Source organism: Dermochelys coriacea, chromosome 3 (assembly GCF_009764565.3).
Source record: "Dermochelys coriacea isolate rDerCor1 chromosome 3, rDerCor1.pri.v4, whole genome shotgun sequence".
Lineage (NCBI taxonomy): Eukaryota > Metazoa > Chordata > Testudines > Dermochelyidae > Dermochelys > Dermochelys coriacea.
The window spans coordinates 7,944,589-8,016,677 of record NC_050070.1 but is presented as its reverse complement, the minus strand read 5'-3'; the positions used below and the strand labels follow the sequence as shown (position 1 = coordinate 8,016,677).

The 72,089-nt window shown below is 45.3% G+C and overlaps 1 long non-coding RNA gene across 1 annotated transcript; it reads left to right on the top strand.

The window, feature by feature from the left end:
- The first annotated feature begins 27,880 nt into the window (after window positions 1-27,880).
- LOC122459612 lies at window positions 27,881-55,442 on the top strand. Its single transcript, XR_006280417.1, has 3 exons — window positions 27,881-28,213; window positions 42,070-42,081; window positions 55,431-55,442. It is a non-coding gene; the product is annotated as an uncharacterized LOC122459612 (long non-coding RNA).
- The last annotated feature ends 16,647 nt before the right edge of the window (window positions 55,443-72,089 follow it).

Genomic DNA, 72,089 nt, shown 5'->3' with positions numbered 1-72,089 from the left:
TCCCAGATTAACAGGACTTGGGTGGGAAGGCGATGACAGATACGGAGGCAGCTGTGGGAGTGACTCCTGTAGTGGAAGACACATTGAGGATGGCTGGATGTGGAAGCTGTGGTATGTACGTGATCCTGGAGGGGGGACCTGGTAAGAGTTTTTTCTGCATGAAATGCCATCTGAAAGAGCTGATGGAGGAAAAGATCCGAGGTTTGGAGATGCAGGTGGAAAGTCTGGTTGAGTTTAGGAAGGGGGTTGAGCAGATGATGGAGCAAAGATATGAGGTATCTGAAGTGAAAAGCTCAGACTTGCAGATGGAAGCAGGGCTGGGGAATTTTGAGGGGAGACTGGGTGAGGAAAGTGGCCAGTGGAAGCATGTGACTCAAAGAACCAGGCAGAGGAAAAGACAGGCTAGTGAAGGAGAAATAGAGCTTAGGAACAGGTTTGCAGAGTTGGAAAATGAAGAAGGGGCTCAGCAGGTAGTCGCTGAAGATGGAAGAGCAAGGAAGAAGAGAAGAGAGGCTAGTCCTATAGGAAAAGCGGAAGAGTCAAGGGAGACTACACCAAATATGAGCCCCAGGAGGATACAGGATGGGTTGAAGAGGATTATAAGGGAAAATAGGAATGGAAAGAACTTGTAGCCAGAGGGAACAGGGGAGAGACTGGAGAATAGCACTGTCAGAAAAAGGCAGGTCTATATGATAGGGGACTTCTTTATTGAGAAGAATAGACAGGCCTGTAACTAGAGCTGATCCTGAGAATAGAAGGGTGTGCTGTCTTCCGGGTGCTAAGATACGGGATGTAGACCTGAGGTTGAAAAGGATCCTAAAGGGAGCGGGAAAGAATCCCCTAATTATCCTTCTTGTGGGAACAAATGATACGGCTAGATTCTCACTGGAAAGTATTAAGGGAGACTATGCTAGGCTGGGGAAGACGCTTAAGGAAATTGAGGCTCAGGTGATCTTTAGCAGGATCCTTCCTGTTCCTAGAGAAGGGCAACAGAGATGTGACAAGATTATGACTGTCAACAGATGGCTTAGGCAGTGGTGCTATAAGGAGGGCTTTGGGATGTATGGCCACTGGGAGGCATTCACAGACAGAGGACAGTTCTCTCGGGATGGACTTCATCTGAGTAGGGAAGGAAATAGACTTCTAGGATCAAGGCTGGCACAACTGATAAAGAGAGCTTTAAACTAGGAATTTGGGGGAGATGTCCAGGTAATCTCCACGCCAGATTTTAGCATTGAGAGGGAAGAAGACGAAGTAAGAAAGGATACAGCCGTGGGTAGGAGAATGTATATAAGGAGCGAGGGCGGTGTGGATACTAGTCTAATAGGTTATACTGGCTGTAGAATGACTGTGCCTAATAGGGTACAAAATGTGAGAGAGGCCAAACAGCAACAATTAAGATGTTTGTACACCAATGTGAGGAGCCGAGGTAACAAAATGGAGGAACTAGAGCTACTGGTGCAGGAAGTGAAACCAGATATTATAGGGATAACAGAAACATGGTGGAATAGTAGTCATGACTGGACTACAGGTATTGAAGGGTATGTGCTCTTTAGGAAAGACAGAAACAAAGGTAAAGGTGGTGGAGTAGCACTGTATATCAATGATGAGGTAGAATGTAAAGAAATAAGAAGTGATGCAATGGATAAGACGGAGTCCGTCTGGGCAAAAATTATATTGGGGAAGATAACTAGTAAAGCCTCTCCTACAATAGTGCTTGGGGTGTGCTCTAGATCTCCGGGATCTAATTTGGATATGGATAGAGCCCTTTTTAATGTTTTTAATAAAGTAAATACTAATGGAAACTGCATGATCATGGGAGACTTTAACTTCCCAGATATAGACTGGAGGACCAGTGCTAGTGATAATAATAGGGCTCAGATTTTCCTAGATGCGATAGCTGATGGACTCCTTCATCAAGTAGTTGCTGAACCGACTAGAGGGGATGCCATTTTAGATTTAATTTTGGTGAGGAGCGAGGACCTCATAGAAGAAATGGTTGTAGGGGATAATCTTGGCTCAAGTGATCATGAGCTAATTCAGTTCAAACTGAATGGAAGGATTAACAAAAATAAATCTGCAACTAGAGTTTTTGTTTTCAAAAGGGCTGACTTTCAAAAATTAAGGAAATTAGTTCGGGAAGTGGATTGGACTGAAGAACTTATGGATCTAAAGGTAGAGGAGGCCTGGGATTACTTTAAATCAAAACTGCAGAAGCTATCTGAAGCCTGTATCCCAAGAAAGGGGAAAAAATTCATAGGAAGGAGTTGTAGACCAAGCTGGATGAGCAAGCATCTTAGAGAGGTGATTAAGAAGAAGCAGAAAGCATACAGGGAGTGGAAGATGGGAGGGATCAGCAAGGAAAGCTACCTAATTGAGGTCAGAACATGTAGGGATCAAGTGAGACAGGCTAAAAGTCGAGTAGAGTTGGACCTTGCAAAGGGAATTAAAACCAATAGTAAAAGCTATAGCCATATAAATAAGAAGAAAACGAAGAAGAAGTGGGGCCACTAAACACTGAGGATGGAGTGGAGGTTAAAAATAATCTAGGCATGGCCCAACATCTAAACAAATACTTTGCCTCAGTCTTTAATAAGGCTAAAGAGGATCTTAGGGATAATGGTAGCATGACAAATGGGAATGAGGATATGGAGGTAGATATTACCATATCTGAGGTAGAAGCGAAACTGAAACAGCTTAATGGTACTAAATCGGGGGGCCCAGATAATCTTCATCCAAGAATATTAAAGGAATTGGCACCTGAAATTGCAAGCCCATTAGCAAGAATTTTTAATGAATCTGTAAACTCAGGAATTGTACCGAATGATTGGAGAATTGCTAATATAGTTCCTATTTTTAAGATAGGAAAAAAAAGTGATCCGGGTAACTACAGGCCAGTTAGTTTGGCATCTGTAGTATGCAAGGTCCTGGAAAATATTTTGAAGGAGAAATTAGTTAAGGACATTGAAGTCAATGGTATATGGGACAAAATACAACATGGTTTTACAAAAGGTACATCGTACCAAACCAACCTAATCTCCTTTTTTGAAAAAGTAACAGATTTTTTAGATAAAGGAAACGCAGTGGATCTAATTTACCTAGATTTCAGTAAGGCGTTTGATACTGTGCCACATGGGGAATTATTAGTTAAATTGGAGAAGATGGGGATCAATATGAACATCAAAAGGTGGATAAGGAATTGGTTAAAGGGGAGACTGAAACGGGTTCTACTGAAAGGCGAACTGTCAGGTTGGAGGGAGGTTACCAATGGAGTTCCTCAGGGATCGGTTTTGGGACCAATCTTATTTAATCTTTTTATTACTGACCTTGGCACAAGTGGGAGTGTGCTAATAAAGTTTGCAGATAATACAAAGCTGGGAGGTATTGCCAATTCGGAGAAGGATCGGGATATTATACAGGAGGATCTGGATGACCTTGTAAACTGGAGTAATAGTAATAGGATGAAATTTAACAGTGAGAAGTGTAAGGTTATGCATTTAGGGATTAATAACAAGAATTTTAGTTATAAGTTGGGGACGCATCCACTAGAAGTAACGGAAGAGGAGAAGGACCTTGGAGTATTGGTTGATCATAGGATGACTATGAGCTGCCAATGTGATATGGCTGTGAAAAAAGCTAATGCAGTTTTGGGATGCATCAGGAGAGGCATTTCCAGTAGGGATAAGGAGGTTTTAGTACCGTTATACAAGGCACTGGTGAGACCTCACCTAGAATACTGTGTGCAGTTCTGGTCTCCCATGTTTAAAAAAGATGAATTCAAACTGGAGCAGGTACAGAGAAGGGCTACTAGGATGATCCGAGGAATGGAAAACTTGTCTTATGAAAGGAGACTTAAGGAGCTTGGCTTGTTTAGCCTAACTAGAAGAAGGTTGAGGGGAGATATGATTGCTCTCTATAAATATATCAGAGGGATAAATACAGGAGAGGGAGAGGAATTATTTCGCTCAGCACCAATGAGGACACAAGAACAAATGGGTATAAACTGGTCACCAGGAAGTTTAGACTTGAAATTAGACGAAGGTTTCTAACCATCAGAGGAGTGAAGTTTTGGAATAGCCTTCCAAGGGAAGCAGTGGGGGCAAAAGATCTATCTGGTTTTAAGATTCTACTCGATAAGTTTATGGAGGAGATGGTATGATGGGATAATGTGATTTTGGTAAGTAATTGATCTTTAAATATTCAGGGTAAATAGGACTAATCCCCTGAGATGGGATATTAGATGGATGGGATCTGAGTTACCCAGGAAAGAATTTTTTGTAGTAACTGGCTGGTGAATCTTGCCCATATGCTCAGGGTTAAGCTGATCGCCATATTTGGGGTCGGGAAGGAATTTTCCTCCAGGGCAGATTGGAGAGGCCCTGGAGGTTTTTTGCCTTCCTCTGTAGCATGGGGCACGGGTCACTTGAGGGAGGCTTCTCTGCTCCTTGAAGTCTTTAAACCACGATTTGAGGACTTCAATAGCTCAGACATAGGTGAGGTTTTTCGTAGGAGTGGGTGGGTGAGATTCTGTGGCCTGCGCTGTGCAGGAGGTCGGACAAGATGATCAGAATGGTGCCTTCTGACCTTAGTATCTATGAATCTAGACATGGAGCTCAACTACCCGTTGAGCCTGACGATTTAGCCAGCTTTCTATCCACCTTATAGTCCATTTATCCAGCTCATACTTCTTTAACTTGTTGGCAAGAATGCTGTGGGAGACCATATCAAAAGCTTTGCTAAAGTCAAGGTATATCATGTCCACCGCTTTCCCTATGTCCATAGAACCAGTTATAGAAGGCAATTAGGTTAGTCAGGCATGACTTGCCTTGGTGAATCCATGCTGACTGTTCCTCATCACTTTCCTCTCCTCCAAGTGCCTCAGACTGATTCTTTGAGGACCTGCTCCATGATTTTTCCAGGGACTGAGGTGAGGCTGACTGGCCTGTAGTTCCCAAGATCCTCCTTCTTCCCTTTTTTAAAGATGGGCACTACATTAGCCTTTTTCCAGTCATCCAGGACCTCCCCCGATCGCCATGAGTTTTCAAAGATAATGGCCAATGGCTCTGCAATCACATCCACCAACTGCTTTAGCACTCTCGGATGCAGTGCATCATGCCCCATGGACTTGTGCTCATCCAGCTTTTCTAAATAGTCCTGAACCACTTCTTTCTCCACAGAGGGCTGGTCACCTCCTTCCCATGCTGTGCTGCCCAGTGCAGCAGTCTGTGAGTTGACCTTTTTCATGAAGACAGAGGCAAAAAAAGGATTGAGTACATTAGCTTTTTTCCACATCCTCTGTCTCTAGGTTGCCTCCCTCATTCAGTAAGGGGCCCACACTTTCCTTGTGGCACCTTAGAGACTAACAAATTTATTTGAGCATAAGCTTTCGTGAGCTACAGCTCACTTCATCGGATGCATTTGGTGGATGCATCCGATGAAGTGAGCTGTAGCTCACGAAAGCTTATGCTCAAATAAATTTGTTAGTCTCTAAGGTGCCACAAGTCCTCCTTTTCTTTTTGCAAATACAGACTAACACAGCTGCTACTCTGAAATACTTTCCTTGACTTTCCTCAGCAAGGGGGTAGAACTTGCTGCCTTTACCTATCCATGAGCTGCCCCTCTGCAGCCCCCAATACCTTTCTTGGGCCTGTAACAAGGCCTGGAGCCTGGATAGTTCTGGAGCTCCCCAGCCCCTCTTGCCACTCCCCAGCCCTGCTCCACTTCAGGTATCCTTTTCTTCCAGGCAGCTAAGTCCTTCTCCCTCCAAAGCTGGAGAGAGAGTGAGATTGACCCAGATCCTCCCTAGGCCCTTATAACATGGCCAGGTGTGGCCTGACTGGGGTGTTGCCCAGCTGTGGCTGCTTCAACAATCAGCCTACCCTATTGGCTCCGGAGGGCAGCCCTTTCCCAGGGCTGTTTTAACTCCGTCAGGGCTGGCAATTCACCTCACTTTTAGACTGTCTCCTGGTTACAGCACCCCTGTTTGCCAACTGCAGCTGGTTAATACAACCATGATGGATAAAGCATATCATCTGGAAGCTTCTGATAAAATTATCAGCAGTGAAATAATTGTGTTGACATTTATATTGTAATCATTATACATCAGAATCAGCACCCCACTGGGATTAACTGGATAGCTCACTTCTCTCTCAAATCTTTTGATTCAGCCTGTCAGGAGGATACCTTATAATTGGGTCACATTTTGGAAGATTTTCTTCAAAACCAAGAAGGTTAGATAAATAGATATTTAATGAAAGCTTAAATTCTGCAGAAAACACTGGAGATGCTCAAACTCTGCAAATAGATCCTTATTCTAAATAACAGTTCAGGAATTTCACAGTGAGTGTTTCCCATTGCCTTATCCATAAGATAATGGTCCTCTCCTTGGACCGTTACTTTGTTGTGGTCATGTGTGTCCCAATGACCCTCAGAACTATGTTGTCCGGAGTCTTATACTCCTGGTAGGGTCACTGTTGGTGAACAGTTCTGAGGTGAGGTTCCAGACAAAGTGCAATCCAAACTTCCCAATGGCAGGACAGGTGTATTTGAGGATTTGTCCGTTCTCTATGGATGAGGGCTGCAGCAGGATGGAGACTTACAGTTGTCTTGGATTCCCCTGCCACCAGGTCCAGGGCTCCTTCCTGTCAAGTTTTGTGAGGTTGCTGCCTGCACACTAGCTCCCCCATCTTAAAAAATTTCATGCATAGGTCTCTGTCAAGGGTGTAACATCTCCTCTCCCGGCAGACATTGTCCTCGTATCGAGGGATAGCTGATGACCCATAAGATATTGGATGTTGGTAAATATGCTGTGTGTTGCTTAATGTGTATAATTGTATTGTTTTTCTCCATGCTCCCCTAAGATGCGTAGACATAAACCTGATAAAGGAGCATGGAATTCTTTGAGATGCTGTTCTCATTTAGAAGCGAAGCCACAAAATAAAAACAAGCTAGTGGAATCATTAAGAAATTCTTATGGGAAATTCTGTCAGTGGAAGATTGCAACTGCTGCATTGATCACTTCCATGAGATACTCCCAGTGGTTATTCAGAACAAAACAGGGGCCTTTGGAATATGGATGTGGGCTGCCAGCATTTTGTGAATGCATTTTGCAGTCTCAAGGAAATTCTTTGGCTTTGTCAGTCAATGCTAGCTTTTATGAAATGATGGTAAAGGATTTTATCAATACAAATGACAGTGCTGTATACACTTGCCTACTAAGGGAAATCATCATTTTAAATAGCACTGGTTTTCAATATAGGGCTGAAAAACAACTCTACAATACCCTGTAATAAGTTTTCTATAAATATCCACATGTGGTGCTCAGTAGAGCCTGCTGTGCTGGTGCTGTAAAACTGAAACTGGAGTTTCATAAGGTTTAACAGCTATGGTACATTACTGAATGGCAACCGTTACTCTTATTAGTAAAGTTTATAAGAAACACAAGCAAAGGATTGAACGTACATGTACATAGTAATAAAGGCTCGTGTTGCTCGGATTACTTGTTTGTTTACTCTATACTAGGTATTTTAATGATTACATTGAATAGACAATTTGCTCTGTTGGGCTTGCTTCCCTACTCCCTCCTCTTCCCTCCCTCCCCACAACATCTTCCCAGGATACAGGAGCTACCTGGTCGCCTTAGTAATGAAATTCATTTCCTTAAGCCATCTGGTGGATTTCATCTGTAATTGCAGCATGAAAGTCCATTGCTGCTACAAACAAGTGGCTTAAAATGCCTTGATGAGATGATATTTAAGAAATGAATCTGCTTTCTCAGTCTAGCTAGAAGAAGCGCTTGTGAAAGTGGGACAAAAACAATTTCTCATTAAAAGCAATGGGAACTTTTCATGTTTTGACACCAGATTTCTTACTTTGCTATAGAGTCATGCAGCAATTATTGAATGGCAACAAAGTAAAACTCTTCTGAAACTAGAACTGTAACACAAACTAACACTTCTTGGCAAAAAGCATTCAGATGGCAATATATATGTATGTTATAAAGTTTGCATATTTGGGATAGATGTGATACAAATGTCATCATAAAATGGATGAAGAGCATCTTACATTTAAAAAAAACATTGTGGAAGTCTGGAACAATTTCCAAAGGCATTTGCATCTACAAAGGAGATTAAAAATCAAACAATAATAATAATTAATAATAAATAATCTCTATCTGAATAGCAGTAAATGAACAGCACATATAAAATATATCTACCTGGCTACTAAGTACTCCTCATCCTGGCTGACGTTAGATTTGAATTATTTTACAATATATAGAAGACTCAGTTCCTGCCCCATGGATCTAACATTGCAAATTAGACAATGTAGTTCGTTATTATTATAATTTTGTATTCCTTGTTGCATTTAGGAGCCCCAGTCATGTGTGGACCAGGACCCAACCGTGTTAGACACTGTACAAACACAGAACAAAAGGATAATCCTTGCCCCAAGGAGCTTACATTCTAAGTATAAGACAAGAGGCAATAGATAGATGTAGAAAGATGCGGGGTACAAGGGAACAGTGAGACATTATTGGTCAGCATGATTGGCAGCAGTCTCTGCACACCAAAGCCTAACTGTTGTCATGTTATTGTAAGCATCATGACAAAGAAGAGTTTTGAGAAGGGCTATGAAAATAGATAATGAGGTGACTTTGCAGATGTTTGTGGGAGGTACCTCCCAAGCGTGAGGGCAGCATGGGAGAAAGCATGAAGGATCCTGTTTGGAAATCTAACAAGTGGGCTGTGGAGGCTGGTGTCATGGGCTGATCAGAGGTGAGCACTGGCAGCTCAATAGCAAATGAGAAATGGTAGCTAGAGTGGGGATTGACCATGAAGCTGCTGGAAAGTGAGTACAAGCAGCTTATGTTTGATGGGCTAGAGAAGGGGGATGGTCAATGGAGTGATGCAAAGACAGGGGTGATATGGTCAAAGTGACCAGCTAGGGAAATTATCTTTGCAGCAGCATTATTCTGAATGGGTATGAGTCGTGCAAACCTGTATTTGTCAAGGCCAGAGAAAAGAATGTTGCAGAACCACAATGGAGCAAATGTAAAGAGAAAAATGGTGTAGATATTTTTTCTAAATGCATTTCTTCCCTGGTGGAGTAAAGATGTTACATTATGTGGCAGCTGTGTGGTTTAAGAAAGGATTCAAGTAAAGAGGTGATGGCACAGGTGCCGACTCCATGGCTGCTCCGGGGCTGGAGCAGCCACGGGAAAAAAAATAGTGGGTGCTCAGCACCCACCAATGGCCCTGACAATCAGCTCCTCCCACTTCCCCCAAGCGCCTCCCAATCTCCAGTGGGCCGCACCAATCAGCTCTTCCCTCTCCCCCCTAGCGCCACCTGCCCACCAGTGATCAGCTGTTCAGCAGCATACAGGAGGCTCGGGGGGGGGAATGGGAGGAACGGTGGCAGGAAGAGGCGGAGCAAGGGCAGGGCATCCTCTGGGATGGGCGGAACAGGGCATGAATGGGTCAGAGGGTGAGCACCCCCAAGGAAACCAGAAAGGCAGCACCTCTGGATGATGGCATATAGCAAAGCAATTTGGGAGGAGTACAGACAATGGAAGGGGAGTTAGGAAGATTAAGGAGCTGCTCTGGATGCAGGAGACCATGCCCCCATGCCTCTGCTGGGCATGCTCCCAGTAGCAGGAGCATTCCAAAGAGAGAACAATTGGGTGCAGCAGCTCTTGCCAGGAAGTCACTGAGAGTCCAAGCTGCTGGGACAGAGCCTCATAGGCAAGCTGCTGGAAGCCCTTCTACTACGGGAGCTGAAGGTGAGTTCTCACTGTCACCAGGAGAAGGAGCTCCAGAGACAAACCTAGGACGAAACCAGGAGGGATCCCAAGACAGAGCTGTAACACTGATGGAAGTACAGAAACAAGGGTAGGAAGTCATCCACACAACATGGGTAAGAGTTCTGGACCCTGGACCCTTACTGTTTTGAAGGATTCTGAGTTGGAACCTGATGGAGTAGGATGGGCCCAGGTTCCCCTACCTCACTCCTTTGATGGTAGCCGCTAAGCAGAGTGGCCTTTGGGCTCTTGTCACTGGGTGACGCTACCACTGACTGCTGTAGAGTGGGCCTTGGACTTGCCATTAGGCAACAGAGTCGAGAGCATCATCATTAGGCGGTAGTGCCAGCCTACAGCACAAGGTTAATCCTCAACACTCAGTAACTGCAGTACCATGGGAGATTCTATTCTGCGCATAGGGAGATATTACAATTTCTGCTGAAGATTCAACATTTGCTATCAGACTTCTTGGTCTCCACTAGCCATCTTTGTGCTACTTAATCATGTTCTTATTTTTATTGGACTGATCATCCTTTCCACATGAAGTCAGTGGGAATTTTGTCACTGATTTCAACAGAAATCAAATGAAATAGAAGTTTGGAACCTTATTTTGTTTGGAGGATAAAGAGAAATGTCTTCCCCCATACTAATTAAAAAACAGAAAAAAGCAACACTAGCACAATGTGATATAAATTATTACCTGCCTTTGGGAAGTGCACCTTGTATTAGACGTCTTGTGAGTAGTACAGATCTGAGAACTACAGACTGAGGTTGAGCAGTTCTGGCACTTACACTAAGAGACAACACAACTATTCCTGAGATAAACCCCCCCAACCTAAGTAATAACTTAATAATATACATCATGCCATCTGCTCTCAGCTATGTGCAAGCTGCTTCCAAAGAAGTCAATGGGAAATGCATATATTTATTTATTTATATTTAGTTTTATAAAAGCATCCCAAACTCTGGGGGCCTAATATAATTTAATTTCACAAAAATTATACAAAAATCAGCTGTCCCCAGAGTAAAATAAATCCCTATGAGTAGATAAAAAACAACCACTACAGGCACCCAAATCTGTCCTCCCTCACCCCCTACAAACTCCTGGGTGATAGGCTTTGCAGAATGCTCTGAGAGTTAATAGATCCACGCTCTGGCAGACCAGGAAGGAGAGTGAATTCCAAAGCTAAGGAACCCTCATGGGGAATACTCTGCTATAGCTCCCTCCTGTTTTAACAAAGCTGTTCTAGCTTGAACACATTCATTAATCTTGGTAGCATGGCATGGGGGACAGAGATGATCTCCAAGGTAACCAGGTACCAAAATATTTAGGGCTTTAGGCTCAGCTTCTCAAAGGATTTTGATGAAGTAGACTCCTAAATGCCCTTGAGGATCTGGGTTTTAGAGATTAAAACCAATACCTTGAATTCCACTTGGAAATGTATTGGCAGCCACTGCAAAAAGAAAAGGAGGACTTGTGGCACCTTAGAGACTAACAAATTTATTTGAGCATAAGCTTTCGTGAGCTACAGCTCACTTCATCGGAAGCTTATGCTCAAATAAATTTGTTAGTCTCTATGGTGCCACAAGTATTCCTTTTCTTTTTGCGAATACAGACTAACACGGCTGCTACTCTGAAACCTGTCATTATGCAAGGCAGCCACTGCAGATCCTTGAGTACAGGAGTGGGATTTTCAAAAGAGCCTAAGTGATCTGAAGTATAAATCCCATTGAAAGTTAATTTAGTAATCTCGCTGCCACATTTTTCACTGGCTTCGGTTAGTCTTAGTGTGTAGCCACATACAAAGCTCATGACAGTGGGAGCTGTTGACACTTAAATAATGTCTGAAAAGTTTAAAATGTTAGGAGCTGATGTTGATAGTTCTAAAGTTCTTTCAGGTGTTCTAATGAAAGACAATGCTCTGCTCCATCACATGATGGAGACCTTAGAGAACATTAGTAAAATAGCCAATTTGCATGTTTTGGGTTTAATTGAGGAACTCTCCAGAGGAAAATCTTGCTTCTGCAGAAAATTGTGAAAGCTTTTCACATTCATGTATCAAGCCACGAGAAAATGTGGGATTCTTTATCAAAATAGGAGGGATGCATATTTTCTCAGATATTACCTTGGCCACACAAGGAGGAAGGAAAACAGAAATTTCTGTTTGCAAACTGATTTCTTCTCAAGTTAGTAATGGACAGCTACCTTATTTCATATCAAATTCCATGTTATTTCTAATTGGTGAAAAGACTTGGGGTATGTGAATGGGTGTGTGATTTAACTATGATGATACTAGACAATTTCAAATGAGAGAATTGGGAGAGCATAAAAGAGAGGAATTAGTTAACTCATTGTATTCTGATGATGAACTAATGAGGATTTTTATTATCCCAGAATTTTAATGTGTTGTTTCATAATCTATTCGTTAGAGGGGACTTCTTTGCTGTTATAACTGCTTTATTATGTTCAGAGACAGATTGTCACTTATGTTACAAACAATGGCTAGAAATGTCATTACTTTTGGATTAAATTGTAAATGCTGTATGATTCTCTGATTGATTATTCGGTCAACTGTTTGGCGATTTTGAAATATGTAAATTGCTTGCTCCATTTTACATCTACATATTTAATTGTTTTTACTGAATCACCTAATTTTCCAAGGGCTTTATGGAAATTAGAGGGGAGGATTATAGGTTTGATACTCATTTTATATCAACAATCATTTTCTTTTCAGGCTTTAGCTTCTTCCTCTTTGAACTGTAGCTGTACTGGCACTCGCTTTTTGTGTTCATTGCTGAAACTGCTGTTGTGTAATGGAATAAGATGACAAAAACTATGTAAAAAGACAAAAAAGAAAATACACACCTGAGGGCCAAATTTTGCTCTGTCAGATTCTGTAGAACCACAAGGAATTCCTTATTTGTTCATCAAAAGAAAATGATTTAACCAATTACTCTCCCTTACATTTTTCCAGTTGTCTCATTCACATACTTAGGCATGGTTGTGCATCTCCACTGATTTCAATAAGCTGCACAAGACATAATTAAAAGTAGAATTCTACCTTGATTATCATTCAGATATGTGCGCATACAAGCAGCCATCAAGATGATGAGGTAATAAGATAATCAACAATACACAGGACCAGTTCTGCAATCTTCACTCATGCAAGTTGTCCCTATGCATACCAATCATCTATTAAACTCAGTGGGCCTGCTGCTGGGGGAGGATGGTCTTGTGGTTAAGGCAGTGGAGTGGGGCTCAGAAAGTCTGGGTTTGATTATTGTCCTTGCCACAGATTTCCTGTGCAGTTTGGGTAAGTAGCAACCTCTGTGCCTAAGTTCCGCATCTGTAAAGTGGGGATAATCATCATTCTCTACTTTGCAAGAGTGAGGGGCGCTGTGAGGATAAATTATTAATTAACGTTTGTGCTCAGCTACTAAGGTGGGGAGGGTCTATAAGTACTTATACAGACAGGAGTGAGCAAGGGTTACTTGTGGCACGAGTAAGTGTTGCAGGATCAGTCCCAAGCTGGTGAAAAAGAAAGATCCATTTCACTACTACTAAAGTTAGCAGGAAAAAGCAATGTAGTTAGTCGCTTTTGAAGAGAAATTACGAACAAAAGAAGATACAGGCTGGTAGAATGTTACAATAGTCAGAGCCAAAAGATCCTACTCATGCTCTATAGTAGGGGTTCTCAAACTGGCGGTCATGACCTCTCAGAGGTTCACAAGGTGGTTGTGAGCTGTCAGCTCCATGGGGCTGACAGCCACGAGCACCCATTAAATTAAATTAAACTTCCCCATTTTTAATTTATAAGGGGGGAGGTAATGCTCAGAGGCTTGCTGTGCGAAAGGAGTCACCAATACAAAAAGTTCAAAAACCACTTCTCTATAGGAGGAAAGCCATGAAGAATTGGCAATGGGAAAGCTCACATGAGAAGAACAAGACTAACTTCTGTCTGACAGACTGTGTAACAATGCTATTCTGCTTCAGGACAATCATACTCACAGATAGTAGGATCCAGCTAAATATAAAGCTGGAGAAAGGTAAAATGACTCTCAGGGAGAACATGAAAGATTCACTTCGGCTGCCATGAGGAAAAGACAGAATTTGGTCTCAAGCCTTGTCAAGATAGGCCAGAAGAGCTAGACCTGAATGAGAGATACACACCCGTGGGTACTAGACTGTGAAGTATAAAAGGAAGTTGCAGGTGTAGTAAGGGGGTGACACACAGCAGCAACTTTTTGGCCTGAGGGCCACATTGGGGTTCTGAAACTGTATGGAGGGCTGGGTAGGGAAGGCTGTGCCTCCCCAAACAGCCTGGCCCCCGCCCCCTATCCGACCCCTCCCACTTCCTGCCCCCTGACTGCCCCCCTCAGAACCCTGGGCCATCCAACCCCCCCTGCTCCTTGTTCCCTGACCGCCCCCTCCCAGGACCCCCCCCAATGCCCCCCAGGACCCCATCCCGTATCCAATCCAACCTGCTCCCTGTCCCCTGACTGCCCCGAACCCTATCCATACCCCCGCCCCCTGACAGGCCCCCCGGGACTCCCATGCCTATCCAACGCCCCCTGTTCCCCATCCCCTGACTGCCCCCTGGAACCCTCTGCCCCTTATCCAACCCCCCCACTCCCTGCCCCCTTACCATGCCACTCAGAGCACCAGGATTGGCAGCCACACCACCCAGCCGGAGCCAGCAACACCGCCACGAAGTCTAGAGCACCGGAGCAGGCTGGCAGCTCTCGCAGCTGTGCTGCCTGGCAGGAGCTCGCAGCCCTGCTGCCCAGAGGGCTGGTGGCAGGGTGAGATGAGGCTGCAGGAGGGGGGGACGGGAGAGGAGCCAGGGGCTCCCTGCCAGGAGCTCAAGGGCCAGGCAGGACGGTCCCGCAGGCTGGATGTGGCCCACAGGCCATAGTTTGCCTATCTCTGCCTACATGATAAAGATATACAAAATCATAAATGGTGTGGAGAAGGTAAATCACAAGCTCCTATTTGCTCTCTTATGGAACAACTTTGAAATTTCAAATTTTTGGTGGAAATAGGTTTCAGTTTTTTGAACAGCTCTAAAACAGATATTTTGGCCAAAGGATGACTGGGAGGGGAGGTGATAACCATCTATCAGTATCTGAAATATACAGCTACTGAGAGACGAAAGCTAGTCCCATGTTTAGACTCGGATTTGAGCGATTAAGGTTCAGTTCCCTGGAAGTGGCGCGGGCTGAGGGACATACTGACCTCCGCTTCCAGCAGCTCCCATTGGCCTGGAGCAGTGAACCGTGACCAGTGGGAGCTGTGATCGGCCGAACCTGCAGACACGGCAGGTAAACAAACCATCCCGGCCCGCCAGGGGCTTTCCCTGCACAAGCTATAGAATAAGTTTGGGAACCACTGCTTTAGGGTATGTCTCTATTGCAGCTGGGAGCATGATTCATTCCCAGCAGAGATAAACAGATACATACTAGAACGCTTAAACATAGCAGTGCGGCCAGAGCAGCTTGGATTAGCTGCCCAAATACATACCCAGCGGATTGGGCATGGTAGTACTTTGGGTGTAGCCACACTGCCATTTTTAGTACACTAACTCAAGCAGAACTTGCACGTGTTGTCTACCCAGGCTGAGAAGTACAGTCCCAGCTGCAGTGTAGACGTATCTTTATTCTCTGTATGCTGCAGTGTGAAAAGGGGATAGTACTTCCCTCCCTCACAGCAGTGTTGAGAGCATACATTTATTAAAGATTGTAAGGCACTCAAATACTGTGGCGATGGGGGCCACATGAGTACCTCGGTTAGGAAGAGGCATTATATGGGTTGAGCAAAGGTATAATTAGAAGCAGTGGGTTGAAAGTGAGCAGATGAAAACTAATTCTGAATAGTAGAAAAATTCTTTGTGCTCTGGCTCCTTTATACCATTCAGATAGCACAAAGGAGCTGGAATCTGGCTGTAGCTAGCCTCATGAATACTCCCCTGGCAGAGGCAAGATTTGCTCCCCCACCTTGGCATAAAGATCATGTTGGTGAAGGGGCAGGGATGGGAAGGATGGACCAGAACTTGGCCCTTCCAAGTCTCCACTGATTTATGGTCCGTTAGGGCAAGGATGAGACTGTTGCAATACGGCCTCCTGTTTCAAGGGGCCACACTGTGTCCCTGCAGCAAAGACTCCTATAAGGGTGCTGGGATGGTAGAGGCTGGAGATGGGCCATGGAGAAGGGTGATGGTGGAATTAAAGCCAGGGTGGGTGTGACCCTAGGCACCCCTGTGTTCACACCCTACACACTACTGCAATAATATTTGTACAAAGTATGCCTTGGGAGGTATCATATGAACGGTAATAACATGCTGGTAATGCATGTGTTAATGTGATATGTGAAGTTGTTAATTTCCTCTGTATGATGTTACTAGAACATGTTTTAGACCAGACAGCCTAGCCTAGGTAAAGGTGATAAACAGGTCTGTCTTAGACAAAGGAATGTGGGTTTACTTCAATGTACATATTAGCAGTTATCAAAAACCATTGAGCTAAACTGGCGGGGCTTATCCTGATCCTGAACTCAAGAGACAGAGAATTAACATGGCACCTGTACCCCAGAGGACATAAGACACTGAATCCCAAGGGTGCATTCCTAACTTGGGGATATAAGGAACAGAGAGAGGCTCCATTTTTATTCTTCTCCTTAGAAGACAAAGAAACAAAGTGATTTGATCTCTGTGATGGATCCTGGCTGGTAAAAGGCTAGAAAGGAGACTTAGGGTAAGAGAAACCATTGTGAACAATGACTGTGTCTTGCTAGATTAAGTTTTAGATTTTTAGATGCATGTTTTCACTTTTATTTGCTTGTAGCCATTTCTATCTTTATCTCTTTCATTTGGTATCACTTAATCCCTGCTCTTTTGTTAATAAACTTGTTTCGCTTGCATTATAAATCACCAGGGCTGTGTAAGTTCAGTAAAGTGTGTGCTTCGAGCAAGCTAACAGTGTTTAGTGAGGAATGTTTTACTGGCTCTGTGAAGGCGCCAGTCGTAACACTTTCTCTTTGAGGGTCCAGTGAGAGGGATTAGTCCCTGCAATAGGATGATTTGGGGGTGAATTCGAGGTTGGAAGGGTACTGAGGTCAGCCTATAAGGAGTAACCAGGTTGGGCAAAGTCAGGGTGAGGCTTGTGGGCTGCTGGCAGGCTGTTGGGATCAGAGCTCTGGATCAAAGCTGCACAACTACAAGACACACAGGGTTATAAGGCAGACAGTAATCAAACCCACTACTGGCCTGGATGAACCCCAAAACTTCACAGTGGGTCATGGAGAGGGGCGCTGAAGGGAGCAGAGCTGGGGTGGGCAGAGAGACTGGGGAGAGTTGGAAGCAGTGCCACAACTTGGCATTTTAGTGCCCACGGCGAGCAAACATATTTGTGCCCTGAAGAGGGGTTTTGCTGGGGCTTGTCCCTCTCTGGGGCAGCAGGGAACCACACTGCCTTGGTACTTCCTTTCAGTTGCTGATGGGGAATTAGCCTGCCTGTGGGAGTCTCTCGCCATGGCAGCATTAGAGGCAAACACCTACAGTTATTCACGCCTGGCCTGCAGTCAGCGGGCAATGGTGAGTCAAGGGCTCCGGTTGGTGGTCAGGCAGGAACTGAGCAAACAGTTATAATTAGCAGGCCTAGGCCCTGGGTCAGGTGGGGCAGCAAAGAGTCAATGGCTCAGGCCCTCAGGCAGGGGCTGAGCAAAGGCAGGTAAACAACAAGCCCAGGCTCTCGGCTCAGAGGGGCCTGGGAGAGGGGGAGACTGACACTCACAAGTTGGGTGGCAGGGGGGACGCAGGCCCTCCCACTCCACTGCGTCCCAGCCCGGGGCCCTAGCAGCAGCCAAAGGCCCGCGGCTGAGTCAGGGGGATCCGGGTCGCAACACACTGACATCGGCTCAAAGCGTGCTGCAGCCAGACTAGGGTCGGCTGCCCCCGGGCTACTTCCGAACTCCCCCTCTGGAGGTGCCTGGGTCCGGACCGTGAACTCTGGGGGGTCCAGCACCATGGGGTCCTCTGGGTAACTGGCGAGGGGCAGGCTGGTTAGCTCCTCCGGGCTCTGGTCGGCATCGGGCGTCAGCAGGTCAGCATAGTCGCTGGGGTCTCCCAACCGGGAGCTACATCTGGCCTCTCCAGCAGCTGCTCCTCAAGTGAGCTCTGGGGTTGGGTTTTTATACTTCCCGTCCGATGCCTTGATCTCTGGGGGGCGGGCGCAGGACTCGCTGGCTCCGCCCACTTTGGTGTCTGGAGGGGCTTGTCCCTCTCCGAGGTGGCAGGGAATCACCCTGCCTTGCTACATGCCCCCAGTAGAGCCCTGCGTGAGACTATTGTTTAATCTCACTCGCATCCTTCCCCGCAATACCCACTCCCACATTATTTGTTGAATTTTTATCCCACTCCCACTATTCTGGCAGCGGGTCCTGCAGGACCCACGGGATCCCAGTCCCGCTCCAGGGCTCTACCACCTATCATTTTTTTCTTCTACCCCGTTTTTCCGCCTCCACAGCCCCCCTTCAGCTTTGCTCCCTGGGCAGCTGCGCTGCTCAGGCCACTCGCCCTGCCCTGGTTACGGCTCTGGATTGGAGCCTGGGAGACAGAGGCTGAGAGGGGTGGAAAGGAGAACTGCTTGGATTTGGGGCACAGGTAAAACATACAGTGGTGTTGTGGACCCTCATGTTTATATACGCTATGATGTGATGATAAAGTAGTGGCACTGAGTGCATTTGAGATACAAAATATCCATATAGAAATGTACATCTCCACAACATCATATTTGTACATTTTGCTGCAAACTCAAAGAGGGGCCCATTGATGAGAAAAATGCCACTGAGATCCAAAAATTCTTGTTGAGAAGAAACCACAGAATCATAGAAATGTAGGGCTGGAATGGACCTGGAGAGGTCATCCAGGCCACTCCCCCACGCGGAAGCAGGACTGAGTATACCTCCACTATCTCTGACAGATGTCTGTCTAACCTGTTCTTAAAATGGTTCATTCTGAATGAAAAGGACTTTGCACTGAAAACATGCAGATATCCATTCATTTGGGTTTTTATTTGTTTTCAAAGTGAAAAATAGCCATTTCCCGGAAAATTCACACAACGTTGAATTTAGGGGGTGTGAAATTTTCAAAACAACACTTTGTACGCTTCCCCATCAAATTCTATCAAGTACACCTTATGAATTCCATGCAAATCTAGTTTTAGGCCAGTTATTATGGCTCTAATTAAAAACGAAGTACCACAAAATAGCAGGGAAGGTGACAACAGCAAGTTAACTTTATAGGGTACACTACATGCTTTTGCAGAGGGTTCAAGGATTGGGTGAACTCACCTTGAGTGAGAGATGTTTGCAGACTGACTTATCAAATGAAGTTGCAAAATGTCTCGTTAATACTGTGTAAGATTTGCGCAGGGTTCTTTATTGTGTATCTTAGTCAAAGAATGGGAATTAGAGTCAATGGGGATTCATAGAGTTTAAGGTCAGAAGGGACCATTAGATCATAGACTGACTCTCTGTATATCACAGGGCAGAGATGTTAACACAGTTACCTCTATATTGAGCCCATAACTTGTGTTTGTGTTTGGAAAAAGCATCTCTTCCAGAAAGGCATCTAGTCTTGATTTGAGGACATCAAGAGATGGAGAATCCACCACTTCCCTTGGTAGTTTGTTTCAAGAGTTAATCATCCTTGCAGTTAAAAAATTGCACTTAGTTTCTTATTTAAATTTGTCTGACTTAAACTTCCAGCCATTGGTTCTTGTTCTACCTCTCTCCACTAGATTAAAGAGCCCTTTAGTACCCAGTATATTCTCCCCATGAAGGTACTTATACACTGTAATCAGCTCACCTCTCAGTCTTCTTTTTGATGAGCTAAACAGACTGAGCTCTTTAAGTCTCTCATTGTAAAGCATTTTCTCCAGCCCTCAAATCATGTTTATGGCTCTTTTCAGCGCCGTCTCCAAATTTTCAACATCCTTTTTTAAAATGAACACCAGAGCTGTATGCACTACTGTAGTATCAGTCTCACCAATGTCACATACAGACATAAAATCACCTCCCTACTGCTCACTACACCCTTCTTTATACATCCAAGGATCACACTTTTTGCCGCAGCATTGCACTCGGAGCTCATTTTCAGTTGCTTGTCCCCTATGACCTCTAAATCCCTTTCAGAGTCACTTCTTTCCAAAATACAGTCCCCCATTCTGTAGGCCTGGCCTGCATTCCTCATTCCAAGATGTATAACCTTGCATCTGGCTATATTAAAATACATTTTCCTTGAATGGGCCCAGTTTACCCAGTGAGCCAGATCACTCTGTAGGATTGCCTTGTCCTCATCATTATTTACCACTCATCTGCAATTTTTACTAGCAGAGGTTTTATATATATACTTCCAGATCATTGATGAAAATGTTGCATAGCATCAGGCCTGGCACCAATCCCTGTGGAATCCCATTGTCCTTCTGTAGCAGTCAATATCAGTTTAAATTCATTTCTGCACTCCCAGGGAATGCCTTACTACTAGTGATCCACCGGCCAGTTCAGCTAGGAAGAGAGAGCTTTGACAGGCTTTGAAGAGAGTCCATTTTATCTTCTTTGGCTAGATAGTTGGTATCTGCAAGGTGATGTTCTATTTGGGGTAATTAACACAATTCAAGTATCTGGAAATGAGAGAGAAAAATATCAGTAAATGATAAGAGAGAGAAGTTAATTCAATAGCATCAGCAGAAAAGAGAACCTTATTCAAGGTTGAAAGACCTAATTCAGACCACTTCCAGAGAAAATCACCCTCATAACTCCCCAGAGCAATACAGTAAGCTTCTTCTTGGCTGAAGTCTTGGCCATGGCGATCCACACCTTTATCACTTATAAGCAGAGCTGCTATGATTTTCTCTAACTAAGGTAACTTTTGAAGCTGCAGCTGATCCAACATACATCAGCCAGTTTCCTAAATGAAACAGATAGACAAATGCATGCCACAGCAGTGCTCCATATTCAATAGTGGTCCCAATTCAAGGACCAGGTCATCATCTTCAGAGTCCTCAATGGATCCACCACCTTCAGACTGCCTCTCTTTCCACATCACTCCAAAATTATTCTGATCAACAGGGGTTGGTTCTCAGATGTTGGTTCTCAGGACAAAGATTATGTTAGCAGGAAACAAAGTGCAAGTCCTATTTTGAGGGCATAAATGGGATTTAAATGGAGTTTAGATTTTGTGTTGGCCCTCTGTAGGGAGTGAATTTCACTTTTAATATGAATTGTATATTATTTACAGTATTCAATGTTAAGTTCTTTTTATTTGACTTTTGAGCCATTAGGGTGCTCTTGCTTCATTTTCAAGTTTCTCTGCAATTTTGAGAGCCAGAAGCGTTCTACTTTTTTAAAAAAAAACAAAAGCTGCAATTCTCATGCACTAGCATGATTTCAGTAGTTGGGGCTTAAAAAAAAACACGATATGTTGCGAGATACACACTAAAATCTCATGAGAACTGGCAATACACCATTTCAGGCTGGGCTAGTTTTGCTTTTTTTTTATACTTTAGGGTCTAACGGCAAAATATTTTTAAAAGAAAATGAATGCAATCTATTGGTATTTGCTAATGTGATTGGGAATGTACATATAAGAATTATAATGGTATAAACCTGAAGAAATCTAATTTTAAAAGGAAACTATCTGAATTTACAGTGATATAGTACTAATTAATCCATTTAGAATTCCACTCTGGTTTCAAGTTTAAGAATTACTACACAGAGGACTGCCCTGGCTTCTGAAGGACAAGCCAAATGAGAGAAGTTGGGGTTTTTTTTTGTTTTTTTTTGCTATCAAGTAGGAACAGATATCCCAGATCATCTCAGCAGTGGAGATATCTCTTTAAATAAATTTTCTTTTAATTAATACTATCAGGTCTCATTGTAAATGTTTCTAGTTAATTGAGAGTTAAATCCTTTAGGTTTTACTCAATCAAAAATCCTGTGACTGTAGTAAGGTTTTTGTGTAAATCAGACCTTCAGTGATCAATGGCATAAGTCAAATCTGGTTTAGGTCACAAGTGAAATGAGTTTGGGACATTCACTCTAAGACCTGATCCAAAGCCCATTGCTGTCAATAGGAGTCTTTACAATGGCTTCAATAGACTTCTGGTTTCTAGGCTTAATACCTCTCTCTAGTGGACCTCATGGTGACCTGGCTGTGTCCTGGGGATCGTCGCATTAGGAGATGCAGAGAAGGGAAAGGAATCCTCCCCTTATAGATAGGGAAGCAGCAACACGCTGCTCCAGCCTCAGGTCCTGTGACCCTGCTGCCTGAATTCCCACTCCACGCAGAAAGATAGACAAGGAATCCACGTAATGGGAGATGCAGCCAATCCCCAAATCTTCACTGTAAAGCAGCATGCCAGCAGGTTTCATATGCAGCAGGTATGCGGCCCCTGACTGGATTCAGAAATCCTGCCTGTCTCCTCCTGGCCTCCAAGCTGTAGAGTTCCACTGCACTCAATGCTCTCTGCTGTCAAGGAGGAGATAACAGCATTTGCCCCTTCCTGGACACTTCCCCACCTTACAAAACCACCCGGAATGTTTGGCAGGATTAGCAGCATCTGCTGAGGACAAGGGCCATGGCTACAATGAGAGAGCTGAGGTTTACAGGCAGAGCTATGCAGGAATAGCTTGTCTGGCCGTTGTCCATTCCATCCTGCTCTTTCATCTGTTACTTCCATGAGCAAACAGAAATTTAAAAGGAACTAACGACATTGGGACCATCGTATAATGGAAATAGATCCAGAATTCATGAAAAAATTGTCTTCAAACTATCAGTTTCATTATAAATAATGCAGCAGAGAACAATGAGATTCCTGCTGTTGAAATTAATAGATTGTGATGAATTCTGCTTAATTTAACGCCATCAAGTACTAGCCTCCTTTATTTCTGAAGGCATGTGAAGAATTTGACCCATTAATCCATTATTATTATTCTCACTTAGGTTTGTTCTCCCCCCCCCCACTCATTCTCCATTAAGGACCATAAAAACCTGTTTAAATATTAAAACCACTTAAAATTTAAACCAGAAAAAACAATGAAACATTAAAAACTCCCCATATACACAAAACATGTATCTATAAAATAAATGCCCTTGTATAAAAATTCTGTAGTATTCTATGGTAATGACCAAAAATACTGCAGTATCACTCCAGTATCAACGTTTGGGATCATGACTGTAAAATACTGTGTCAGGGCTTAACTCCCATCCCCTGCAAGGCTAGTAAATGCACCCAATTAGTCACACTCTGCACCTGGGGAGGTGAGCAGCTAATTGGCTCCTGGCCAGAGTGGGCATAGCTATGCCATAGTAAGTAGACTGTAGGAACTCAGGTGGTCGGGTGGGGAGGAAGATGGCAGAGGACACAGGTACCTCTGGCTGAGAGCAGACAAGAATAGGATACACAGACAGACAATGGGGGGAATGTGCTAGATGAATATCATGGGCTCTTGTCAGGGAAGGGTTAAGATAGGGTTTGTAAGAAGACAAAACTTCAGTAGCCCAAGAGGGTAGAGGAACTGTTCAGTTTTGTTTGGACTTGTTTATGATACCCCGGAAGGAGTCTGAACTTAGGTGACTTGGCCGTAGGGCTGAGCTACAGAAGACCTGGGGACAATGGCAGGCAGCTGTCAGGTGGTGCTGGATCTGAAGATAGAGGCAACCTCCTGCACTGACGCAAGGGGGTGCTCCAATGGGGAGGGAGCCCTGCTGCAAGCACTCATACTTTTTTATTATAAAAGCATAAACCAAAGCATAAGAAACCAGTTGGCTGCCTTAGTAAAGAAGTAAAGGAGTGAACTCCCCTCTCTGTTCTAGAAACAAATTAAAACACGCAGGTGTGGAAGTGTGAGGGAACCTTGCACTAAATCATCCCATACTTGGCTCTCTTCTGCAGTTAGATAGAAAACTATAGGGCCAGGACTTGAAGTGCTCCCTTATTTGGGTCTGATTGATCCCTTCCCATTGGAGGCAGTCGGATGGGAAGTAAAATTCCACAAGATTCTTCTCAGAGGGTGTTCTATTGGGGGCAGAGGTTTCTCTCTCACACGTACATCCCACCATAGAATTGGCAGCAATTCCACTGTCAGATCCTATGGATTCCAGAAGGTCTGGACCATCCATGCAGAAGCCCTGAGCTTACCCTATGAGGTCACAAAGCTACTGGGGATGTCCATACTGAAATTTAAAACCTGTGGCTGGCCTGTGCCAGCTGACTTGGGCTTGCAGGACTCAGGTTAAAGGGCTGTTTAATTGCAGTGTAGACTTTTGGGCTCAGGCTGCAACCCAAGCTCGGGGATCCTCCCATCTTGCAGGGTCTAGTGCCCAGGTTTCAGCCGAAGTCCAAATGTCTACACCTCAGTTAAAAGCCCCTTAGCCCGAGCCCCATGAGCCTGAGTCAGCTGGCATGGAACAGCCGTGGGTTTTTAACTGCAATGTAAACATACCCTTAACCACACACTGGATCCTGAACTACCAGGCATTCCTGAACTAGCAGCTGAACCACATTTACTGGGAGGTTCCCAAAGACAGAGAGGACTCCATACAGATGCAGCATTTGGGGGATACTGCATGGCACTGCTATCCTGGCCCTTCCTCTCCTGGACCCATGTATTTCCCATGCATGGATCCTATACTTGCAAAGAGCCCTCTGTGGGAAGAAGAGGACGGTGGAGGATGACCTCTGGCTTGGTATGCGAATGGCCAGCTACATCTGCAAAGGGTTCCTTTGCACGTGGGTCAGAGGTGGACAGTCAGGCCCTCAGTATTTCCTGTGGCCAAACTCTCATTGACACTAGTGAGTAAAAACTGAGACCTGGATGCTGCAAAGCGCTCAGTCTTGGCAGAACTATACATCCCCATAGAGTCTAAATAGAGTCAGCTGGGCTCTACACAAGCATATGGGTCCACCTGCATCGATCACTTTTCAAGGAGGGCCCTGAGCAAGGAACTCTGGATTTGGAGTTGTGGTCTCCAGGGCAACCACTTCTGCCCCTGCTAAATTCACTTTTAGAAAAATTAGCTTCTAAGAGCAGTATGTATATTATATTATTTATTTATACAGTACCCAAAGAACTGTTGTAAATCATTATTGAAATCAATAGAACTATGCCAATTTGTATCACCTGAGGATCTGGCCCTTCCTGTATCTGTGCAAATGATAAAGGAAGTGAAGTGGCGCAGAGTAGTAAGTCATAAAACATAACTTCAGTTGCACAGATTCGGTGGGATTATGTAATTATTTTCTTAAAACTAAAAGTATTTCAAGTATTTAATTGCCAGCACTGCATAACAATCTAGAGTAATTATATAATTAGTAAGAAATTACTGATGCTATTAGGTACTTAGAACAAGTAAAATTTAGTTCTGATTTAAAAAAAAACATGGAGGGACATTTTGTACATGTGTTTTTCTACATAACGATTGGGCTTATTTGCTTACTGACAACAAATTTTTCAGTAAATGAAAAAATTCAAAAAACATTTGGAAAATGAGTTTGATCAAATTTGATAAAAACATCCATTACAAATGTCAAATAGAAAAATGTCAATAATGTTGAATTTTTTCAGAAAAAAATCATCTTTGGAAAAAAAGACCATTTTTGGATGAAAACCTTTGTGTGAAAAAATGTTGACCAACTCTAATGAAGAGGTCACACAGCCGGTTTCTGGGGAAAAGGGGAAGAGAAACCATGAGACCTAATTCCCAGGCTTGTGTTTGAACTGCTAGATCATACTCCTTCCCTTCTGGGAAAAGATGTGCTCAGATATTGTGGTGTTGCATGCTACATAAGAACGTAGATCAGATTAGATAGAAAATAGTATCCATAGCCAATTCATATTCTTAATGCTACTGTACCAGAGCCCTACACTGCACCCTTTAAGGCAATGAGAATCTTGTGAAACAAAGGCTGGGGCCTTGTGTGAACTTCTGAGTCTCCAGACTATAAACATCTTTATTGCAGACACAACAGGAAACCTTCCTAGGCTCAGATGAGAATAATGTCCATGTATGTTAATTTCTACAGAAACTATCTACTCTAGATGTGTAAAATGAAGATCCTGTCCAAGTACATAAGAACATAAGAACATAAGAATGGCCTTATTGGATCAGACCAAGGGTCTATCTAGCCCAGTATCCTCTCTTCTGAAAGTGGCCAGTGCCAGGTGCCCCAGAGGGAATGAACAGAACAGGTTACCATCAAGTGATCCATCCCCTGTAGCTCATTCCCAGCTTCTGGCAAACAGAAGCTAGGGACACCTTATTTGTTGTCAGTAAGGACATGGCTACACTTGCAGATGTAGAGCGTTTTGAGTTAAACCCGCCATCGGAGAGCGCAGTAGGGAAAGCGCTGCAGTCTGTCCACAGTGACAGGAACAAGCACACTGACGTGGCCACATTTGCAGCACTTGCAGCGGCATTGGGAGAGCTGCATTATGGGCAGCTATCCCACAGAGCACCTCTTCCCATTCTGCCACTGTGGCTTGTGGGAAGGCGGTGGGAGGTGCGGGGCATTCTGGGTCCTGTCCCAACGCCCCGTGATGCATCGGTTCGCATCCCAGCAATCCCTGTGCTTCCATCCACATTTGGCGCCATCTTTCAACATTTTTTGTACTGCACGCTTTGTCTTCCCTTTCGGTCTGCAGGAATGGAGCCCGAACTGCTGAGGATTATGCTGACAAGTCTCACTAGCACGTCATGTCTGGCAGTCGAGTTGTTCCTTATGATCCAAAGTGACAGTGAGGGTTCCGACGATGATATCCACTCGAGTAACGCATATGACACGAGGTTGCTTGTGGCATTCATGGACACGCTCACCACCGTGGAACGCCACTTTTGGGCTCCGGAAACAACCACTGAGTGGTGGGCTCACATCGTCATGCAGAGAGCAGGGCTATTAGAGGGCCCAGCGTGGGGCTGCAAGGATTAGGGATGCCTTGAGGGAGTCACCAGTAATGTCTGGTGCCCTGCACGTGAGTGAAATGCAGTGGTTCCAATGTTAGTAGGAATTTGTGTTTGCTATGCTGACTTGCAGTGCCTGTTTCTTTCCTGGGCTAAGGTGTCTGTTACTTTATGCAATAATAAAGAATGTTTTCAATGCCAAAAAATCCATTTATTGAAAAAAAATTCATTTATTGAAAAGAAACACAACTGCTTGGGAAACTGAAAGGGCAAGGGGGAACAATACAATCACAGATTTGCGTATGTCCTGTTATCATACTCAGCCTTCCTGTCTGGAGTGCTGTGCAATGAGTGCTGTACTTCAGGATGGCTATACTGCACGGTGAGGGGGGTTGAGTGCAGTGGGTAAGGGTCATAGTTTTCAGGGCTGAGTGGTGAAGCTACAGGTGTTGGAGGCAGCTGGTGGCAGTAAGAACCCAGATGTTGGGGAAAGTGGGCTGGAGGTGACATGGGGGCACAAGGGAAAGAGTTTTGGGACAAGGGCTGCAGGGGGAATTGGGCACGGTAGTGCTCCTCCTGCATGGCTACAAGCGCCTGGATCAAGTCCGCTTGGAGCTCCATTATGCTTATCAGCTGATCTGTGCTTTGCTGCCGGAGTACCGCGCTTTTGTGCCGGCTCTCCTCATTCTGCTGGTGGATGCTCCTTTCACTGTCCCACCACTCCTGCACTTTTTGATTTTCATTACTTGAATGCTTAATTACTTGAAGATATCTTGCTGCTGAGGATGACCTGGGATGCAAGGGAGGGTCTTCTACAGCAATGTGGCTTCCACCCTGGCCCATATGCAGCTTGCCTCTGTGCAGCAACGGTCCCCCCACCCCTCACGGCACAGTGGCACGGACAAGTTAGCCTTACTGGGACAAGGAACACAGTGGCTCTCCCGAGAAACCTGCGCAAGCGCATTGCCCAAGTTCTGGATGAGACCTTTGAAGAGATCACTGAGGCCGATTACCACAATGTGAGAGACCACATCAATGCCCTATTCTGTATGTAGGCAGGCTTGCAGCCCTAACCCTCCTCACCAAATAACTTCCTTCCTAAAATAAAAACTGCTTACCTGGAACCTCCTCTGGTGTTTGTCCTTCCCCAAGCACTGGCCGCTGTGACTGGCTATCTTCCTCCTGGGTTGAGAATAACTCCTGGCTGCATGCATCTAGGGATTCCAGGTTGTCTTCCTCTGCCTCAGTACCCTTGCTCCCGCTTTCCTCCTCCCGCCTTGTTGAACTGGGCTCTGAAGTGTCCATGGTGGTCCTCAGAGTGGAGGTGGGGTCGGCCCCAAGTATTGCATCCGGCTCTTTGTAGAAATGGCAGGTCGTGGGGGCAGCACCGGAGCAGTGGTTTGCCTTGCGGGCTTTGTGGTCGGCATTCCGCAACTCCTTCACTTTAATTCTGCACTGCAGTGTGTCCTGGTCCTGGTCATGGCCCCTTTCCAGCATGTCCCTTGATCTCTGCCCAAAGGTATCATAATTCCTGAGCGCAGCTAGGACAGCTTCCTCCCCCCAAACACTGATGAGGTCCAGCACCTCGCCACTGCTCCATACTGGGGATCGTCTGGTCACCTGGAAAGGCATGGTCACCTGGAAAGATTTGCTGAGAGCACTCCACGCCTGGCTGAACAAACAGGAAGGGGATATTCAAAATTCCCAGAGAATTTAAAGGGCGGGTCTGATGGTTGGTCAACTGAGGGCAGGGCAGTAGAGTTCAGAGTGGCTAGAACAGGCATTGTGGGACACTTCTGGAGGCCGATCAGAGAGCACTAACAGACCAGGGTGTCCACACTGTCACCGTGGCACTCCAGCGGGGTCTCACAAAATGTTATTCCACTCGCCGAGGTGGAGTATCGGCAGCGCTGTAGCCATGGAGTCAGAGTGCTCTACGTGCCTTGCCAGTGTGGACGGGGAGTGAGCTAGTGCGCCCGGGGCTCCTTTAATGTGCTGTAACTCGCAAGTGTAGCCAAGCCCTACGTAACTTATTTTAGAGTCTTGAACAGAGCCCATGCGATATAATTGATTTGGATTTTAAAATGCCTTTGCCAGTTTCATCTGAACTACATGTTGTGGAGCTAAAACCCACAGGGAGTTGGGATGAAACAGTAGAATGGCTAAGCAACTTATTACAGGCAGCAAAGAGTATTTCTAACAGGATCCGAAGGCGTGCCTGCCTAGTGCTGGATCAGAGATATCAGCTATAAAATTGATTTAATTTGGTGACAATGCAAAACCAAAATATTAAAACCAAAAGTGAGCAGGAGATATGCAATGGTTCTGTTATACAACTACATGGACTATACAGGCTGAAAATAGCTGTATGTAAAGATTTTGGAGGTATACTGTGTTAACTTTACAAATATACTGTTGTATGGAAAAGGGATTATAAATTATATATATTGACATGATAGGTCAGTTTATGATCTCAGTTAAACAAATGTAGATCTGAATCACCTCCATTGACTTCAATGGAGTTACTCCGGGTGTGCTCCAGCAAAACCAAGAGCAGAATTTGTCCAATAAAATTTGTAGTTTAAAAAGCTAAGCATAATTCTAAAGGGCTTGGGTGAGAGCAGAGCAACACTGCTTTCAAACACCACTCCAAATATTCTCTCTCTGTGCAGGTACAGTACAGGGGCCTGAACCTGCAACACTGACTCATGAGTCACACTGGGCCAGAATCTGATCTCAGCTCCTTGAAGCAGGGTTTTATTTCACTCTTTCTTACCCATCCTCCATGCTCAGGGGACAATATCACCTACTCCACTTTGTGCTGCTCTGGCTGAAACTAGCCACATCTTCCCCAGCTAGAAATCCCTGCAGTGTAGAAGAATCACCAGTGGGCACTGTGCCAGTGTAGCCAGCTACTATGCCCACCCCACTTCCACAGCTCCACAGAGGTTGCACGGGAGACCTATCAGAGAGAAGGTGGCCTGGAGTTTGCTGTATTCCAGCAGTTCCCAACTTGCTAATGGTCCCTTGGGAACTCTTCCTAGATGTTTCTTGACTTTAGCAAAGCTTTTGACACGGTCTCCCACAGCATTCTTGTCAGCAAGTTAAGGAAGTATGGGCTGGATGAATGCACTATAAGGTGGGTAGAAAGCTGGCTAGATTGTCGGGCTCAACGGGTAGTGATCAATGGCTCCATGTCTAGTTGGCAGCCGGTGTCAAGTGGAGTGCCCCAGGGGTCGGTCCTGGGGCCCGTTTTGTTCAATATCTTCATAAATGATCTGGAGGATGGTGTGGATTGCACTCTCAGCAAATTTGCGGATGATACTAAACTGGGAGGAGTGGTAGATACGCTGGAGGGGAGGGATAGGATACAGAAGGACCTAGACAAATTGGAAGATTGGGCCAAAAGAAATCTAATGAGGTTCAATAAGGATAAGTGCAGGGTCCTGCACTTAGGATGGAAGAATCCAATGCACCGCTACAGACTAGGGACCGAATGGCTCGGCAGCAGTTCTGCGGAAAAGGACCTAGGGGTGACAGTGGACGAGAAGCTGGATATGAGTCAGCAGTGTGCCCTTGTTGCCAAGAAGGCCAATGGCATTTTGGGATGTATAAGTAGGGGCATAGCGAGCAGATCGAGGGACGTGATCGTTCCCCTCTATTCGACACTGGTGAGGCCTCATCTGGAGTACTGTGTCCAGTTTTGGGCCCCACACTACAAGAAGGATGTGGATAAATTGGAAAGAGTACAGCGAAGGGCAACAAAAATGATTAGGGGTCTAGAGCACATGACTTATGAGGAGAGGCTGAGGGAGCTGGGATTGTTTAGTCTGCAGAAGAGAAGAATGAGGGGGGATTTGATAGCTGCTTTCAACTACCTGAAAGGGGGTTTCAAAGAGGATGGCTCTAGACTGTTCTCAATGGTAGCAGATGACAGAACGAGGAGTAATGGTCTCAAGTTGCAATGGGGGAGGTTTAGATTGGATATTAGGAAAAACTTTTTCACTAAGAGGGTGGTGAAACACTGGAATGCGTTACCTAGGGAGGTGGTAGAATCTCCTTCCTTAGAGGTTTTTAAGGTCAGGCTTGACAAAGCCCTGGCTAGGATGATTTAACTGGGACTTGGTCCTGCTTTGAGCAGGGGGTTGGACTAGATGACCTTCTGGGGTCCCTTCCAACCCTGATATTCTATGATTCTATGATTCTATTCTATGGTATAGGGAAGAGCAGTTCCTCAGCTCTCTAGTAATCCAGCCATACTTTGCTGCAGCCACAGCAGAGAATTGACTCACAAACTAACACACACATGCACACACAAGGTTATCATAAGGCAATCCAGGGTGTGTAGACCTTATGGAAGGATGTTTTGAGGAGAGGCTAGAAAGAGGAGAGGTTTGCAGTATGTTGGATAGCGTTCCAGAAGAGGTTCCAGGCATAGGGAGCTGAATGGAAGAAGTCACAAAGATGAGAAGTGGAAGCCATGAAAGAACGGTTAGATGTGCAGCTTGGCCGGAGCAAAGGGGGCAAGGCAGGGAGTGAAAAGAGACGACTGCAGAGAGGTGGCAGTAGGCTAAACTGGGCAAGGCTGTGAAGGCGAGGACAAAAAGCTTGAATCTGATGCTGATGGGAGGAAGCCAGTGAAGGAATTTGAAGAGGGATTGGATGTTGCCAGAGCAGCAGACAGGTAGGCGAGCTTTGTAGCTGAATGGATTGGAAGGCGTGAGGGGAGGCCAGAGAGAAGGCAGTTGCAATAATCAAGGTAAGAAATTATCAAAGCCTGGACAAGGATTTAGTGGTGGAGATGGAGGAATAGGGACAGATTTTGGAAATAACCTGAGTCTCAGCTGGTGCAAATTAGCATTGCTGGAGCTATGCCAGTTTCCACCAGTGAGGATCTCGCCCATTGTTTCAAACAAATGATCTGATTAGTGAAAATCAAAGAGAATAAGAAAGAGATCTCAGGGAGCTCCATTTCACCCAAAACTTAATGTATGCGCATATAAGGAATGGCCAATCCAGGCAAGGCTGCGGAGATAAAAGACAGTAGGTCATTCAAGAGCAAATGTCACCTCAATGGAAAACAAAGTAGTAAAATGAACAAGCCTCAGTGGGCCAAGTGGCTTTTCAGGAGGGCTCCAGAACTCATGTTCCGATAACAAAAATAAATGTACGGAAGAAATTTTTTTTCTTTGCAGCAATAAAATCAGCATATTTGTGTCTGTGAGGCAGCTCCTTGAAATAAAGCTAGAACAATGTTTATCTCTTATCAGCACTCGGGATTTGTAATAATGAAAAGATTTGCATAACAAATGCTCTGCTGGTTGTTCCTCGTTGGGGTGAAAGTATTAATTTCTCCTGCTTTCCGGTGTGATTTATTTATTTATTTATGTTTAATACATCTGCTTTGGAGCTGCAAACATAGATTCCTTTCTGTTTAACAATACTACTTTTTTAAAACACCTTCTTATGCTGCAGTTTTCACATTGCAGATTTTGGGTTGAAATGTATGTCGTTTCCCCTTCCACATTCTTAATGGCTTGCCAATATTGTCATTGTGTGTAAAGATAAGGGACCTGATTCTCTTTGTTTATGTCAGCTTTCCCCCAGTGTCACTCCACTGACTTCTGTGGAGTAACTCCTGATTTACACCAGGGGAAGTGAAAGAAGCATCTGCCCCATGGAGTCAATTAATTTTTAAGTCAATCAGGAGGTGAATATATGCACCAGTGCTGGTGAGGGCTAGAGAGGAGCCCGACTGTTGCATGAAAGCATCCTTACGTATGTCAGTCTCCTCTGCCTTTTGATCATTTATACCTGTAGTCATGCCACCTTTTGTGTGATCCCCTTAATATTTTTGGCCACCCTCTTGGCCCTCTCCCGAATGGCTGTGGTGCCACATCACCCCCTGCATCTATGTGTCCACTCTGATGGGGCCCAACTCATGGCAGCCCTGCATGGAGGAAGTGTAAAACAGCCATATTGGCCCACCCCGAGCAGTACACACAGCCAGGGAAGAGGGCCTTCCCTTCTGCACCTGCCCTCCCCCCAGAACCCTGTGATTCAGGGGCCAGCCAGGGAGTGTTCTTGAGTTAGGATGGGGTGTGGCTAAACAGTCATGGGCCCCAGCTATTCCCAGCTGCTGCAAAATGTTGTTATTTGCATTAAAGCAACATGAGCTCTTATTTTACCAACTCAACTCTCTTATTAAAGATTACGTGATGAACACTAGAGAAAACAGAGCCTGCTGTTCACTGCCACCTGCAGCTCCTTCTCTGCCTCAGCCATCCAGGACCCTGTCTTCCAACACAGACAGTGATGCCTTTGCCCTCTACAACCTCCCCACACATCCTTACACAGAGGCAGCTGCTCCACAAGCCCATAGGGCCTTTGGTCAGCCAGGCACAATTTAGTGCAGTTTGCTCCATTGGCAAGTGGAGTTTCAGCCAGTTACGAACACTGATTTCCAAGGGGAACATACCATGTAACTACATGTTCAGCAACTGGCCCCTTCTGAGTTACCACAACACCATTCTCACGTGCATTACAGAGCATGTGATATCTTTGTGCAGAGGCTGCTGGTTGGTATTCAGTGAAGGGCAATATGTGGCAGCTCTGCTTCCCCCCACACATGTCCCATGTACCTCCCTCCACATTTGTGTGGAATCACTGCAATTTTTCTGATTTTTCTGTTTCATTTTGGGTTAAAATATAACAGCAAACAAAGGACACATATATCTCGGCAGAGGCCAGATAGCCTGGTGTGTTACTTGTACTGTGACATTCTACATCTGAATTAGAACACAAAAATGGCAGCTTTCTTCATCTTAAGCAAGCAGGGAGAGTCCTGTGCATTTAAAAGGTGAAGTATAGTGATAACTATCACATCATCTCCTTTCTGTTCTGCTATAAACGCCATATGCGCCTGTCCACCATGGGCAGCAGAGGAAAGCATATGGGCAGTAGGTTGTGAACTATTTTGGATGCAGAAATAAGGAAAATGTTGAAGTTGTTATTTCTGTAGCACTTAGGTGGTGAAGCTATTGGCTATATTATATTGAACAAGAACGTGAATGACTGATAGCCTAATAAAGACAAAAGCATGGAAGAGTAAGTTTCCCTTTCGATTTCTGCCAATGCATCTCATTTCTGGCCTTTCACTTTTAGTGATCTGAGGTGTTACCAGTTTAAGTAAAGAAAAAGGTTTTAATCGGGGATATTTATCCCATGGACATTGCTTTCAACTATTGGCAAAGTACATACAAAACAATGGTGAATTTTGGAAAAAAGGTTGGAAAAAAGGTCCAGCACATGAATTCTGAATTACATTTGTAACTTACCACATAATACTTTTGCTACCAAATAGCAGCAACTGTGAATTTATCAGCCAACTGTCTCATTTTATAACCTACAACAGCTAAACTGTCTGCTGGAATTCTGAGCCATTGTTCCCTCGGAATCATTTAAGACGCATCAATGCGAGTTACTCTGGGAGACTCATTAAAATGTGGATCATGAATATTGTTTCCCCAGGTAATCACATTCTATTCTAACATACTAGCGAAATCTAAGATAAAGTCCCGTTTCATGTTGACCAGAAGTCAACGCATTACCCATGCGGACATTAATATGGTAAAGCAGTTGAAGAGAGGAAATTAAAAAAATATTACCGTTCTTTCCAGTTCATTGTGCTGGAACGGTACCCATAGGTAAAAAAAAAAATTTTTAAAAATGCTTCCTTATTCATGGTATCACCATCCATGGACATCATGTAGAAAATTTAACAGACACAATATTTATTTATTTTTCTTTATTTAAAACACTCATGCATGACATCTCCCTTTTCAGGGTGATGTGCTTTTTAATTAGGCTATGCGCTGTGGAATAAGTGCATTTGAGAAGTATCACTAAAGAAACTAAACCAGAAAGAGAAGGAATTAAAAACACGATTCCCAAATTTTCCCTCAGATGCTGGTGTGAGATTATATGAATCATCAACATTTTTTTTTTTACTCTGATTAGAAGAAACTTTGCTATCTATCCTACTGGTGAAGGGGAGTTCTGTGCAAAATAATAATTCATTTACACGCTTTTAAATTCCACATTTATCTAACAGATTTTATTTTGTCAGAAGATGAAATTAAAGTCTAATTTAATGCAGTACTCAGTCAGCATTCTAAAATGTTTATCTCAGAGTGAGTGACGTTACTTCCTAACCATTGGAAGATGGTTAGATATTCCATTTTCATTGCAATTATTTGAGTATAAATAGGGTTATGTCCATTTTGCTTCTTTTTAACACCTGCTTTTTAGGAGCAAAAGAGAACAAGAAAAGCAGGAATTAAAAATGGATAGCAGAAGAGTCAAGATCTCAGGATTCTGCTTTCCCTGGTAGCCTAGATACTACAATAATGTTGCTTTATAAATGCAATGTAGAGGTATCCTATAGTTGAAGGTTTGATTGCTGTCCTTGTAGACATACTCAAGCTAGCTCTGATCTAGCTGGCGCAAGTACCAATAGCAGTGAAGCTATGGCAGCGTGTGCGTCAGCCTGGGCTAGCCATCCAAATAAGTCCCCAGGATCTCGAGCAGGCATCTACATTCTGTGCTGAAGCCTGTACTATCACTGCTGCCCTGCTATTGGTACTTGCACTAGCTAGATTCAAGTTAGTTCAGGTGTCTATCTGTGCTGCAATCACCCCTCCAGGTGGCATAGGCATATCCTTACTTGTTGTATGACCTTGGGCAAATCACTTAACCGTTTTGCTTCTCAGCTGCCTCACATATGAGAACATTATAAATACAGTTTGCCAGTCTCTTCAGAGACCTAATGACTATATAACTGTGACACTGGCAGACCAGGTGCCAGCTCATGCCAAGGCCCCTTGGCCTCACTGAATACCCACAAATGCATAGCTGGAAACCAGTCTGGCTCACCAGTGTGTTAGCACTGTTAAAAGAGATGTTGAGTTTATAAGAATGTGCTTAGTGTTTAGACCTTATGAAATGTTTCTAAACTGCTACATGCATTAATCTTACTTATAACATCTGTATCCTATGTTACAAGATAATATTTAAGTGTTTGCACTGTAATGATGAAAGTGTTTGCTATGAAATTGACACCCCCACCCCCCCACCCCCCAGTCAGGAGGAAGGCATTACCAAATGTGAAACGCTAGGTTACCACAAGAGCTGTCATCTCCTACCCAACAAAAGAAGGCCTATAGACATCAGACAAGCCACGGTGGAACATCAGTGGACAAAAGTCTTTGCTGATTGCTCCCCCCACACCCATGAAGTGAAGACATGCATAAACCCTCTTCCCGTCAGCTTGAACTCTGGGGGAAGTGGATAAAAATCCCTGTCAAGAAAAATTGTTATTATGCTGCTTGGAATTTGGAGCAGGTAGTATTTATAAGCATAAGCAAGGGATCCCCAAGTTGCTAAAGGATATATAGAGCTTGCACATTACAGCAGTTTCTATTACTTTTTGAAACGTAAGACTGCGTGTCTCTGTCATTTGTGTGTCTATGTTTACCTGCTTTAACCTTTTAAATAACTCCTATTTCTCCTTCCTAGTTAATAAACCTTTAGTTAGTTTAATTCAGGATTGGCTACAGTGTTGTCTTTGATGAGAGATCTAGAGTACAACTGACCTGGGGTAAGTGGCTGGTCTTTTGAAACTGGGAGTAACCTGAATATTATTATGATTTTTGGTGTAAGGGACCATCTAGCACATAGGCAGGCTTGCCTGGATGACAAGATAGACCAGAGTCCCCAGGGGACAGTCTGTGATTCAGTGTTAAGGTTGTCATAGTGCTTGAGTAGTTCACACTTGACACTTGGTGAAATCTAATTACAGAACACAAAACCAGTTTGGGGTTCATACCCTGGTTTCGGACAGTCCGCCCCGAGGCTGGCATCCACATTTGTGAGCCACTCCAGACAGCTCAACAATAACAACCTATAGTTATGTCATGGGGATAGAACTCATCATCTTCCACACTAAAAGCTCAAGCCACCCCCATTTCAGCTCATGAAGTAACTAATAGATAGTAGAGGTAGTAGGTGCTTCTCCTGTATGTGATCCAGTCATTAGACAGGGACATGACTGACTTAGCCACTGTGTTACAAATAGATGCAAAGAGCCTGGATGAAAGACACTTCAGATAGAAGAATAAAGAACTGTCTTTGATTTTCTATTTCTAGATTTGGACTCCAAAGTAACAGAAATATCCCTAACTTGACATGAAGGGTCATCCAGTGATGAAGGCACTATCCTGCAACTTGGGAGAGATAAAATATAGCCAGGGACAAATCTGGTGGAGGGTTTGTACATAATTTGGTACCTAGTTACTGTCATGTGACAGTAAAAATTAAATATATAAAGTTCCTTGTTCAGTGATTTGTTGCCATTGTCACATGACATGACATCAGAAGTTGACTAATTTTGAACCAGCATAAATAAGGGGAAAAGAAAATGCCAAAACTCAGCCTTCTGCAACATTTACAGGACCAGATCTTCAGCTGGCGTAAAACAACATAGTTCTATCCCCTTGCCACCTAAAGGCGACAACACCAGCTGAGGCAGAGAGGGATACATTATGCCTTTGCCACAAGATCTGAGTAGGACACAGTGCTGAGTTGCATTGCCCCAGAAACACACCGTGACCCACATACAAACTGTTTTCCAATCTGCCTCCCTGTTCCCCCCTGCTCCAGCCAGAAAATAATTGCCTGCAGCCCTATATCTGGTACAGATTACTTTCCCTGGTTCACAAGCTGCTAGAGCTATGAGAATAACTGATTTTTTTGGTTTGATGACAATTCCAAAATAAACCAGTTTTTAATTGTTTGAGGTTGACTCAAAACCAATTTTGTTCAAAATTTTCTGCAAATCAAAAAGTTGGGGAAAAAAATTCAGGTCAAACAAAACATTTCCTTTCAATTTTGAGGGTTTAACTTTTTTCAAATTTCAAAACAAAAAGTAGTTTTGAACTGAAAAATCAAAACATTTTGAAAGTGTCAGAACAAAACATTTCATTTTTTTCAGATTTTTTTTTCAGGGGGAGGGCACTTCTTCAACAAAACTAATGAAGCAAATTTGACACAAATTCACAAAGCGTTTACTTCAATGAAGATCAGTGAACAGGAGCAGCAAACAGGAGTATTGTGAGGGAGTTCTCCAGGTGAAGGAGAAGTGACTACATGACGCATGGGATGACTCATGTTGTTTTTGTTTGTTGTTGTGTGCTTGCAAGTTTGCTGATTGCCTACTTGAGTGAGGTTCATAGCATGGTCTGTTTGGGGAGCACTAGCCTGCAACTTGGGAGGCGGGTGCTAGTCCTTTTCCTAACAGCCAGCCAGTTTGGTTGCTCCCTCTGTAGGAAGGAAAACAGCCTCTCACCCTGGCAAAGCTGTTCTCCCTGCTGCAACTAGACCTGCAACAGCTTATCCCTGATAAGAACATAAGAACAGCCATACTGGATGAGACCAAATGTCCATTTAGCCCAGTTTCCTGTCTTCCGACAGTGGCCAATGCCAGGTGCCCCAGAGGGAAATTAACAGAACAGGTAATCATCAAGTGATCCATCCCCTGTTCCCATTCCCAGCTGCACGCAAACAGAGGCTAGGAACACCATCTCTGCCCGTCCTGGCCATTGATGGACCTATACTCTATGAATTTATCTAGTTCTTTTTTGTACCCTGCTATAGTCTTGGTCTTCACAACACCGTCTGACAAAGAGCTCCACAGGTTGACTCTGTGTTGTATGAAAAAATACTTCCTTTTGTTTGTTTTAAACCTGCTGCCTATTAATTTCATTTGGTGGCCCCTAATTCTTGTGTTATGAGACACATCCTCTCACATCCTTCTTCCCCCCACCCCTACCCCCGAGAGGGTTGTTTTTTTTAAAAATCCCAGGCAGCCCTTAATTGAACCCAGGTGTCCCTAGCTGACCTCTTTTCAGCTTATAGGGAAAGGGGTGTTTATCATTCTAGGGTTAATATCTCTGCCTTTCCCCACTCTTACAGTTATCCAGCCTGACTTTGTCAAAACCCATTTCTGAGTCATAACAAAGCTAAACAGAGAGAGATGAACTATTGCTTTTCCCTCTTGGAACCAAAAATTTGTGACTACCTGACCCTGGATTTAAAGCTATGTCCAGGTTAGAGGTACTTTATCTTTAGTCCAATACAAATCCTCCAAGCCATCCAATCCCTCCCTCGGGTGTTAATCTTCCAAGAAGGAAAAGCCAGAGAATTTTTAAAAAAAATTAGTTTATTACTTAAAACTGTCCTTTTGAAACTGTGGAGATGGCACTACTGCTAGATGGCTTAGATCAGGCATAAGCCCTCTGAAAGGCATCCTGATTTATTTCAGTAGAGCAATTTGTAGGTCTCGTGTCCATAAATATGACATTGGAGGAAAGATTTAGACAACTCCAAAGACTAATCAATTTAATAAGCTTTAAGGGTTATACCTAAAGTGCCAGCTGCCGATCTGCAGGCACTTCAGCCAGCATTAGACATTAGCATGCTTATGCCGGGTGCTCCACATTACAATCGCAAATGGACTATTCTGCTGTTTCACAACATTTTCCTAACAACAAATGAGCAGGAAAAAACATTTATATTGTAGCTTACTTGGAAAGGGATTTCATATGCATTTAACTAACAGCCCGATGCAAAAACTATATACCATGTACTATGGGGGTGCACCTCTCCAGAAACTGCACTGTGTTTCTGTTTAGCCCTAGAACAGGCAGCAGATGAAGTCAAGGCTTCAGATCACTTCTCAGTGTCCAACCTCCACCTGTGAAACTGATCGTCTGTTTGCTCTGTTTAGTTTAAGAAATAAAAATTAGAGATGAGCCTGAAGCAGAATAAAAAGACAGTCCCTGCTGTAAGGAGCTTACAGTGTAAGTAATTTTGGAAGGGATATACACCCACTATATAAGTCTTCAGAGTATAATTACTATTATTTATTTGTACGAAAGTAGCAAGTAAGGACTCCAAACAGGTATCATTGCTCAGCTGAGCTGGGCAGGGATTATCTTTTTAATAAACGTCTGTAGGTGCCTACTGCAACCAAGCGCTGATACCTGTTTGGGGACCTTATGTGCTACTATAGTGCAAATAAATGATGATAATATTTATTCTCTGAAGACTGAGAGTTTAGATCCCTTCCACACTTACACAGCCTTACATTTCAAGTTACAACAGAATGTAGCATGTGAACAAAAGAAGTGGTGGGAAAAGGGGGAGGAAGTGAATGAGGTAACAGTAAAACAAGCCTATTTTACTTCTCTACCTCACATGGTGTTCTGAGGATAAATACATTAAAGGTTGTGAAGCACTTTGAGATCTACTGAATAATGCATTATGTAAGAGCTAGGTATTATTATTATTAATTATTATTATCATGACTATGAGCATTGCTTATGGCTCACCACCTGAGTAGCCATTAGCTGACCAATGACTGAGAAGGTTAGAAGAAAACTTTTCCTTTGAGTAGGTAATTCTGTTACTACCTAATGCGAGGTTTCATATACCTCCCTCTGAACAGTCTGGTAGTGAGCACTGCTGGGGCCAGGATATTGGGGTCCAGTCCAGGATTGTAGTTCATATGTTCCTCAGTTAAAATGCAAAATGCAATGTAAAGTCCTTTACCTTTACCTTTAACATGTAAGTAAATATCAGCCAGATAGAATGAGAAAAAATTAAACCCAAACCCCTCCAGGCCTCAGCCCAACCTCTTCCCAAAAGCTTGGTGCAGGGGAAGAGGAGAAGTAGATGGTATAATGGGGATAAACCAGCCTCTCTTCTGTAAAAGAAAACCATACCTTTCCAATCTGCTAGAATTTTTTAAGGGAGTAACAAAATAGTGAATAAAGGACAGCCGGTAGACGTGGGTACGTTGATGCATCTCTGTTTACTATGATGCTGTCTTCAGAAGCATCTGCTGCAGGCCACTGTCAGAGGCAAGATATCAGACTACATGGACCACTGGTCTGATCTGGTATTGCAGTTCGCTGCCATTCGCAAATCCATTAGAGATGATTTATTATGCTATTCATTATGTGTTATGCTGGAGGTGTTGGTAGCTGCCAGCAAACCTGTCTTTGATATATGGGCCATCACTGGTCTCGTGCTAGCTGCCCTTCATTCTGGCTCAATAAAAGAATCAATTAAGCTCTCTATGGAATAAGATAGCTGAAACAATAGAAGCCACCACCCAAAGCAATGGCCACATGGAAGGCCTGTACTACAACTAAGTCGGAGAATTAGAGGAATTTCCCTGGGAACTGACAGCACATGCAGGGGCTGGGGCATATTGGAGTGCAGCTGTGTGTGTCTGTGTATGACAGAAGCAGAAAGCAACCAGGAAAGACAGGAGAAAACCAGAAAGCACTGGTAGCGTGGACCTGAGAGGAAGCCGAGAGAGAGCGAGCTTCTTTTGGGCAGAGTGCTGGCTGGAAGGGCAGGCTTGGAACTCTGAGCAAGGGCACTGCCTCCTTTTGTTTGTTCCTTCTGTGTTCAGGGAAACTGGATTGTATGTCTCTCCTTGTAAATAAACAGGATTGCACCAAAGAAATACCCAACTCATATCACCAATTTCTCCTCCTATAGAAACAACCCCTCAAGGCCCCAAACATTGGCTAACCACTTAGGCTAAATGAGAACACTATTATTAAGGTTCAGAGTTTTTCAGGGCTATTTTTAGTAAAAATCATGGACAGGTCATGGGCAATAAACAAAAATTCACGGGAGCCGTAACCTGTCCAGTGATTCTTACTAAAAATAACTGGTGTAGAGAGGGCTGGGGGGAGGGGAGAAGGAATGACAGCCCCACGGGGGCACAGCCCCAGCTCCAGCCCTGTTGTAGCTGGTGGAGGGAGGTGGCGCACAACCCCGGCCAAAGCCAAGGGGCTGGGGGTGGGTGCACAACTGCAACTCTTGCTCCAGTCTCAGCCAAAGGCATGGCGGGGAGGGGGCACATGGCCCCAGCTCGGGCACTGGCCGGAGCCACAGTGGGGGCACACAGCCCTGGCTGAAACTACAGTGGGGCAGGGGTGATGCAGAGCCCTGACTCCGGCCCAGCCTGAAGCCATGGAGGGAGGGGAGGTGCAGAGCCCCAGCTTCTGCCTCAGCTGCGAGGGGGGCGCTCGGCCCCAGTCCACCCCGGCTGCTGACAGCTGAAGCCAAAGTCACGGAGTTCTGGTAAAGCGTTGAATCCGTGACTTCGGTGACCTCCGTGACTAAACCGTATCCTTAGCTATTATTATTCATGTAGCACCGTTGTGTAATGGTGTGACCCAGGCACCTCTTGGTGTGAACTGGCAGAAGGCACAGGAGGTTGCACAGGGTTTTGCTGATGGCATGTCCACACCACACAAGGCTGGAAGGGGTTAAGGTGGCCTGGAGGCCAATTACCTGCCCAGGCTGCACCTGGAGGAGGAGCCAGGGAGCAGGGAATTAATTAGACATGAGGCTCAGCTGGACAGGAAGAGAAAGAGACCTTATAAAATGTAGGAGCTGAGAGCAGAGAGGGACTGCATGGGAAACAGTCTATAACCACGCTCCCTGGGGAGAAGGGAGGTGTGTTTGGGGCTAGAGAGAGGTAGCCTACAGTTACTCCCTGGGAGGAGGGAGTTTGGGCCTGCGAATCCAGAAGGGCGGGGGAGAGCTGGTAAGGTAGGAACAGCTCTGGGGGAAAGCAGTGAGGTAGCATAGTGCTGATCTTGGCAGCAGATTGGAGGGCCCCTGAGCCAAAATCTGGAGTACAGGGCAGGCCTGGGTTCCTCTACTGGCCACTGAGGATGTGGCATAGACCAGGCAAAGGATAGTGGACTGCTGGGATGATTTGTTCTGGAAAGAGTTTGATACTCACAGGAGGGGAAACACACAGTGACCTGGCTGGAGGGACAAGTCACCAGGAGGGAACCCCCTGAATTGCAGAGAGTGTGAGAGGACAATAGGAGAGACACTGCCAGCGGAGGGTCCAATGCTTGACTAGAGCTCATCCCCACAGTGACAAGGAGGAGGCGCTAGTAGGTGTGAGTGACAGTTTTGTGACAGTTTTACAGGGATCCCATCAGATATATGCATAATAGTTCACAAAAGGGTGGCATGTGAAGTCTCTACCGAGAGCCATTAGCCCACTGCTCATCATAACCATTGTGAGAGGTCAGTATGGATATTTAAAGAGCTATGTTTCTATACTTAAAATTATGTTCTTACGGTTTTGGTGTTAAGGGAGGTCACCAGGAGGTGACATACCTTGGAGATGTTCCTTTCAGGAAAAAGGTAACCAAATCTTATCTCCCTCTCTGGTCATTTGTGTATTGTATGCCTCACAGTGGAGGCCTGTTTGCATACTGAGCCCAGGTCCAACTGAAAGGCTGCAACATCTACAAGACAGAAAATCTACAGGAAGAAATAAAACAGCAGGGGGGTGTTCTGTTTATGAATGACGACAAACAATGGGACATCTATTTCCTGGGAGGTAAAAGAACACACTTGGTCCTTTACCTGAGAGGCAAGCTGACAGCACACTTGTCTCATGAAAGGAGGGTCACAACCAGGTCTGGCTGTAAAGCGCTGCAAGGATTTTGTGTGAGCCAAACTCTACAAGACAGGAGAGTGCCTTGGTAACTAAGTCTAGGCTCTAGACTGCAAGTTATGACTTTATTTTATACGTAGCCATTTGTTTCCAATGCTTCTCCTTGCTGTTAGTTGTAACCTACAGGCTTTGTTAAATAAACTTATACTTGATGTCTCTATAAATATGTTTAAGTTCTTCATGTTAAGCAGAGCAGTGATCTGAGGAGGAACAGAAAGCTGGGGTGCATTGTTTCTCTAGAAGCAGCGAATCTGTGAATAATGTAAGTCTCATGGGGAACAGAGACTGCACACTCCAGGGAGACGCTTAGAAGGCTTGGGGGTTGGAGTGTGCCTATCTCTCACCTGTAGCGAGACTGCAGAGCCTTCATAGGCTAAGAGGGGAGCGTTTGTGTTGCCCGTGGCCAGTGCAGTTGGGAGCTAGCCCCTTGCTGGCACAAATAAGGATTCCTCATACTAAAGCAGCAGTTCCCAAACTTTTGAGGGTCATGTCTCCCTTACCCCCTGTGTGCCTGCCCTCCCTCCCTGGATCCGGGGCCAGGAGTTTGGTGGGGGGCAGGGATAAGGGGGCTGAGGCCACAGCGGGAGGTGGGCCTGGGGCCTCAGCCCTGTTACCCCTGTCCTCGCCCCCCCATCTCCTCAGCCCCAGGCTGGGAATGGAGGCTGGTGCAGGGCTGGGAGAGGAGCCTCGCTGAGGCTGGGGACAGGGCCAGGCATGGGGCCAGGTGCAGGACCAGGAGCTGGGAAGGCAGCTGGGGGTGGGACTGGAGCAGAGCTGCTGCACCTCCCTAGATGTTCCTCCATGCCCGCCTAGGGGGAGCGTGCCCCACACTTTGGGGACCTCTGTACTAAGGGCGGGTGGTAACAAGGTGTCTCACAGCCCTAGGTACCCCGATAAGTGTCACAGGTGATGCTCCTCAGGAAGATGAAGGTCGCTGTCCTGAGGAGTTTACTGTCAAGATCAATAGACTTGCTTCCATATTTAAGGTACAATAAACAGGACCTCAGGTGTTGGTCTTATCTTCTGCTTTTCAGGAGACAGCTCTGCTATCTTGTGCTGTGCTCTCCTCAGATCTGACAAACAAAGGCCTTCTCCACAAAAGTTGCACTGCTTACCTTAAATCCATTTCTAAATTGATTTAGCTGAACCAGTGCAAACCCTTGTGTCGACACTCTTATTTCAGCATAAGTAGTTTATTTCAGTTTAGCTTAAATCACTTCGGAACTGACTTATTCTAGAATGAAATAAGCCTGGTTCAAACTGAAATAAGAGTTTGGCCTTTTGCGCCAGTTTAAATAAATTGTTTCAAAATCAGACCTTAAGTTAAACCAGTGCAACTCTCTCAAGTAGGTTGGGGCTGCTTCAGAAAGTGGCTGTCTCTTCTCTTATGCTTAGCGTAGTGCTATCTCAAGTGGTGCTGATGATGAGGTAAAGCTGAGGTTCCGTCTAACCACATGTAATTATTAAAGGTCCTGTGGCCCTTTTTCTAAGGGGAGGGATGTTTGATTCCAACTCAGATGCTTGCATTCTGCCCCCTGAATTTCTCCCTGAGGAGAGATTTGGAGATTCCTTTCCCGAGCCAGAGTCTGCTCTTAACTTGAGTGAGTCTCAAAAGGAGTTTGAAGCTCAACGGCAGATCCTTCCCTGGACACGGAGAGGCATGCAGCTCAGAATAATACCTGGCTGGGGAAGGAAAGGGTAGGTGTTTTTTTCCTAGAAGGAGGTTTGTTGTATAGGGAGGCTCCTGCAGGGGAAAAAGAGGCACCCTGGTGAGGTCTGCAAGCAGGTGCTTATGCCTGATAAGGACAGGATGGAGTTGCTGCAGGTAATTCATGATTGTTTCTTTGCTAGACACTTAGGTTCACTCAGAATTTCTATTGGCCTCACGTGTCGGAAACAGTAAAAAAAATTACTCTCAGAGTTGTCTTCTGTCAGAAGTGTAAGAGGCTAAAGGGACCTTGCAAGTAGCCTTTGTAGCCATTGTCCATCATTAAGTGGGTGTTTGCCAGAGTGACTGTAGCTATTGTGGGACCTGTATCAAGACCTTCCAGAAACATAAAGAAATATATACTGGTTGTGATGGATTCTGCCACCGGGTACCCTGAAGCCACGGCTTTATCTAATATAGAAACTGTGGCTACTCCCCTCATTGCCATTTTTAGCAGAGTAGGTTTTCCCAGGGAAATCTTGTCAAATCTGGTGTATGTCTGTATTTCTCAAAGTTACGGAAGTTGTGTGGTGAAGCCTATAAAGGCTGCCCCCCCCCCCCCCCGGTCATCCAGAAACTAGCAGTCTGGTAGAAAGATTCAGTGAGACATTGAAGGCTATGCTGAGAATGTATATTACCCAGCAAGAGATTGACTGGGACATGGTGCTCTTTAGTTGTTGTTAGCATACTGGAGTGTGCCCCAAGAGTCTACAGGGGGCCCCCCTTTGATCTCCTTTACAGATAGGCAAGCCCTAGATTTAATTCGAGACTCGGGGGAGGGTAGTACAGAAGAGGTAGGACAGCCTGTAAGGGAGCATGTCACTCATTTTAAAGAGAATTTAAATGCTGTCTGATGGACATAGTGTGTCAGAACATTGGAAGGAGTCAGGTGTCTCGGAAAGCTTGGTAGGACAGGCCTGCTGGAGAAAGACCTTTTGATATGGGTGATTTGGTGCTAGTGTTAATTCCAGTGAGGAATAGCAAGATGCAGGATTGTTGGGAGGGACCTTCTGAGGCGATTGAGTGAATGCAAAAAGAAAAGGAGTACTTGTGGCACCTTAGAGACTAACAAATTTATTAGAGCATAAGCTTTCGTGAGCTACAGCTCACTTCATCGGATGCAGTCCCTTATGATGTAATGAAACTCCATGGCAAGGGAGATGTGCAAACAGTACATGTAAATAGATAGAAAGCTTACCATAAAAGAAAGATGGTTGTTAATATGATTTGTTGTCCTGAGGAGAGGACGTTTACTGCCCTTTTTCATAGGTTTGGTCAGGGAGAGTACGGAACAGACTTCTCTGGAGAGCACCGAGATGTGGGAGGGCTTGTATCCAATCTAAAAGCAGGAGATGTTGGCCCTCCTGAAATACCACCAGCAGGTATCTTCCAACCTGCCAGGTTTAATTTACAAAATAGTGCATTCTGTTGAAACTACAGGGGGTTTTGGGGGTCAAAAAGCTCCTTGACATCTCCCAAAGTAATGGTACCCAAAAAGGATAAAACCATGAGGTTTTCTGCAGATTTTAGAAAGATAAACTCATTCACCCAACCTGATCCTTACCCCACATCCCAGATAGGGGATCTACTGCATCTGTTGGTGAGTGCAAAATTCATAAGTACTCTGGATTTGATTTGAAGATATTGGAAAATTCCCTTAGATCAGGGATCGGCAACTTTTGGCACGCAGCTTGCCAGGGTAAGCCTCCTAGCAGGCCTGGCCAGTTTGTTTACCTGCTGCATCTGCAGGTTTGGCCAATCACGGCTCCCACTGGCCGCAGTTTGCCATCCCATGCCAATGGGGGCTACAGGAAGCAGTACAGGGCAAGGGACGTGCTGGCCACCGCTTCCCGCAGCCCTCATTTGCCTGGAGCAGCAAACCGCAGCCAGTGGGAGCTGCGATCAGCCAAACCTGCGGCTGCAGTAGGTAAACAAACCATTCCAGCCCGCCAGGGGGTTTACCCTGGTGGGCTGCATGCCAAAGCTTGCCAATCCCTGCCTTAGATGCTGATGCCCAGGAAAAGTCTGCTTTCATAATGGAATCCAGTTTATATGAGTTTACGATTGTCTTTTGGATTAATTAATAGGGGGCGGGGCTACCTTTCAGAGGCTTGTCAATAAGGTGCTGCAGGATTTACAGACCTACTCCAGGGCCTATGTAGAGGACTTGGCTATATTTTAGTGACTCCTGGCAAGACCACCTGAATCATGTGGGAATTATATTGCTGAGGATTAGAGAAGCCAACCTCACTGTCCAAATACAAGGTGGGAAGCTACAGGGGTACCTTAGTCAGGACATAGGCTGGACAGTAGGTAAAGTAAAAGCCATTCAGAATTGTCCTGCCCCATAAAAAGAGAAGCAGATCCAATCCTTTCTCAGTCTGGACCAACTAATACCGGAGGTTTGTAAAGGAGTTTAGTGATATTGTAGCACTCATAATAGACCTTACGAAAAAGGGGAAGCCAGACCGATTGATATGGACTGCAGCCTGTGAGAAAGGCTTCAAGGACATAAGAGGCTATGTCTAAAGAGCCAGCTTTAGTCAACCTCAATTTCAGCAAACCCTTTGTGTGGTGCATGAATGCTTCAAACACTGGGTTGGGTGCAGTGCTAGTGCAGACTTGGGTGTGGGACAAGTACCCCATTGCCTTCTTAAATATCAAACTGACCCCCCCCCACCACACACACACACACACACACACACACACACTGAACAGAACTACACTGTCATTGAGAGGGAATGGTATGCCATAGTTTGGGCTATTAAACTACTTAAGCCTTATCTGTATAATAGATATAAGCAAGAGATCCTCAGCTGTTTAGCCGGGGTTAGCCCTAAAGAGCGGTTCTCAACTGGGGGTCTGTGGCTCCTTGGGGGTCTGTGAGGCCTTTCAGGGGGTCTGTGGAGCCCCACTGCTGAAACCCAGTGCCCTGAGCAGGGCTGAAGCTGAGAGCGGTGCAGGGCTGAAGCCCCAAGCCACAGCGCCTCCCCGCCCCCCGTGGGCCTGAAGCAGGGAGCAGCAAAGTGCTGAAGCCCTAAACTCTCCCCCTGCCTCCCCCCACAGCCAGACGCAGTGAGGGACTGAAACCCCTAGCTCCCCCCCACCCCTGCAGCTGGAAGTGGCATGGGACTGAAAGCCCAACACCGCCACCCTCTTCCCCCCCCCCCCCCTCGGCAGCCTGGAACAGCGCAGGGCATCACCAACTGAGGTGATACAGTTTCAAAAAAGGCTAATATTTTAGGGTGCATGAACATGATAGTTGTATGTAAGACCATAGGAGGCAATTTTCTCTGGTGAGGCCCCAGCTGGAGTAACTCTGTCCAGTTCCGGGCACCACCCTTTAAAGAAAGATGTTTAGAGTGCAGAGAACAATAAACATGATCAAAGGTTTAGAAAACATGACCTCTGAGGAAAGGTTGAGAAAACTGGGTATGCTTAGTCTTGATAAAAAGGGGCGGGGGGGACCTGAGAAGTCATCAAATTTTAGGGGCTATTCTAAAGACCATGGGGCTCAATTGTTCTGCGTGTCCACTGAAGGTAGGACAAGAAGTAATGGGCTGAACCTGCAGCAAGTGAGATTTCAGTTAGATATGAAGAAAAACTTTCTAATGACAATGATAGTTAAGCACCAGAATAGATTTCGTTTGTGGAATCCCCATCATTGGAGGTTTTTAAGAACAGGATAGAAAAAGACCAGTTATGATAGTCTAGGTAAACTTGGTCTTGCCTCAGTGCAGGAGTCTGGACTAAATGACCACTGTAGATCCCTTCCAACCCTACATTTCTAGGATTCCCTATATTTTTGTGATTGTATTTTTATTACTACACAATTAGACAATATTACACAGACACAACACGTTAGAGTGGGGGAACAATAAAAAGACACATAAATAGACCAAAAAAGGGTGGGTGCAGGTGGTGGGAAGAGGGGAAAATGGGGAGGTCAGATGGAATGGAAGTCTGGCATTTTTTGAGCCATCTCAGCACTCTTTCTTCACAGGTTTAGATACCGGGTCCAAATTCCACCAACTTCATATAATTGCTCTCTAGTCAATAACCTAGTCTTTCTTTGGCTGCTAACTCAGAGATGCCCAAATACAACTGTTCTAGTCTGGGCATAACCCTCCTCCTCCATTTCTGTAAAATCATGCAGTTGGTGATCACTGTGGTCCTCAAGAAGCCAAGCCTTTGTGGTGGTGGTAAACCCAGCTGAGTATGTCCATAACCCAGAATATAATTTTCAGCTGAGGACGGGTAGCTGAAGCTATTTTCACTCCTGTGTCCACCTCTTTCCACAGCTGCCTGGCTGTTGGACAGTCCCATCACACATGCATCAGGCTTGTTTTTTCTTTATTCCTGCACTGGAACAGGCCTGCCTCTGCCCCTGTTCTCTTCCCTGCAGAAACTGCATGGAGTCTACCAGGTGTGCTCTTAGAGAAGCTTCATTTCACCAATATCACCACAGTCATCTGTGCTCCCACCTATTTACAATGTTTGCTGAGGTTTAGGCCCTCTCAGCAGGACCTGTGGGGAACAGAGATCTCTGTGAACTCTGAGCCCCTACCCCCTTTGTGCTGCCTTCCTCTGTCTCTTTTATCAGCCTTGAGCTGATGGGGAGCCAAGTGAATGTTTACTCCACCCAGCCCACTAGCCTGATTAGATCATTACCCCAATCAGCTTCTCCAGAGGCACTAATCAGCCTCCATGTGATCAGAGTGCAGGCTCATCCCCCTGCACTCTGTCACAAGCACCAACAAACTTCAGAGGACCTGGCTCCATCTTGCACAACTGCTCCGCCATCCAATACATGTTGAGCATAATTTTTTGCTGCATCAGACATAGCCTGAGATCCACAGAAACATTTTTAACATATATGACCATAATATGATCTGCCACTGGGGTTATTTTAAGGGCTGTGATAGTTCCCCTTCCTGCGCTTTCACAACAAACTCCAGACCAAGGGAGTTCCTCTTCATGAGCAAAGTATCCATAGTGGATATGGTCCTGGGGAGTTTATGAAGCCTTTTATTCCCTATATTTTAATTCCATGCTTCTTGCTAGTAATGAACCGGCCTTTGGAAATGAAGTACTGACCTACTTAGCGTTATTTTTTCCCTCTTCCTCCTCCTCCCCTTCCCATCTTTATTACCAGAGAAGTCCCTTTGGAGAATCAGTGTTTGCTTGTGGCATGTCATAAAAAGACATTTTTCCCCAGAAGCTACTGTAGCATGCATGGTCCTGAAACTGTAACTTCAGGATGCCATATGGTCTCTTTGATAGATCTGACTGTGCACTATCCTACATTGTAGCTTTGCTCTGCTGGGGAAGAAGATGAAGGAATTAGTCAGAATCATTGGCATGTCTGCAGTCTCTGGAGCGACCGTGGAAGCATGGCTGCAGCAATACTGTGCTTGCAACATGCCATGGCAAAATATAGAGAGAGTGGGAATTAGCTGCTGCTATCCTTTGGGAGAGCAGTAAAAACATCTGTGTTATTTGGGACTGTTCCAGGGTGAGGGAATCGCAGATGAATCCTGGAAATCTGCCTATTATCCTAATGAGGATGTTTCCATATCATGACATACAGTTCACATGGGGGCTGGGAGACCTATCGATGAGGAGATTGGTGGAGGGAAGGATGGTGTATATGACCTTCCATGATCCCCAGTGGTGAACGCCCATGTTGGACATGTACTAAGCAGCTTTTGCTTTGAGGAATCAGTGGCTGATCCATGTTCTGTTATTGTCTGTATAACTTCAGTCCTCAGGAGGAATTGCCCATAATAATAATAAAAGGGGGGGGAGGATTTTGCATGGGCTTTTAAGCAAACGAAATACGGAACATGTGTGCACAAGAGATTTCACACACATGCACAATTTCCCCTCTTAAATCTCAGATGGCTCATGTGCTAGGATCTGGCATAGTGCAAAGGTATAATAACCTCTGTGGGTATTCAAGTGGGATACATACAACTAGGAATAATAGACTGAAATAAAACAAAGAAAACAGTAGGCAAAATTTCAGTTAAAATTTCCTAACAGAGAAGTCGTAGGCTGTGGATTAGCAATAAAAAGCCCCATTACATGATCAGAACAGACAACTTAAAACTAAGCAGGTAAGCTCGTCAGGAACGAGACTGTCTCGTACTATGCATTTTTTATGGTACAGTACCTAGTACAATGGGCCCTTGATCTCAGATTGCTACAGTGATGCAAATAATAATTAAAAATAACAGCAGACACCATAAAAGAGAGAACTTCCATCACAGCTAATAAACTATTTTTGTCCAGACCATTTAAAACTCATTGTTTTGTGTTTGTTAACTTCTACTTAACTCAGAAATGTGGGGTGAGGTCTCTTTGTTAAAGATTTGGCACACCAACCCCTCAATGAAGGACCGAAAGAGCTGCCAGGCCATATTTCTGAACTTCCAAGATGTCCCCCCCACCAGTGAAACAGGAAAGATAAGCCTTTACATTCCAAATATTTCTAAGGTTAAAAGAAAACACAGAAAAAAGTCAGGCTGATGAGCCTCAACTGGAGTATTGTATCCAGTTCTGGGCAACACATTTCAGGAAAGATGTGGACAAATTGCAGAAAGTCCAGAGAAGAGCAACAAAAATGATGAAAGGTCTAGAAAACATGACCTATGAGGGAAGACTGAAAAAATTGGGTTTGTTTAGTGTGGACAAGAGAAGACTGAGAGGGGACATGATAACATTTTTCAAGTACATAAAAAGATTGTTACAAGGAGGAGGGAGAAAAATTGTTGTTCTTAACCTCTGAGGTTAGGACAAGAAGGAATGGGCTTAAATTGCAGCAAGGACGGTTTAGGTTGGACATTAGGAAAAACTTCCTAACTGTCAGAGTGGTTAAGCACTGGAATAAATTGCCTAGGGAGGTTGTGGAATTTCCATCACTGGAGATTTTTAAGAGCAGGTTGGACAAACACCTGTCGGGGTGGTCTAGATATTGTTTAGTCTTGCCATGAGGGCAGGGGGCTGGACTAGATCACCTCTCAAGGTCCCTTTCTGTCCTAATTTTGTGATCAGAAAGAAAGAAAAAAGGCTCCACCCCAAAATTTTTCCTCTCCAGGCCACCTCTAAATACAAAATAGCAGATCAACCTGTCATGGCAAGTCTGATGAAAGTTAGTGAAGGGTCTGGATTGATCAAAAAAAAGATGATCACTGGACTCACTAATAGAAGGAAAACAAAATTCATTAGTATGTTATAATTCACATAAATAGAAATTCCTAAAATAAAGATTTGTGATGCAAAGCAATAAGATCAAGGAGGTGCAAATTAATACCAATATTCCTATCTCCAGCTTGTGACATGTCTGATCATTGCAAGGGTGTTGGATCAGTACATGCTTGTGAACTACAATACTCATACAGCCATAGCAGAGTGTCAGCCTCCCTTAATGTTGAATTTTCCTGCATTTGCTTGAGCCATTGTCACAACAACCTTGACGTTGCTTCAACACACAGCGCTTCTTGTGTGCTAAATTGTACCATGCACATGGAATCACTTTAGCGTTTTTTTATTTTTATTTTTAAGAGCACAGCATCAGAATCACAAATATGCTGACACGTGTTCTGCAGTCATTAAAACAGATGCTAATATAAAATATGATTTAAATTGTTACTAGTAAGACACAAGAAACCATCTACAAAGTTCTGCATTCCTAAAGACCACCTTTCATTCCTAAAGGGGAAGCGAGTTGTATTGAGGGGGAAAATAATCTTCCACTCAAAATGCTGCTGTTACTAGAAGTTGCCCCAATGCTGTCAGGTGTAATTCATTTCTCCACAATGGCTACACCTTTGCTTATGGAATGGCTGGCTTCTGTGATTCAGGAAAAGGACCCCATGCTGGCACTGGCAGGGATGGTGTTGATTCACCACCCCAAATAGCCCACCATTCTCTGCACTCTGCTAATTAGCATGAGTGGATTAGCAGCTGCTTCTTTGCAAGGAATGTTGACCAGTCTCATTAGCAGCCAGCAGAAGTTATAAAAAGCCACAGGGAAGGAATTGGCTGAAAGTAGAAAAGGGCAGGAGATTTCGTCTTCTGCTCCTTCTTGGGGACTTGGCTGAAACAAGCTAGACTTTTTGAACTGAACTGTGGCAAACTGACTAGCTGAAGGGAAACACTGCTGTGTCTGATTTGGGTTTTAAATAGGCAGGGTAATATTGACACTTCGTTTTGTTTTTTGTATTAAACCCTACCATTCAGGTGCTTAAACCCTACCAAGCCAGGCATGCAGAGTCTTTTGCTTGGGCCAGAGTTTGCTAAAACAGAAATCTGACCCTTGGGAGCAGTAGTGAAAAGCATCATCATAGAGCAGTACCTCTGGATTGCGCCAGTGGGAGCTAGTTGAGCAGCTGCTAGGGATAGTCCCTAGGTAATGCCAGCCAGCTGATGGAGCACTGCCAGAGGGCAAAGACATCCACTAAGTAGGGGCAGGTGACAAGACTGGCATTTAGATATTAGTCCAAGCAAACAGTTCCCAACCAGGAGCACCAAGAGACTCAGGGAAAGGCAAGAGCTCTCTGCGAAAGGCAGGCACAGAAGGGGGCTTTCCTAGAGTCCACATCCAGAACTGTGAGGCACAGCACACTGCTGGAATAGGGTGACAGCTGGGACTCAACCATGGGAAGTTGCCAGTGTTGCTGGCACAAAAACCCGAGGCAGGCAACAGCTGGATTCATTGCCTGGTGTGCATCGCCCAATAATCACAACGGGGTGGAGAAGTAGAAAAGTTTATTTGAAGCTTCAAGCAGTACAGGGAGACAACAATCTCAAATCCTGCACACCAGTGCAAGCAGGTTTCAGAGTAGCAGCCGTGTTAGTCTGTATTCGCAAAAAGAAAAGGAGTACTTGTGGCACCTTAGAGACTAACAAATTTATTAGAGCATAAGCTTTCGTGAGCTACAGCTCACTTCATCGGATGCATTTGGTGGAAAAAACAGAGGAGAGATTTATATACACACACACAGAGAACATGAAACAATGGGTTTATCATACACACTGTAAGGAGAGTGATCACTTAAGATAAGCCATCACCAACAGCAGGGGGGGGGAAGGAGGAAAACCTTTCATGGTGACAAGCAGGTAGGTTAATTCCAGCAGTTAACAAGAATATCAGAGGAACAGTGGGGGGTGGGGTGGGAGGGAGAAATACCATGGGGAAATAGTTTTACTTTGTGTAATGACTCATCCATTCCCAGTCTCTATTCAAGCCTAAGTTAATTGTATCCAGTTTGCAAATTAATTCCAATTCAGCAGTCTCTCGTTGGAGTCTGTTTTTGAAGCTTTTTTGTTGAAGTATAGCCACTCTTAGGTCTGTGATCGAGTGACCAGAGAGATTGAAGTGTTCTCCAACTGGTTTTTGAATGTTATAATTCTTGACGTCTCATTTATGTCCATTCATTCTTTTACGTAGAGACTGTCCAGTTTGGCCAATGTACATGGCAGAGGGGCATTGCTGGCACATGATGGCATATATCACATTGGTAGATGCGCAGGTGAACGAGCCTCTGATAGTGTGGCTGATGTGATTAGGCCCTATGATGGTATCCCCTGAATAGATATGTGGACAGAGTTGGCAACGGGCTTTGTTGCAAGGATAGGTTCCTGGGTTAGTGGTTCTGTTGTGTGGTGTGTGGTTGCTGGTGAGTATTTGCTTCAGATTGGGGGGCTGTCTGTAAGCAAGGACTGGTCTGTCTCCCAAGATCTGAGAGAGCGATGGCTCGTCCTTCAGGATAGGTTGTAGATCCTTGATGATGCGTTGGAGGGGTTTTAGTTGGGGACTGAAGGTGATGGCTAGTGGCGTTCTGTTGTTTTCTTTGTTGGGCCTGTCCTGTAGTAGGTGACTTCTGGGTACTCTTCTGGCTCTGTCAATCTGTTTCTTCACTTCAGCAGGTGGGTACTGTAGTTGTAGGAATGCATGATAGAGATCTTGTAGGTGTTTGTCTCTGTCTGAGGGGTTGGAGCAAATGCGGTTATATCGTAGCGCTTGGCTGTAGACAATGGATCGAGTGGTATGATCTGGATGAAAGCTAGAGGCATGTAGGTAGGAATAGCGGTCAGTAGGTTTCCAGTGCAAGCAGTTACACATATTTTATACATTCGTTCTTTAGCATACTTATCCAATAGCAAGCTGCCCTAAGTATCCATATAGCCAATCTGGTATACCAGTCAGTTCCCCTTTTTCCTCTTATCATCTATTCTCCCATATATGGAGTTGTTTGTTCAGTATTATCTAACATTCCTGTCCTGCTTGACCTAATCTTGCTCCAGCCAGTCTGCACCTGCAATACACTGTTGCAAATTTCTCAGCATGACCGCTGTGAGTGTCTCCAGGCAGAAAAGGGAAGGGGGGGCCATCTGGGCCTAGAGCGAGGGGGCTTCATCGACACTCATGGTCTTCCATCCCCTTGAGTTACCTAGTGGCCATGCCCAGTGTACCCAACAACTCCCTCCTTTGAGAATACTCAACAGCCTTGTCTCTGAGTTTTCTCACTTGGGCTCTTACCTTTTTATAAGGGGACTTTGCATAAGCACTTTGTGGTAGCCCTGAAGGGAATGCATTACCATGTTTTTTACAAGGGCTCTGACACATGATATTGCACAACATAACACCATTAGTACGATTAAGGCAGGAAGAAAACTTTTCAACAACAGACTAAATAAACCACCAAGCCAAGATGACAAACCCCAGCCTGAAAACAAGGTTTGCAACCAATCACTCTCGGGGGCAGTGTAAGCAGCCTGTGCTCCTGCTCGGGCATGGGCCTCAGCCTGTACCACCTTATCATAAATCTAAACTGCTGTCATTTACATATACACAACATTGGGACCCGACAAGGGCAAAGACATCCCCTTGGGATGCCAAAAGGTAGTCCAAGGCCAGCCTGTTTTGGAGGGAATACGTTCTGAGCTGCTGTACCTCCTTATTTAATGTTACTACTGCTGACCCTAGATCACAAATCGAGTCCTCTAATTCTAAGGCTACTTTTTCAAGCACCATTTGAAGCCTTACAATATAGCGGCCTATGCATGCTATGGCTGGCCCGGTAATCAGTGGCAATTCCCAGTATGGAGCACCCTGTAAGCTTTTCAGTTGTGAGGGGATTCTTAGCATTGCCCTGCAAGGCCGCATTGAGTCGCCACAGGGTCTCTTTTCGTGACTCAACAGAGGTATCTTGGGTATTCCTAATCTTTCCTTTGGGCAGTGTGGTGGTTATTGAAAGATGAGGAACTCCATAAGCTATATAACAGCTACCTGTCCAATTGGCTGGCAATACCTTGTAAGCCTTTCGGCCACATACAAAATAGTGACCCTGTAGGGCCCAATAAGGACTGTTTCTTAGAGGGATTCCTGGGATATTTAAGGCCGCTTTTCCAAACAATTCATATGCCCTGGGGAGCTTCCCGTCCTCCCGAGTGGGTACAAGGGGGGGTATTCCTAATTGTGCCGTTCAAATTGCACTCACCATAAGGACCGCTGCAAACCCACCATTGGCCTGCTATAGTGGAAATATTAACTGAACGGCAATTTATATTTCCTGACCCTCTTTTTGTGGAAGGATCATTCGTAAGAGTTTCCCCAAAAGGAGAGGAACCATTACGTCCACACTGTTGACCTCCCCTCTTGGTTTTTATCCAATATCCATCGGCCCACTGTGTAATAACACAGGAGCTCCTTCCCACAGGACGCCTGCAGTGATCAGATTGGTTTCGGGTAAAACAAAACACTCCCTCAGTGAGCCCTGCAACTGAATACTCCTGATCCTGCTAGGTAGCTTGCTGCAAAGAGATCTCATCCCAGAACAGTGAGTCCATTCGATTTCTACTTTCCTGCTCTTTGGTGGTGGCTAATTCTGCTAGGGTTAAGGGCAGCATGACAAGAGGCACTCCTGTTCTGGGGGAAAGTGGAGTCGGAGCATACACCCAGCAATCAGTTTGGTTTGTTAAAGTAGCAACATGGTGCGCAAGTAAAACAAAGGAATTATGTTCCCGATATGCACAGTTTAGAAATAACAGCATAGAAAATAACAGGGTTACATGATTAATTATTACCGGGGTCCTCCCGATCCAGGGTTTCCAGTTTTTGAGTGGGCCCATTTTGGCGCTAAGGTGCCGGCTGTTTGTGTCTCTTAAACAGTAACTTTAGCCTGAGATCGTCACTAGATGATGAGTCAACGGGGTGGACGGTCCACTGCTCTGCTGATGAAGGGGTGGGTACTGCCTTCAGATGCGAGTGATGGATCCAGTTCTTGTGTCCCTCAACCTTTGCCGCTGTATGGGAGATCAGCAGGACAATGTAGGGTCCTTTCCACTTTTCCTGGAGAGGCTCGTCTTTCCAGGGGCGAACAAACACAGAGTCGCCGGGCTGTAAGGAGTGGATGGGAGAGTCCAAGGGAAGAGGCTGGGAGTCTTTAGTATACCTGTGAAGAGACAAGAGAACAGCACACAGGGAACACATATACTGAGACAAAAAATCATTACCCAGCTCCCACTCCCCTGACAGAACCAGTGTGCCATTCATAGGCCATATCCTCCCAAACATAATTTCAAAGGGACTAAGCCCTAATCTACCATTTGGGAGAGCGCGGATGTGGAGCAGGACGAGGGGTAAGGCATCAGGCCATTGCAGGGAGGCTTCTTGGCACACTTTTGAAAGACGTCATTTAAGGGTCTGATTGGTACGCTCTATTACGCAGCTGGCTTGTGGTTTCCAGGGCGTATGGAGTTTCCAGGGGATCTGCAAGGCATTCGAGATGCTTTGGACGATCTTTGATGTGAAGTGTGTCCCGTTGTCAGATTCTATCCACTGGGGAAGTCCGAAGCGAGGAATGACCTCCTTAACAAACTTAAGGGCCATCGTCCTGGCAGTGCAATTGCGGCATGGGAAGGCTTCTGGCCATCCGCTGAATCGATCCACTAAAACAAGGAGATATTTGTACCCTTGGGTCCGAGGAAACTCAGTAAAATCTAGTTGCCACACCCACCCGGGGCCCAGAGTGGGTTCCAGAGCAGCGGGTGGCCCTGGACGTCCTGGTCGGGGGTTATTCTTTTGACAGACTAAGCAGTCCGCCTGTACCTGGGTAGCCAGGGGTCGGAGTCCAGAAGTTATAAAGTATTTTCCCATCAGTTGGATAAGTACTTCCCTGCCAGCATGAGTGGTTTGATGTATTTCTGTAACTCTGGCTGGATCAGGCCCTTTGGTAGAAGGACCTTCCCTTCTGGGGAATGGAGCCATCCCTCCTTTTCCTGGAGACCGAGTTTGTCGGTTAGCTGTCTCTCCTCTCCAGAGTACTGGGGGGTTGGAAGCTCCCCCATGGATGGGATAAGGGCGTGCATATGGGCATTCTCAGTCTGAGGGGATATCAGGGTGGCAGCATGCTTAGCCTCTCTATCTGCCCGGGCATTACCCCTAGCCATATCTTGATCTTCCCTTTGATGGGCTTTACAATGTACCACCACCATTTCTGAGGGGAGTTGTACGGCTTCTAGGAGCCGGAGGATCTGGGGCTGGTACTTGACTGGGGAGCCTTGAGCTGTCAGCTTTCCCCTTTGTTTCCATAAGCCAGCATGAGCATGTAGCACTCCAAAGGCATATTTTGAATCGGTAAAACATTGACCCGCTTTCCTTTTGACAGTTCAAGCGCACAGGTGAGGGCAACTAGTTCAGCCAGCTGGGCAGAGGTCCCAGTGGGCAAACCCTTGGCTTCCACAGTGTCATGGAGGGTTACGACAGCATAGCCCGCCCTCCTTTGCCCATTTATCACAGTGCTGCTACCATCAGTATACCACTCATGATATGCATTTAAGAGGGGTATATCTTTTAAGTCTGGACGGCTAGAGTATTGGGCATCTATGATCTCTAAACAATCATGTTCCTGTTCCTCAGTCTCCGGTAAGAGGGTGGCGGGGTTAAGGGAGGGGCAAGACTGTAAGGTGACTTCAGAGTTCTCTAGAAGTTTAGCCTGGTACTTAGCCATCCGAGCCTGGGTGAGCCAAAGGCCTCCCTTTGCATCCAATAAGGCTCAGACCATATGAGGGGTATATATCTGTATTGTCCCTCCCAAAGTTAATTTCTCAGCTTCAGCCAGCGTCAGGGCTGTGGCTGCAACCGCCCACAGGCACGCTGGCCATCCCTTTGCCACTTGGTCCAGCTGCTTAGAGAAATAGGCCACGGGACATTTCCATGCTCCCAACAACTGTGTGAACACTCCTAGGGCCACCCCCTTTCGTTCATGTACGTACAGCTGAAACGGCTTAGTGAGATCCGGGAGGCCCAGAGCTTCCTTTTCAAGATTTTAAATGCCCTGTCGGCCTCTGGGGTCCAATAGAAGGGGTCATGATCTGCTCCTTTTACACAATCATACAGGGGTCTAGCCCACAGTCCAAATTCCGGGATCCATATCCAACAGAACCCCGCCATGCCCAGGAAGGCTCTGAGGCGTTTACGATTAATGGGAACGGGAACCTGGCAGACAGCCTTCTTCCTCTCAAGCTGACGCTCCCCCTGCCTTATGTGGAACCCCAGGAATTGTACCATCGGGAGGGCAATTTGAGCCTTGCTTCTCGATACCTGATATCCTCGGAGGCCAATAAAATTCAGGAGACCCACAGTGGCTTTGAGGCATGGGGTTAGGCCCACTGTAGCAATTAACAAATCATCTACGTATTGAAGAAGAAGAGCCCCCTCCTCGTTGTTCCACTCTTCCGATCCCTGGCCAAAGCCTGGCCAAAAAGGGTGGGGGAATTTTTAAATCCTTGGGCCAATACTGTCCAGCATAGTTGCTTTTTAACCCTTTTTGTGTACTCCCACTCGAAAGAAAAGATTTCTTGGGATGAGGTATCTACGGGAATAGCGAAGAACGCATCTTTCAAATCGAGGACCGAAAAATGGGTATACTGGCCTCCTACAGAAGCCAGGAAGGTATACAGATTCGGAACCAGGGGTGCAGAGTTTTAACCCGTTCATTAACTGCCCTCAGATCCTGTACCAAGCGATACGTGCCATCATGTTTTCGTACCGGCAGGATGGGAGTGTTCCAGGCTGACTGGCATTCCCGGAGGATTCCATATGTTAGGAACCGATCTATAGTGTCCTGTAAACCTTCTCTGGCTTCCCTCGCAATTGGATACTGTTTAACTCGCACCAGGCCTTTTCCTGGCAGGAGCAGAACCTAAACAGGGGCTTGATGGGTAGCTTTTCCTGGGACCCCCGCTGCCCACACTAGAGGGTACACCCGGTCTTCCCACAGGCTCCATTCTGGGGCTTGCATAGCTGAGGGCTCAACTGTAAGGGTCACGATCCATGCATTCTCGGGGGGTAGGGTAAGGGTTATTTCGTCTTGAGTAAACTGCAGGGAGGCGCCTAGGCGACAAAGCAGATCCCGTCCCAGCAGAGACGTCGGGCACTCAGGGAGATAGACCAGCTTGTGAGATACAGTCCTATTTCCCAAAGTGCATCCACTGGGGCATACACTTGGCACTTGGTGCCTCTGCCGGTGGCACCCATCACGGTAAGGGAGTCTGCTACCGGCAACTGAAGGGGTTGATTCACGGCAGTTCGTGCTGCTCCAGAGTCCACTAAAAAGTCTATTTCCGAACTTCCCACCCGCATCTTTACTGGGGTTCCGGGGACAGGGCGGTCCGTCCCCCGACACCCCTATTCCTGTTCCTCCATTGCCATCATAGGGGTGGCCCCCTTTCCATTCCTCTCTGGGCACTCATTCTTCTTCTCCTTCACTCCCTCACTCCTCTTGTCTACACAAGGCACACTGGTTGCGACCCAGTCATCTCTCCTGCGGGCCCGGACGTCCGTGTCCACAGCCACTTCCCGTAGTGCCGGCCTGTACCGCTGCTACCATCATTCTAACTTGCTTTTTCTCCTTTTCTGCCTCCCTTAGACTATAAGCTCGGTTTGCAGTCTCTAAGATTTGTGCCATGGTCATGCCCATTAGATCCTCTTTTTTCTGTAACTTTCTCTTAATATCAGGGGCTGCTCTGCTCATGAAAATTCCCTTAATGATTGCCTCAGTTTCCTGATCATCGGGGTCTGCACTGGTGTTCCGTCGAATAGCATCCCGAATACGCTGTAGGAAGGCCCCTGGGCTTTCCTTTAGATCCTGCATTACCTCATACGGTTTTGCCCAGTTATTATGTCGGACAGCCGAGTGATGGAGTCCATGCAAAAGCAACTGCTTATAGGTGGTAAGCCAGGTCATACCCGCAGGATCATTTGGGTTCCACCTCGGGTCTACTCAGGGGACATGCTCATCCGGGTCAGGGACATTACTATGATCCTGGTCGTACCATCTCTCTGCCTCCTCCCTTGCCTTGGACACAACCTGTTGTCGTTCGACCTCAGACAATAAGGTGCGCAGGAGGACGTTGCAATCATCCCAATCCGGCTTATAGCTGCTAAGGCAGCCCTCAAAAACTGAAATAAACCTACTCGGGTCGGTGGAAAACTCCCCTGCCTGTACTTTGAAAGCAGCCAAATCCATAGGGTTAAAGGGCACATGAGTATAGACCTGCATAGTCATGGCCGGACGCTCACCCGTCCCAGTACGGGAGATCTTAGTTTCAGTAAGTAAAGGATATAAGCCCACTGTAGGGGCCCCATCAGGTGGGGGCATGGGGGCCGAAGGGGACACCTGACCTGCCATCACAGTTGGGGTGGGGGTCTGGGGACTAACATTAGCCACTACCGAACCAGTCGGAGTCAAATTACATTGCTGTAACGCATACAGATGTTCATTCCATTTTCCTGTTCGCTGACAGAACAAAAGTAACTGGAGGATCGTATTGTAATTAATTGACCCTCCTGGTGGCCACCACTCCTGGTCCTCTAGTTGATATTGAGGCCAGTCAACTGTACAGTATCATTTTAATTTATTCTTAGTCATCGGATCCGATCCAAATACCTTCCAATTTGCTAGGATACACTCTGGTGTGTACACTGTGCCCTCCCTCCCAAGCTCTGTCCCTGTCCCATGCCTACAGGGTAACTCTGGGCATCCTCAGGTTCAAAACAGAGCAGACAATCCAGATTTCAAAAGGTTCCTACCTTATCTGAAGGACCGGTTCCCCACCCTTGCCCGCGGCACTTCTCCACTTATCAGGCACGTTGCACCGTTGTGCCCTACGGGGCCGGTTGGGCTATGCCCCTCTAAGGCCCCCGGGAATTACACCGGTGTGCACTGGGCGTCGGTCAGAATCCTCACCCGCCGGTCCCCACAAGGGATCCGGGCAAGGCTTGTGTTGTAGCCTCTCGTCCACCCAGGGACACCAAAAACTGTTGCTGGCACAAAAGCCCGAGGCAGGCAACAGCTGGATTCATTGCCTGGTGTGCATCGCCCAATAATCACAACGGGGTGGAGAAGTAGAAAAGTTTATTTGAAGCTTCAAGCAGTACAGGGAGACAACAATCTCAAATCCTGCACACCAGTGCAAGCAGTTACACATATTTTATACATTCATTCTTTAGCATACTTATCCAATAGCAAGCTGCCCTAAGTATCCATATAGCCAATCCGGTATACCAGTCAGTTCCCCTTTGTCCGCTTATCATCTATTCTCCCATATATGGAGTTGTTTGTTCAGTATTATCTAACATTCCTGTCCTGCTTGACCTAACCTTGCTCCAGCCAGTCTGCGCCTGCAATACACTGTTGCAAACTTCTCAGCATGACCGCTGTGAGTATCTCCAGGCAGAAAAGGGAAGGGGGGGCCATCTGGGCCTAGAGCGAGGGGGCTTCATCAACACTCGTGGTCTTCCATCCCCTTGAGTTACCTAGTGGCCATGCCCGGTGTCCCAAACACCAGCTTACTTTCAAGAGTGACCTAGAGCATGAGAATTGCCATAGTGAGGGTGTCACGGTTAAAGGGCTAGCTGTGCTCTAGCCCCCTTTCAGCCGCTCTTGAACTCCCCTCTCAGGTGGCAGGCCTAGCTCCCTGCAACCCCCTCAAGCGGTAGAGCTCTGTGCTCCAGCTACCCTTTGACTAGCTTTCTGGGCTGCAGCCCCCCAACTGTGTTCACTGCACAGCTGGGCCCAGTGGGTTTGGCACCTGTAAGCTCTTACTTCAGAGTCCTGTGACCAGCAAGCTGCCAGAAGTTTCTCAGGAACAGCTCCTTCGGCACAAAGCATTCTTTACTCACCTGGAGGCACATAGCGAGCAGAGCGAAGACAAAGAGTAAAATCGAGCAAGGTCCCTGTGCATGGGTCTAACCTACACCTTAACCTTTCCTTGGAAGCTTTTGAAAGTTCCCCACAGCCTGGATCCTTCCATCTCTAGACTGGGGGAAGCAGAGTGGCTTATTGCCACTTTTGTATCACTTTTTCTGGGCCAGAGACACCTCTCCAGCCACTGCTCCTGAGACCCCACTCAACCCCCTTTCTTCCCCCAGTATAACGTCTTTACAGTTTTAATATTCCCTTCTGAGCTCAGATTCAGCCGGAGCAGGCTTTGCCAGCCTGGATGGAGCCCAGCAGGGGCACTCCTCAATTAAGAGTTTTCCCCACCCCTCCACCATTGTTCCATAAGGAGCCTTTGTAGTCTCTGAGATAGTACCTTCTCTTTGCCGTTGATTTGCCTTTTCTGCCTGGTTCCTTTAACAGCCCCTTTTGATCTCACTCCATAGCAAGTGATCCATCCTAATCAAACACACGGAGGCACAATATTTATTAAAAAAAAAAAGATATTTTCCAATCTATCAGAGGGACAATATAGGATCCAACAGAGGCAGAGATCTTGTGTTTTACCTGTAGTAGGCCTGGACCTATCAGCTGGGTGATGATTTGGGGACTCTGTGTAATTTAGCAAAAAGAAAATGAGTACTTGTGGCACCTTAGAGACTAACAAATTTATTTGAGCATAAGCTTTCGTGAGCTACAGCTCACTTCATAGGATGCATTCAGTGAAAAATACAGTGGGGAGATTATTTTCCACTGAATGCATCCAATGAAGTGAGCTGTAGCTCACGAAAGCTTATGCTCAAATAAATTTGTTAGTCTCTAAGGTGCCACAAGTCCTCCTGTTCTTTTTTGCAAATATAGACTAACACGACTGCTACTCTGACAACTATATAATTTAGGAATTCCAGTTTGATTTTATGACCTGTCTGTATCCTTATGAACGTCTTTGGCTGTGTACTGCCTCATGCTCCTTGTGCGAAGGATGGAGGGGAATGACACCTGCACATCTGTTCATGAATAGGTCAATCATTAAAGACTATCGGTATCTGCATAGATCTCTCCTGGGGAGAACAAAAGAGAAGCTGCATCTGAAGTCTGGTCTACACTGCTAGACCTATAGTTGTATAACTAGGTTGCTCAGGGGTGTGAAAAATCCACACCCCTAAGCAACGGAGTTATGAGGGCCTTGCCCTTCACCCTGGTGTAGACAGCACTACGTCAGTGGGAGAGCTCCCCATCTTAATTAAAGCGCTCCAGCAGCACAGATGCATGGGTGCAGCTGTGCCGATGCAGCATTTTAAGCGTAGACTTGCCTGTAGATAAAGCCAGTTTTCTCCAACTTCTCTACTGGGAAGAGCAGGATTTGAAGGAATGGAAAATCTCCAAACAGGAAAACCAACCAGGTAGAAATACTTGCCTTTAAAAACACCTGGGGATTTACGGAGACAAAGGAAAGTTGGACAGGACAGAGATGCTTTCATAGCAAAGGGATCCTTTATGACTCCTGGATCAGCTGAGGTCAAGGGAAGTGGGCAGGAGGAGAGGGCAGACTCCATGTTCCCGAGGAGAAGCCATAAGGAGAGACGACTTGGAATTCTGAAAGACTACTGCCCAAATCCTGAAGAACACTCCAGAGTGGTGAAAAACCTGAGACGAGAATGGTGTATAGGTGTTTTATTTTTTGTCCAGATCTGCATATTTATTGTGATGTCTAAAGTAAAGTGATTGGTTTTGGAACCTTTTTGAAAGCCTGAATGTCAAGTGCTTCAACTATCACATATCCCTGGAGAGAGAAACGTAACCCAAAGTGCCACAAGGTTGGAGCTCTGGGAAAGGATGTGCTAAAATGACTGAAGGGGGAGGTCGGCTCTGGTACTGGGGGGCCTAAGGCAGCTAGGCCATGAAGTCCCATTTCCGTGAAGGGGGACCTGTGCCAATGAAATGTGCCAGAGAGGCCAAAGAAAGAGACAGAGCTGGAGGCTACTCAAACAAAGGGAAACTTAATGCACAGGGGGCCGGTGTGTTGAGATTCAAACACAGCAGGCTCGGGAGTGTCCCACAGAAGAGCTTTAGCGGGGCCGTGACAGGCTGGGTCTGTCCTTTGATGGAGCCCATGTTTAGTCTACACTTGGCAGAAGAGCTGTCCAACAACCAGGCAGCCATTAAATTAAATTACAAGAGCAACTTTCTCACGTCATGGACTTGGAAAATACAGGCAAAAGAACACCATGCAGTGAACGAACAACTCACGTGAGAGATGTCAGCTATAACAACGCATTAGCACACCTGCAAATGTAGTATAGACATTCATGTTATCATGAGCAGTGGTCTCTAATGACCTGATGTGATCATTCGGATTTGGTTGTATTTTATACCCAGTTTACACAGGTGCCTGGCAGTGGAGGTTCAGGCGCAATGTCTTTGCACACCAGGGATTTAACCAGGGTCCTCCAGAGCTAAACCATGAGCTGCAAAAGCTTGAGCTAATAAGCCACACCTCCTTAGCCTGTGGCTGCAAAAATTCTTGTCTTCTGTAGAGCAGCACAGATTGGGCCCTGTACCACCCACTCACCAGTGCATTACACAGGGAAAGAGCAAAAAGCCAAGTGTCACTGAATTTAGACAACCTGCTTCATGAAGAGACATAAGCATTAACATTAAGGCTAATAAGGATACTGTACTTGATAAAATGTACCAGAGCTCATCTTACTGTGGTAGATGGCTCTGAGAAACTCTTTGATATACACTGAGAGCTTTTACTGTATGTGATTTTATACGTTAATACCAATGTGGATAATATGCTATGCACTTCAATAAACAGGTGAAAGTACTTGCTAAGCTTTAAGCGATGTTAGTGACAAATGTATTTATGCATAAGAAGAGGCTGTTCGCAGAGATCTCATAGCATGTGTTTCTCATGAGAGGTTTTGAATGAATATTATGACTGGCTTAGAGATTTAAGTTAGCAGTAACATGAAGATGAGAACACATTGTTCAATAACCTTCAAAAGGTTAATAGGATCCTAGGTTGCAGCAAAATGGAAAGCAAACAAAAGAAATTTTTCTGAGAGTTGAGGGCACTCAGCACATTACAGGATCACATTACAGCATAATAAAGGGACACTCACCTCAAATTTTACTCAAAGGTTAGGCTTTATAAACACAAATGTATGTATCATTGACACATTTAAAAAAAAATCTAACTACAATAAGTTTTTTAAAGAAATAGTTAAACAAAACATATTGCCAGGTGTGTATCTTGTCAGTTCCTGTTTTATTTTACTTTATTAATATATTAACATTTGGTGACGTGTCTAGTGTGAAGCCTATGGTAAGGGGGCCAGGAATGGGAAGATAACTGGGGGGGGGCGGGGAAGTGAGTTTGGAGGATGGATATGAAGGAAGCACCAGATGTGGCTCAGAACAGAACATCATGGAGGAGGAGGAGAACACATTCACCACGCAAGGGACAGCATGAGAACTAACCTACCTGTATGAAGGAGGAGACTGAGGTTGAGTGGCACAGAGGGACAGGGACACTGTTCCAGATATAGGACCAGTATGGAAAAAGGGAAACAGTGAGGCATGTTGCAGAAGGTAGAATGTAAGTGGGAAGTAGTAGTAAACTAGGATTGAGAGGCCAGTGGTCTAGTAGACAGGGCACTGATATGGGAATTAGGAGTTCTGTTTTCACATCTGCTCTGTGCCCTTGTACAAGCACTTCAGTTTTCTTTCCCCTCCCCTCTGATGTCTCTTTAGATTGTAAACTCTTTAGATCCAGTAGCATCTCTTACTCTGGGTTGGACAGCACCTAGCGCAAAGTGTCCTGATCTCACTTGGGGCCTCTAGTTGTATCTACTGTCATGCAAATTATTTTGTAGTCATGGACGAGATAATAAAGTGATTGGGGTCATATAAGTACATAGATAAATGGACACAGCTGTAGAGGCCCTTGAAGGTGAGAATGAGGAGTTTGAATATGATATGGGACAAGATCAGAAGCCAAGGGAAGGTTCCAAGGAGGTGGAGCGGAAACAGGTGGAGGTGCCAACACAACAGATCATTGTAATGGTAGCGTGCTCTATAGGATTTCTGGGTGCAATGTGAGATTGGGGAGGGCAGAGAGGAGGAGAAGGAAGCAGTAATCAAGACAAGAGACTGCTACACCTTTCTGTGGTTTTGTCTGTTAAAACTACCCAGCACCATTTGTACACAGCAAACTCTCCACCGAAATTATTCCTGGACTGGCAAATTGTATGTCATTCAGTGCCCCTCGCCCAGTGTAGCTAGAAAGATGACACTTTGGCCAACATTAATAGAACAGATACTTGTCTCAAAGTCCTTATGCAATCAGTCTGTGCTCTTCTGAGTGTGAGCACATAAACAGGATGTGCAGATCCCCCATACAAAGATTTGACAGGGTTTCTGTAAATGGAGATAAGGGTAATAATCTCAATACTCCAGGGCTATTCACCGCAGGGGTCAGGAAGGAATTTTGCTGTTTCTAATATATTTGCTGCATTTTGACAGTGTTCTGTATATAATGTTTGTCAAGTGCTTTGGGGCAAAAGGTGCTCTGTAAGGGTAAAATATTATTATTACATGTTCCTACTGCTTATCTGGTAATTATATTTCAAGTTACTAACCATATAATTAGCAGTTTCCTGTCTTCATTGCTCTATAGGGGAAAAAAATCAGATAATTACCCTGTAACAACACAGTACTTTCCTTACATTGATGTGGCCAGTGTAACAACAGTTATTATATGTGAAGGTACACAGAGTCCTGCCGTGGAGATCTCACTTGGCCACCTTGATAACCTAAGTTGCCAACAAGCCAGCTGCACAAACCTTATATATTTGAGATATGATACAGTCATACTGATTACTAAGTTCATTACCTGTGGCTAAAATTTTAACACTACAGAACACAGCCTTGCAGATCTACAATGGACTGTATCTAACCTGGAGGTCAAGGATGAAAGAAAAAACTGGCTAAGTGGATCTATTTTACATCCCACCTGCTAAACAAGAAGCTGATCTTAGCTGGGTTCTGGAAACTTTTGTTTCTGTTTGGGACCCTGGAGCCTTCCACACCTTTTCCTTTTCCTTTTCCTTCATGAGGCACTGGATTTTCATGTTGGCCTAGAAGGAACAGATGCAGATTCCTCCCCTTCTAAACTGAACCACCATGCATCTATTCTGTTTTGAACCTAGAGTCACACCATTGCATAATCACAGGTTTCAGAGTAGCAGCCGTGTTAGTCTGTATTCGCAAAAAGAAAAGGAGTACTTGTGGCACCTTAGAGACTAACAAATTTATTAGAGCATAAGCTTTCGTGAGCTACAGCTCACTTCATCGGATGCATTTGGTGGAAAAAACAGAGGAGAGATTTATATACACACACACAGAGAACATGAAACAATGGGTTTATCATACACACTGTAAGGAGAGTGATCACTTAAGATAAGCCATCACCAACAGCAGGGGGGGGGAAGGAGGAAAACCTTCAGACAGAGACAAACACCTACAAGATCTCTATCATGCATTCCTACAACTACAATACCCACCTGCTGAAGTGAAGAAACAGATTGACAGAGCCAGAAGAGTACCCAGAAGTCACCTACTATAGGACAGGCCCAACAAAGAAAACAACAGAACGCCACTAGCCATCACCTTCAGCCCCCAACTAAAACCTCTCCAACGCATCATCAAGGATCTACAACCTATCCTGAAGGACGAGCCATCGCTCTCTCAGATCGTGGGAGACAGACCAGTCCTTGCTTACAGACAGCCCCCCAATCTGAAGCAAATACTCACCAGCAACCACACACCACACAACAGAACCACTAACCCAGGAACCTATCCTTGCAACAAAGCCCGTTGCCAACTCTGTCCACATATCTATTCAGGGGATACCATCATAGGGCCTAATCACATCAGCCACACTATCAGAGGCTCGTTCACCTGCGCATCTACCAATGTGATATATGCTATCATGTGCCAGCAATGCCCCTCTGCCATGTACATTGGCCAAACTGGACAGTCTCTACGTAAAAGAATGAATGGACACAAATCAGACGTCAAGAATTATAACATTCAAAAACCAGTTGGAGAACACTTCAATCTCTCTGGTCACTCGATCACAGACCTAAGAGTGGCTATACTTCAACAAAAAAGCTTCAAAAACAGACTCCAAGGAGAGACTGCTGAATTGGAATTAATTTGCAAACTGGATACAATTAACTTAGGCTTGAATAGAGACTGGGAATGGATGAGTCATTACACAAAGTAAAACTATTTCCCCATGGTATTTCTCCCTCCCACCCCACCCCCCACTGTTCCTCTGATATTCTTGTTAACTGCTGGAATTAGCCTACCTGCTTGTCACCATGAAAGGTTTTCCTCCTTCCCCCCCCTGCTGTTGGTGATGGCTTATCTTAAGTGATCACTCTCCTTACAGTGTGTATGATAAACCCATTGTTTCATGTTCTCTGTGTGTGTGTATATAAATCTCTCCTCTGTTTTTTCCACCAAATGCATCCGATGAAGTGAGCTGTAGCTCACGAAAGCTTATGCTCTAATAAATTTGTTAGTCTCTAAGGTGCCACAAGTACTCCTTTTTTTTTTTTTTTTTTAGAGTCACACCAGTCCCCATTCCCTGTGCAGTACTTGATCATGCTCTCTCTCCAGTGTTCCCAGAATATACTGAACCTGGGACTGAGCCTGAAATGTTTCATTTACAATGTTCCCTGAAGCAGTCGAATAGTCTTTTTTTACTCTCCTAGTAAGCAGCATTTAAATATCCAGTGCATACAGGAGGAGGGGAGGGAGGGAATCTCACTTGTATCTCATGTATTTTTCTGATTACTCATGTAACCCTTCTGCCCATCAGAGTTGGCAGCAACAATGTCCGGCTTCAGTATCTAGGGGTTCCATTCCAATAACACAATGCACAACCGGCTTGAGCCCCCATCCAGTGACCTGGGACAACTATACATCACCCCCGCTGGGCACCTCCAAGAGGCAATACTTCCCCTCTCGCAAGCACAGAGTCTGAGTGTAGCAAAAGCCTTTTATAACAGAGAGAAACAATGTGGCATTATGTTGGGGAAACACCAACAGGATTCATAACACAACCCATGAGCAAAAAAACCCCACCCCAAGCAAATTGGAGCATGTCCTTTCCCTTTGGTTCTTGAGTCCAGCAACCCAAAATCACCCAAAGTCCCAAAAATCCAACAACCCAAAAGTCTCTGTCCCTGGTCAGTGCAGCCCCAGAGTTTGAAAGTTTATCTGCAGAGTTTTACCTCCCAACCTGGGGGGGGCGTTAAGGGGCACCTTATGTGGTCCAAAGCCAATTGCCCCACCTCTCTATGGGGCTCTACTCTGCTCCACCAGCCATCCTGCAAACTGCTCCACAATATATCTTCAGGCTCCCCCACTACTTAACACAACACTCAGTGATTTCAGCTCTTAGTAAGTTTAGCTCTTTTGTGATTTCAGCTTGTAGTAGAGGAGCCTCAGTGCTAGAACACCATTGGCCCAAAGTGAATTCAGTTCAGCAGCCTGTAACTAGACTCCTAATGGAATCAAAATTAGCTCTAATATTCCAGAAAGGGAAGGGCCCATACCCCCACCTCTCACCATTCTCTGGGTTTTGGACCCTTGCCTAGCAAGTGCTGCTTAGATGATGGTGAGTCCCTCCATCTTAACAAAAGGCCAAGTACAGTTCCACTGTCCTTGAGTCACATAATCAGGATAATAACAGTTTATTCCTGCACCAATAACAGAGAAACTGGGGCTCCTACAGCAGCCAAAGTGACCATCTAGGTGGGTGGGTGTGCCTATGCAAATGAGATCAGCCCCTGAAGTTCTTTTCCACAACCCACCATGACTCGCCACCAGATGTCAGGGTAGAGCTCATCCTGACTCTGCTTACACTCATTAAAACATGCTTATGGATTTTTATATCATGTTGATCATTTTCTCCCCCCCTGTTATTTTGGTTTGACTACTGATTCATGTCACTGAGATCAGCATTCCCTAAAATAAGCTTCCCCAAAGTTTGGGCTTGGTAGGATCTGGGTCATAGTTCAGCCCGTGAGAGAGAGTTAAAAGTCCGGTTTTTTCCCCTTCTTCATGGTACTGAGCACCTTCAACTTCAATGGGAGCTGAAGGGGCTCTGCATATCCCAGATCAAATGCACCAGCCCAGCATGGCTCTGGATTTTCCCATGCTTCAGAGGATCCAGGCTCATCTCTCGTATTCGCCATCTTCAGTATGCTTTACAAACAATAATTCCTTCACCCTCACAGTGCCGCTCAAGATATGGATGTATTATATCCATTTTACAAATGGGAATGCAGAAGGAGAGAGAGTAAGTGACAGAGGGAATCAGTATCTGAGCCCAGGGGAGTGAGGGAACCCCAGAAGTCCCTGGCTCCCTGTGCTGCACTCAGATTCCCTAGACCTTTTTTGCTTGCTAAGTACACTCTCATTAGTTTAGATTTTCTCTACATCTTCTGTTAATCTTCTTTTTGTATGTTTCCTGTTATCTCTTCCAGCCTTTTTCATCTTGCTTGCTGACCTTTAATCCTATTACAAGGAACTATTTTAAAAGGTCTGTTTGTAAGTGATGCTTTAACAGCCTTTCCAAAGTTCTACCCATTTTTACGTTTTGCTGAGGTAAGTAAGCTCCCTATCCTTCATCTCTAGCATCAAATCTTCCTGGGTGTTATTCATTTCTTATTACCGGGATAAACCTTAAATCCTCAAA